General features: G+C 38.0%; 9 protein-coding genes, 2 long non-coding RNA genes and 1 other non-coding gene across 16 annotated transcripts in view; 4 read left to right on the top strand and 8 right to left on the bottom strand.

Annotated features, from left to right (window-relative positions):
- Window positions 1-3,017: 3,017 nt before the first annotated feature.
- On the bottom strand, window positions 3,018-4,993 carry LOC135634925 (uncharacterized). Its single transcript, XR_010495499.1, has 2 exons — window positions 4,862-4,993; window positions 3,018-4,765 (listed from the first exon to the last, which is right to left on the bottom strand). It is a non-coding gene; the product is annotated as an uncharacterized LOC135634925 (long non-coding RNA).
- Window positions 3,831-4,673, top strand: LOC135634924 (non-classical arabinogalactan protein 30-like). The gene is made up of 2 exons (XM_065145677.1): window positions 3,831-4,089; window positions 4,177-4,673. Exons 1-2 carry the CDS (start codon window positions 3,831-3,833, stop codon window positions 4,488-4,490), a joined length of 573 nt encoding a protein of 190 aa, XP_065001749.1. The 3' UTR covers window positions 4,491-4,673.
- A 1,698-nt stretch (window positions 4,994-6,691) lies between the features above and the next one.
- Window positions 6,692-8,988, top strand: LOC135634923 (mannan endo-1,4-beta-mannosidase 2-like). The gene is made up of 5 exons (XM_065145676.1): window positions 6,692-7,425; window positions 7,491-7,688; window positions 7,776-7,898; window positions 8,035-8,249; window positions 8,327-8,988. Exons 1-5 carry the CDS (start codon window positions 7,057-7,059, stop codon window positions 8,730-8,732), a joined length of 1,311 nt encoding a protein of 436 aa, XP_065001748.1. The 5' UTR covers window positions 6,692-7,056; the 3' UTR covers window positions 8,733-8,988.
- Window positions 8,989-9,680: 692 nt separating this feature from the next.
- Window positions 9,681-11,470, bottom strand: LOC135581906 (uncharacterized). 2 transcript variants are annotated; one of them, XM_065147565.1, is made up of 3 exons: window positions 11,314-11,467; window positions 10,143-10,249; window positions 9,681-9,978 (listed from the first exon to the last, which is right to left on the bottom strand). In XM_065147565.1, exon 3 carries the CDS (start codon window positions 9,959-9,961, stop codon window positions 9,788-9,790), a length of 174 nt encoding a protein of 57 aa, XP_065003637.1. In that variant the 5' UTR covers window positions 9,962-9,978; window positions 10,143-10,249; window positions 11,314-11,467; the 3' UTR covers window positions 9,681-9,787. The 2 variants fall into 2 exon arrangements, with proteins under 2 accessions (XP_065003637.1, XP_065003638.1); XM_065147566.1 differs by lacking the exon at window positions 10,143-10,249 and having other exon boundaries at window positions 11,314-11,470.
- A 1,462-nt stretch (window positions 11,471-12,932) lies between these two features.
- Window positions 12,933-16,966, bottom strand: LOC135634933 (profilin-A-like). Its single transcript, XM_065145687.1, has 3 exons — window positions 16,738-16,966; window positions 15,437-15,574; window positions 12,933-13,210 (listed from the first exon to the last, which is right to left on the bottom strand). The coding sequence occupies exons 1-3, from the start codon at window positions 16,858-16,860 to the stop codon at window positions 13,076-13,078; spliced, it is 396 nt and encodes a 131-aa protein (XP_065001759.1). The 5' UTR covers window positions 16,861-16,966; the 3' UTR covers window positions 12,933-13,075.
- Window positions 16,967-17,287: 321 nt separating this feature from the next.
- Window positions 17,288-20,040, top strand: LOC135636048 (uncharacterized). The gene is made up of 3 exons (XR_010495788.1): window positions 17,288-17,352; window positions 19,140-19,822; window positions 19,905-20,040. It is a non-coding gene; the product is annotated as an uncharacterized LOC135636048 (long non-coding RNA).
- Window positions 20,041-23,011: 2,971 nt separating this feature from the next.
- On the top strand, window positions 23,012-29,500 carry LOC103974158 (ATP-dependent 6-phosphofructokinase 6). Of its 2 annotated transcripts, none has more exons than XM_009388953.2 (14): window positions 23,012-23,542; window positions 24,337-24,383; window positions 24,487-24,526; window positions 24,688-24,750; window positions 24,839-24,976; window positions 25,129-25,287; window positions 25,392-25,445; window positions 25,892-25,960; window positions 26,080-26,209; window positions 26,654-26,694; window positions 26,793-27,017; window positions 27,348-27,396; window positions 27,475-27,629; window positions 29,125-29,500. In XM_009388953.2, the coding sequence occupies exons 1-14, from the start codon at window positions 23,276-23,278 to the stop codon at window positions 29,302-29,304; spliced, it is 1,617 nt and encodes a 538-aa protein (XP_009387228.2). In that variant the 5' UTR covers window positions 23,012-23,275; the 3' UTR covers window positions 29,305-29,500. The 2 variants fall into 2 exon arrangements, with proteins under 2 accessions (XP_009387228.2, XP_065001104.1); XM_065145032.1 differs by lacking the exon at window positions 23,012-23,542 and adding an exon at window positions 24,142-24,164.
- A 1,061-nt stretch (window positions 29,501-30,561) lies between these two features.
- Window positions 30,562-39,600, bottom strand: LOC135636927 (clathrin interactor EPSIN 1-like). 3 transcript variants are annotated; one of them, XM_065149114.1, is made up of 12 exons: window positions 39,483-39,600; window positions 39,288-39,366; window positions 39,126-39,177; window positions 38,726-38,805; window positions 38,544-38,622; window positions 38,366-38,449; window positions 38,113-38,258; window positions 37,759-38,013; window positions 35,715-35,827; window positions 33,195-33,376; window positions 32,019-32,490; window positions 30,562-30,957 (listed from the first exon to the last, which is right to left on the bottom strand). In XM_065149114.1, exons 2-12 carry the CDS (start codon window positions 39,326-39,328, stop codon window positions 30,758-30,760), a joined length of 1,704 nt encoding a protein of 567 aa, XP_065005186.1. In that variant the 5' UTR covers window positions 39,329-39,366; window positions 39,483-39,600; the 3' UTR covers window positions 30,562-30,757. The 3 variants fall into 3 exon arrangements, with proteins under 3 accessions (XP_065005186.1, XP_065005184.1, XP_065005185.1); XM_065149112.1 differs by having other exon boundaries at window positions 33,195-33,391; window positions 39,483-39,597; XM_065149113.1 differs by lacking the exon at window positions 39,483-39,600 and having other exon boundaries at window positions 33,195-33,391; window positions 39,288-39,476.
- A 6,520-nt stretch (window positions 39,601-46,120) lies between these two features.
- On the bottom strand, window positions 46,121-47,198 carry LOC103974334 (transcription factor RAX2). The gene is made up of 3 exons (XM_009389173.3): window positions 46,982-47,198; window positions 46,766-46,895; window positions 46,121-46,690 (listed from the first exon to the last, which is right to left on the bottom strand). Exons 1-3 carry the CDS (start codon window positions 47,190-47,192, stop codon window positions 46,225-46,227), a joined length of 807 nt encoding a protein of 268 aa, XP_009387448.2. The 5' UTR covers window positions 47,193-47,198; the 3' UTR covers window positions 46,121-46,224.
- Window positions 47,199-49,609: 2,411 nt separating this feature from the next.
- On the bottom strand, window positions 49,610-49,682 carry TRNAV-UAC (transfer RNA valine (anticodon UAC)). Its single transcript has one exon. It is a non-coding gene; the product is annotated as a tRNA-Val (tRNA).
- Window positions 49,683-51,688: 2,006 nt separating this feature from the next.
- On the bottom strand, window positions 51,689-57,907 carry LOC135635550 (inactive protein kinase SELMODRAFT_444075-like). Its single transcript, XM_065146691.1, has 11 exons — window positions 57,516-57,907; window positions 56,959-57,430; window positions 56,497-56,879; window positions 55,727-55,881; window positions 55,557-55,651; window positions 54,346-55,382; window positions 53,680-53,840; window positions 52,755-52,831; window positions 52,534-52,681; window positions 52,191-52,340; window positions 51,689-52,093 (listed from the first exon to the last, which is right to left on the bottom strand). The coding sequence occupies exons 3-11, from the start codon at window positions 56,681-56,683 to the stop codon at window positions 51,863-51,865; spliced, it is 2,241 nt and encodes a 746-aa protein (XP_065002763.1). The 5' UTR covers window positions 56,684-56,879; window positions 56,959-57,430; window positions 57,516-57,907; the 3' UTR covers window positions 51,689-51,862.
- A 3,075-nt stretch (window positions 57,908-60,982) lies between these two features.
- The window catches only part of LOC135634929 (dynamin-related protein 5A-like), a 15,392-nt gene continuing 13,328 nt past the window's right edge, over window positions 60,983-63,046 (bottom strand). The window contains exons 14-16 of the mRNA XM_065145682.1: window positions 62,744-62,972; window positions 62,246-62,391; window positions 60,983-61,259 (exon numbers count right to left, since the gene is read on the bottom strand). Coding sequence (XP_065001754.1) covers window positions 61,134-61,259; window positions 62,246-62,391; window positions 62,744-62,972 — 501 coding nt within the window. The 3' untranslated portion in view covers window positions 60,983-61,133. The remainder of the gene's footprint in view (window positions 61,260-62,245; window positions 62,392-62,743; window positions 62,973-63,046) is intronic.

The following is a 63,046-nucleotide window of genomic DNA, read 5'->3' as shown; positions in this document are numbered from 1 at the left end:
AATATATTTTCAAGACACGCGACCTTTTCTATCAATCAATCGAATTCTTTGAATCGTCTATTAATTTAAGCTTTGAAGAGGCTCAACAAAGCATCCATCAACTTTCAAGGATAAAAGTAAAAAAATAAAAATCTCCATTGACTTTGAATCAACATTCAAATCAGACACTGCGGAATGCATAACAAAAAGTAATCTCATATCAGCTTGTAATGTTTAATCACGTGCAATTAGGACAGAAGAAGAACACTTGCGGCCTAGACCAACTCATTTGCAAAGGAAATGGAAGATTGACCATGATCATGCATAGAAATGCTCGTCTCCCCTTAGTTTCCATGCATTTATACCTACTCTCGTAGGTTTTTCCATACGCTACACAGTATTTTTGGGTTGTGATAGCTGACTGAAAGCTTGAAGAGACATTACTATGAGGAGCAATACTTCACAACAACTCTTCTTCTTCCTTGTTCCTTCACTTTCTTCTCTTCCTTTGCTTCCAGTTTCAAGGAATCCAGTGGCCACAACTCGGACTTGTCGCTTTACAATGTCAACTTTCCTGTTCAAGATTTTAGCCTTTGACGGGGTCAGGATGATGCATGAAGATAAACACAAGAAAAAGAATGTGACTGGTGTGGGATGACATTGACTGCATGCTGCAGCATTGAGGTTGATATGAGGGCAATGGAATGCACTAATAGCATTAATGTTCACCTGCTCAGAGATTACGAGGCTTTAGTTAAAATGACAAGAAATGGCTGAAATCAATCTGTACCAAAGCAAAGTGGCAGGAAATGATGGAAAAGGACCATTTCATTAGCTGTCAGCAGTTCTCCTGCAGACAAGCAAGCAAAATGCATGTGAACAAGAATTGATATCTTTAGTTCTTGTACCTCAACAACAGCAAGAAAATTGTCTGCTTCTGTACAGGATTACGAGACTTGATTTATAACCCATGATTCATCATAATTCTTGATTTGTAACTGTTCAGTATTATGAAGGCTGTAAACACTATTTATATATGGAACTGCTCATCATGTTGTGACAAAAACTCTCTTTTAAGGCCACTGTAAACCTGCAACCTTATAGTATGTAGAGAAACATTGGGATGTACTCAAACTAGAAAACAAGGATCTCTATCTTCTCAGTTCATCCTATGATGGCTCTCAAAGATAAGAAAGGTAAAGAAGATGAGGAAGTGTTTGGAAGATGTGGAAAATGCCTGGCATTGCTCGTTAATGTACTGCATCAGTGAGATGATTGATGAGTGCATTTGTCATGGGAGCTGGCAAAATTGACTACATTTTTGTCGGCAGACTTTGGTTTGGATTTGACTCTCAACCAACTAGATAACAATTGATATTAGAATCGATAATCAAGATAAAAGACAAGAGTAAAAAAGAATTACTCATGAATGAGACATCAACAAAGTTAACAGTGACCTCATTAGGTCGGTTCGTAAAAAAATGATCGAACCGATAACAAAAGCCATCGACACAACACATAATCCGATTCCTTTGCCTTACTAGAAGATAGAGGGGGAAAAAAAAGAACTCGATAAAATACGTCGTGTTTCTAAATTTCATTGTCAATAATTTTTCCTTTGGATCATTTCGATTTTTAGAAAATATTTGATACTTAAAAACCTAATATATTGCTTTCTTCCTTCTCCATTTTCTTTATGCATTAAAGCATTTGAACTATAAATCGTTATATTAAGATGCTTAAGCTCAAGTTTATCATAGTAAATTCATTTAATTTCTAATAACTTAAATATTCTTCAACATGTAGTTAAGAGACTAAAGTAGGGTGTCATGAGATGAGCAATTTCCTTGAAATAAATGTGTGATGTGTTTGATTACTTCCTGGTGAACACAATACTTCATGAGACATCTATGCTTTGCTATTATACTTCTCATAAGCTGTGAATACTGTTTCCAGTGGATGCCTTCTTTGATTTCCTTGTATGGACTGTATCATCCTATTGTTAATGCAGAATTCTGAATCATAAGGAATCACAAACATGTTTCCAACCTGCTTCATCTTTTACCAATAAGGATAAAGCTGTGAAAGAGTATTTAGATGATTAGTGAAACCAATGAGATAATATGTACCCTTCACTGATTCAAGTTGATTGCATCACTCTACATCTATCTAAGAATCTTTGACAATGGATGAAGCCTTCACGAAAACAAACATGCATGGGTAACAAATGCATGCCATGATGCATCAAAATGTGTACCGATCATATAACATTAGTCCTACATTGAAAGTGGATAATATTAAGATTGACTTATAAGGTCTCATAAGTGTATTACTATCAACTTTAGCTTAAATATTTTAGTCAATGGTTTAGGCCAAACGAAGTCGATAGGCTAATTAGCCCATTAGACTCGGGTCATGATACACCATGTGGCTTGATGATGCAATATGATCATTTATAGCCCCTTTTCTCTTGCAAACCTTCAGTTGTAGATTGGGATCAGTAGATTCAGAGATCTACAAGCCACTTCACTATGATGGGAACTAGAAGTAGCAATTTTCACTTTTTTTTAACCCAAAAAAGCTCCAATTTTCAATTAAAAATGTCTTTCTTAGTTGATTATGAGGTGAGCTTGTCCTTTCTTTCTAGATCAAACAAAAAAAGGAAAATTCCTCAATATATAGTTGGTAGGGTTTTAGAATTTTATATAAGAAAAAAAGTCAAGCAAATAATTAGTAAAAAAATAAACTCAAATTACAATTGAAAATAATGACCTAATTTTATATATAATTATATTCTTTTACTTATTGGAGATTATTACTTATAATCTTTTTTTACTATTTATAATCTTATTTTAATTTTTTTTAAATATTTTTAAACTACTACTTTATAATTGAACATAAATGCCCTCTTACTCCAGCTCTTCTTTTTCTCTTCCTCTACGAAGGATGATATTAAGAGGGTAACATCGACGACGGTGACAGGTAGCGAGAATCATCAGTGGCGAATGGCATTGGTGAAGAGCGAGGCGAAATAAGAGTTGGCAAAGAAAAAAGAAGAAAAATTGATTAAATCAATAAGACAAATATTGTGCTTGCTAATTGCTCTAGTTGTTTTGGCACATCCAACCTTCACCCATGCCATGTGCCATTCCTTATGATCTTCATGGGGATCAAGACCTTTGTTTGGATCCAATCTATCAGTACTATCAAATCCTAATTTTTCTGTGTCTCGATGTTCTCTCCCAAGAACTCTCACAATTGATACGCGAAGCCCATAGTGACGTTGACCACATCCAGAACACAAATCCTAAAGCAGAATGACCAGTGCAGCGGAGGATCCGTGCTCATGGCAGCCGCATCAACGGGGAAGAACAGGACCAGCGTTGATCGAAGCAGACAGCCTGCAGTCTAACTCCCGCCGCACAGACCCGCTTTGCACGTCACCAAGAACAGCCTACGAGGCAGTTGGCGGGTTGTACGCTCGCACAAGATTAGGGTTTCATGCATGGGAAGAGTATAATCCACGGATGTAATCCAACCCATGGCGTTGATCACATGGAGCGGCCCAATTCCAGATGCAGCAAATTAATGTTCGCCACCTGCTGATCTCTGAGAAGAAACGATCCTAGGCGACGTACTAAGATTTGCGTGCATGGCCAGCTATGCCCTCACTGGCCAGTCACGTTGCTCTTCTCTATCTCCTTCTTCGATCCCAAAGCACAGGAGAGATCGATCCCCAAGTAGCTGCTATAAATAGGCCTCATGCTACAGATGCTGGTGCCTGAGGTTTTGGAGTCACTTCATGTTGTTCACGCAGTAAGAAGAGGTAGATAAGTCGATCGACAGAGAAGATGAGTTGGTTGAAGAGCTTAGTAGGTCTTCAGCTTGTGACGCTCTTCCTGAGCGTTTCCCTAGTCTTTCCTGCGGCCGAGGGTGCCGAAATGGAGATGAAACCATCATCGGAACATCCCGTCGCGGTGCCACCGGTTCCGCCGCCGATGATAGCACCCGCAGCGCCTCCGATCTTCACCATCGCGGCTGAAGGCGTCATCTACTGCAGGTGCAAGCTCCCGCGCTACTCAAAGGCCGTCGATGGCGCCCCTCTTCCAGGTTTTGTTTCCTTCATCAGCATTTTCACATGACGGTGCAGTAGTGTGCACGACTAACCTCTTGTTCTTGCGTCGTCCATCGTCGCAGGTGCGGTGGTGCTGCTGAAGTGCGGCAGCCAGCGCACGGTGTGGGCAGCTAAAGGAAGGACCGACACCCATGGCTACTTCTACCTGCAGACACAACTGAAGTACAAGTCGCTGTCGCGCACCTGCAGGGTGTTTGTGCTGTGGTCGCCGGTAGGCCCGTGCCAGGTGCCGCGGCGGTATGGGCTGAAAGGACCAGGAGCTTCTCTGATGTTTGAGAGGAAGCTGAGCGACGGGTACAACACCATTGCTCTCTACACCGCAGGCTTCTTCGAGTTCGGCCCGGTGAAATCGAGCAAGTGTTATCTCCCCTATTGATGCACGATCACTACTAGTCTAGCACTGATGGTAGTCGTTTGATGAGAGGAGAATAGCCATGAATAAAGGTTTAGTGTGGAGTAGTACCTTGTTTGTGGGATGAAGTGGGGCGTGTAGCTTTCAGCTTTCTGATGTTGGTGTCGGTGAATCAAATAAGTAATGAGACTGGTGTTCTTAGTGAGAGGAATTTGTGTCTTTTGCCATAGTCATGTGTTATCTCCGAATCACCTCCATGGAGAATCCGACTTACACAAATGTCGAGGGTTATCATTATCCTGTATCAAAATCGATGTCAAATAGATTCTTGATGTGATCGGATGTAGATAAGGGAGAAGTACTGAGACGAGAGAGAGAGAGAGAGAGAGTTCAACCTCGAAACCTGTACTGGCGACGCACCTCGACATGTGTATGCTGCCAGGCCCATGGCAGAGCTCCAAATAACTGCCTCTAATGCTTGCTTGACATGTAAACGTATCCAACACAAAAAAAGCTGCATCTTTGTTTGTTCTCTTCAGTTGCCAATCCTTACTCCAGAGAAGTTTACAGGTTTAGCTTTGGCACGCGACAGCAGCAGATTCGATTCCAAACTCACAGTGATTCATCAGTAGAACATGTTCAAGTTCATCATCACTACAATTGTGGTTCCAAGTTGGAATTGCCTGGGCTTCTCACAAGCTTATCTCAGCTGCAGCACTTACTGTGGTGGCTTTGTCTTCTTGAATCAGAATGTCTGAGAATTTACCCAAGAAAAAGTTTTTATCCACGAGGGCCAGTGCAAAATCTGGGAATCATTTGATACATAATGAGGTCTTCATTAGATCCATTTGGATTCAATTCAGCTGCAAAAAAAGGAAAGGAAACAAAAGGATGCATGGCTCCAAAGACTTTTGATCATCATGTCCCATGCATGAACTGGAAATGAAAGTGATCTGCTACCAAACATGTTTCTCTGGTAGGTCCTGAAGTTGGAGGACTTGTTTTGGCTCCATGTGGCATGTTTGTAAGAAGTCATCAATGTCCTTTTCTGAAATGAACACTCTTCATTTAACCCTGGTCATCTGGTTAGATCTGATACTTATATTTCTGTTGCCATATTTGTTGATGAGATATGCTGTGAAAGATCTCTTGGATTATGCAATCTGAATACCTTTTTCCTCCTCATCCAAAATGCACTTTGTTTGCCTTGGTTTAAGCCAAGGATCATCATGATGTAGTACTTAATTTACTGCCTTGTTCTGTGATGTTCTTGGTAGGAGATCAGAGACGACAATCTCTCCTATCAGTTTCTTCTGTCACCACCAAACAACCAGACTGCAGGTGGCAAAGTAATGCAGCCAACATTTAGCAGTCTGCAAGCGAAGCAGCTGATGATGTTGCTGTTAGCTAAGGCTCAGAGAAGAATCATCAGTTCTATGAGATTAATGTCGGATGCGTTCCAGCTTCAAATAATGGTCAGAGATGGTGCAAACCAAATTCTTTAAATAGTAAATCATACACACAGGCATGTTCTTCAAGTTGCAGCCTGAGAATGCTGAAAACTTTAGTGTAGAAGAAATCACAGTGGACTTTATAGTGTGTAGATATGACTAGAAAATAGCTTGATTTAAATATCAATTGATGAGCAGAGTAGATTTGTACATACCTTCTCATACATATAAGATAAATGACAACCTACCACCCATTAGTTACTAGGCCATGAAAAGGTCAACAATCAGCCTGAATTGGTGGAACATTGATGGCTTCATCATCATTCCTGAAATATCAGATAAGCATTTACAGAGTGCATTGTAAGTCTCTATCAGAAATGGAGCATATAGCTAATAAACACAAAAGGTAGTGCATTCACCATGACTCAGATTATTTATGAGACTGCGAAAGACATGTTCTTCAGTAGATTGAACAGTTTGGAAGCACACAAAAAAGGTCAGAAGATGCTTGACACTGTTTTGTACTCATCCCTTGCAGCAGCAATAGCATCTGAAAATTTCAGTTGCACAATGATTGTTGTGTAGCGCAGGCAAATAAATAAGTGAATCCAAATGGAATTATCTGCTCCAGACAGTAGATTTGGAAGAAAGATCATGTAAGTGACCTGTACAATCCATCTAAACACTGGTTTTCGACATGATCAGTAAAGAGAAGGACAGGGAATACTATTCCAAGTCTTGAGACAATCTCAATCCTTCATCTTGCTGCAGTGCACTGATATCCTTCATCTTGCTTCTCATGTGAGTACTCTCTGGTCATGGAGAAGAGTATTCTTTCATGGAGTCCACCTTAAGCTTGTCAGGTACGGTTTCCCTTAGTTTCGTATTACAAGTTAGTGGCAAACCTCTTCAAGAAGTGGGAAGAGGAAAGAGGAACTTTGTGTCACACGGTTGACTAAGGATTGAGCTGAAGACTCCTTTTCCTTCTGGTTTCCTTGGATCTGAGCAAGACAGTCCCGCATCCCCATTTCTACCTGCTCACGAAGTGCAAAGTGAAGACGCCCATTAATTCCTGGGAGCTGTTGCTGCCTTGCCTTGCTCTGCAGTTGGTGTTAGGAGCTCTTGTTCCAGCTCCGAGGATGATGCTGGCAAACAATGGAGCTCTGTACCCAGTTCTTGGCCTTGCATCTTGTGTTGCCCTCGTGTACATGTCTTTTGGAGACCTGGCCTTGGATCTGAGCACCCATGCGAGAGAGCCTGAGATGAGCTTTGTGGGAAGGAACGGAACTCGGTTCACCATGGACGGCAAAGCATTCTACGTGAATGGTTGGAACTCCTACTGGCTGATGGATCAGGCTGTGGAGGAGATCAGCAGGCCAAGGGTGAAGGCAATGTTCCAAGCGGGTGCCAAGATGGGGCTCACGGTTTGCAGGACCTGGGCGTTCAACGATGGCGGCTACAATGCCCTGCAAGTCTCTCTTGGACATTTCGACGAACACGTCTTCCAGGTATCGAGCTTCCACATTCTGCTCCATCTGTTCCCGATCTTACGCGCCGATACTTCGAGTTGCAGGCATTGGATCGAGTCATAGTGGAAGCAAAACGGCATGGCATTCGGCTGCTGCTGAGCTTAGCTAACAACTTGGAGGCTTATGGAGGAAAGACTCAGTACGTGAAATGGGCATGGGAAGAAGGAATCGGGCTGAGCTCCTCCAACGATTCCTTCTTCTTCGATCCATCCATTAGAAGTCACTTCAAGACATACTTAAAGGTGACAACTTTTTTCTCGGAAATAATTCATCTAAAACACTTCGAGATGTGGTTTTCTTGACACTCTTCAGATGTCTGATTGCTTCAGACCGTACTGACAAGGAAGAACCGCTTGAATGGGATTCAGTATAAAGATGAACCTACCATTTTCGCTTGGGAACTCATGAACGAACCCCGATGCATGTCTGATCCATCTGGTGACACCCTCCAAGTGAGTCTGTTCTTCACGTTCTATGGAAAAACACATCGAAAATTCAGAATCAAAGAATTTTGATTTCCATCGAAACTGCAGTCAGCATCATAAAATAACTCGAGATTTCAGTAATTGCAATCTTTAAATTGTTCAGGACTGGATCGAAGAATTGGCAGCATACGTGAAATCGATCGACAAAAACCATCTCCTAACAGTAGGACTGGAGGGATTCTACGGCCCTGCAAGCTCACCAGAGAAGCTAAAGGTGAATCCCGGACAATGGTTCGGCACGCTTGGCTCCGACTTCATCAGAAACTCCAAAGTCTCAGACATAGACTTCGCCTCCGTCCACATCTACCCTGATCAGTGGTAAGCATCAAACACCCGTTAATGCTTGGAGTAACGCTCTCAAGGCAAAGCAAACGAGTCGTCTTGTGGTTGTGCAGGCAAGTCGGTGCAGGTCTCGAAGAGAAGATGAAGTACATCTCCGGGTGGCTGACCTCACACATCGAGGATGGCGAGGTGGAGCTCAAGAAACCTGTGCTGTTCACGGAGTTTGGCCTGTCAGATAAGAGCAGGGACTTCGATCACGCCCACCGCGATGTCTTCTACGAGTCCATCTTCGACGTCGTCTACGAATCTGCGAGGAGGGGGGGAGCTGGTGCAGGTGCTCTGGTGTGGCAGTTCATGGCGGCAGGCATGCAGGAGTACAGTGATGACTTTGGGATCGTACCGGAGGAGAGGTCGTCCATGTACAGGCTGATAAAGAAGCAGTCGTGCAGGTTGATGAGACTGAGCCACGGGAGGGATTGGATGAAGAGGAGGGACTCTGAGAACTTCTGTGCAGAGTAAAACGCCTGCATCCATTTTTGTTCTGCTACTTTCCAGTGGAGCTCACCGGGGGAGATGAGGTTTAGTTTGTGGAAGTATATAATTAATTCTTTTTGTGGAGTCAATATAACTCCTATTATTGGTGTAGCATATGAGGGGACTCCATCCATGGAGAGAACAAGATGAAAGATACATAGCAATATGGTATCCACTAGCTGTCACAGTTGAAATTTGGATGTCAATAAATAATGCTGGCAGAGAGTGATTCAAAATAAAATTGTTTTGGTATATTGATCATAGTGTAAGATTAGAAATGTAGAGGTAAGATTATGTAAATTGATCATAGTGTAAGATAAGAAATCTTACATTCTGATCACTATCAACTCATCAGAAATCATATGCTATTAGATGTTGCAAGATTCAATCAACATTTGAACATGAGACCAGCATAGGTTATAGACATAGTAACTTTGAAATTTATCATCCAATTCAAAGTTAAAGACAAAAAATTGGCCAAAAAAAATGAATTAGTGGGATTTGTATTATAAGATAAATGATATTGCTTCAAAGAAATCAATCAAATATTTATAAGAATTCCAGGAAGAAAAAGCAAGCAATCAATTGAGTGGAGCTTAGTCTCTCAAAGGTTATCAATAATAACAGTAGAGAGCCTTTTTCTGAGCTCTAAATTGGCTAACAACATAGTATCAACATGCCACTGAAATATCCAATTTACTACGCCAAAAACACTGATGTTGATCAATAAAAATGAGCAACTTAAATTGAAAGGTATTATATTAGAGCATCACATGTTTATAGAAATTCCACATAGCAATTATTGCCACTATGTGTAGAAAGAGAAAATTAGGACCTCACTTCATCTTTTGCCTTTGTAATGAGAAACAGTTGGTTCAGAAGGCACAAACTTGTGTTACTTGAGTTTTTCTTGTGCCAGCAAAGATCGATGAATAAAGGTAACTAACATCACAGAAATATTATTTTAGAACACCACGTCTTTAGCAATTCCGCCAGGGCATATAGTGCCACTTACAGAAAATCAAGAGAAAAATAGGACCTCACTTCATCTTTGCTTCTGTAAAGAGAACATGCTTGTTCACTCGCGGATCATACTTGCGGAACTCGAGTTTTTCTGTCATCTTCCCAGGATTCTTTCGCTTAACATAAAAGAATCCAGTTCCAGCAGCTGAGACCAACCTGATAAATATTGATCCACGCTTTGCCTTACCCATCTATTCTGAAAAAGTATCTAGCAAAACATACAAAGATAAATCACAATTTCAGAACGAGGTCAAACCTCAGTTGATAGCCAAGAAACAGACAATTTCGTATGTTCATGAACAAGTAGGCATAATCATGTTATATCGATTAAATATTAAACACTATATCTATAATCTATTAATTTTTACTAACCGCAGAGGGTGACCCATCGCACGTGGGTGAGCCATCGAACTTAGGCGACCAGGTTTTAAGTCAATGAAACAGCCTCTCTACTTGTTGGAAAGCTGTGTGCATTGACTCTGTAATTGTTTACATGCGGGTGTTACAAAATGGCATACAGTATAGATAAAAGCAGAACACATGATAATGGCCTAATCAGCTCCAAACCAACAGGACAATAACTATCCTTACAAGTTACATCAAACTCACTTTCCTAAGATCCTGCAATTCATACAAAATTAAGTTTGAGATATGTACATATACTCAATAAAATTTATATTTTATTTGTTAAGATTTATTAACCGTAGTTTGTTCTTACGTTAATAATTACATTTTTCATACAAGAGAATGCATAGCTTAATAATAGTATCTCTTATAGTGTTTCGTGTTTTTTCTTTCAGGTTTAAAATGGGACGATTGATCTCTCCATCACTCGAGAATCTGAACTCAAAAATGATGATGCTAAAAGAAGGATTGTATTGATGATGATGTTTCCATCATAATAGTTAAAAGAATTTTGTACAATAGTGGTGATCAATGAAGTGAAAATTTTGAGTTATCAATGTCATATTTTGGTTTCTTTGAACTTATGAACTGTAACATTGTTGACTTTCCTTGTACTCAATGAATCCCACTTCAACAGTAGCATCTACAAAGTAAAATTAATTTTTACTTTATTAAGGTAAAATTCCTCTGCTAAGAACATCATGATGATCACTACAAGCATCACAAGATAATACAAAAATCAGAGAAAAGCACAGTTTATTCTCGTGTATCAAATCTGGAAATGTCAACATGATGCTGTCTAACCTAGTTTTCTACAAGTTCTCATTCCTCGATCGCTCTGTAAATGTAAACAGAACACAAATAGCTGAAGGCATGAGTTGATAGACTTAATGGCACATATGAGAGATTGTGTGTACTGTGTGCTGACTGATGACATACGTATGACAGACAGTGCTGCCTTTGGAAAGGCAGGCGACGAGAGCAGCGGCGGGGACGAGATGCGAGAACAGGAGAGGGGAAGCTATGAGGGTAGGGTAGGAGACGGGAGGAGCGGAGAGAAAAGCAGCGGGGAGGATACGAGAGAACGGGAGAGGGAGGAGAGTTGAAACCGCGAGAGACGATGAGAGGAGAAGGGTACCAGGGAAGCGGCGGCTCCGCCTGCGGCAACGGCAAAGATGAGCGGTGAAAGGGATCGGGCGGCGGCGGCGTCAGCAGGGGAGGAACGGAGCGAGGTTAGGGCGTCGTCGCGGTGCGTCTGGAGTCGGGTTGGATTTTTGTGCGTACCATTTTGAGTCGACTCGGTAAACTCGGGTTGACTCGTACGACTATATCGCTTTTACGTGATCGACGCATGAGTCGAACTGAGTCTGTCCAAATCCGGTTCGACGACTGAGCCACCTCGCCGGTCCTGATCTGGACGGTAGGATTGCATGAGTATATCAAATTTACGAAATTGATGGGCGAGTCGACCCGAGTCCATCAATAATTTGGTTCGATGACCGAGCCAACTCGCTAGTCCTGATCGATATCATACGATCCTAATATATCTTATTTGAATGAATAATATATTTATTATTATTTATATATTTTTCGTTTATAACGATTCAATTTGTCTTTCCACTCAAACATCACTGATACTCATACGTATTCGTATATTTGTATTAGTAATGATATATATTATAATAATTAAACAACTTTTTTATTTATTATTTTTTGAAAGTATTACGATTTATATTTGACAATGGAAAAAGATATGTAATAACTTTTTTTTAACAATAAGAGATATTACATATGGTGTCTATGTTAAAATTCAAGGTGATAAATCGATATGACATGTAAACAATCATTAAGATACCTCATAGCTCATTAAAGGTCGGATAACTTACATAATCATTTTTACAATTTATTGTGATCACGTCAACATGTTATAGAAAAGCTCATTTATGTGTGTTTCTAAAAGACTCATTCTTTAATCCTCTAAATTTTTTATTAAAAATGTTAGAGGGATCCTGTCGAACATATTTGTATTATGCAAAGTCATGACCTGAATCTACTTTTTAATACCTCGACCTGAGATGGATTTAAAAGTAGATCTCAAATAATTCTCAAATAGCTTAATGAAAATTTAAAACTTCAACGAGTAATTGCGATGAATAAGATAAGCACTCGAGGTTCAAGGAACCAAGTTGATGATATATATAATTTGGAGAATTTATTCTCCAAGGATGATCGATATATCTTACTATGTTTGTTGCATACTTTTTTTCTATCTAAATATCGATGAATGGTTTACATTTGCAGGATTTATATCATTACAAATTATGCTTAACATGCAGCTAAAAATATGCTTAATAATCATGGACTGAGATATCCTCCCATAAACTTGTGAAAAAGAACACAATTGCATTATGCAATTGTATCTTGTGATATGAATCCAGATCTAAAGAGTTTTGATGGAAGGGGCTACTTCATGAATTCAATGGAACTAATCATGCTCACAACATACAATATCACTTGATTCCTAGGCATGAACAAATCATAATCAAGTACACAGCATTATCTGAATCATGGCACCAGTTTAATATTGCATTATTGTATTCATTGCAACAGACACAATTCATTGCTAGGATGTAAAATGAAGAGCTTACACCAAGAATCCATCTTATCAAATGTCATGAATTGAAACCATCGAAAAGAGAAATGCAAATTAACACATGAATAGGGGAGGGAAAGAAGGGGACTAAAAAAACAAGAAAGAACAACTCAAGATGGACTGCAATATTCCTGTCTGTTCACCAAATTATTACACTATGGTCATTTCTCAAAATAGCTGAAATGAAGAAAATTTCACATTTTCATTTGCTGGAGAAAATTGAGGGAGGCATGCGCCAGTTGATGAACTACAGGCCCTGATCAATGAGGTAGTCACCCAACCTCTCCACAACCATGTTGCACTGGCCTGGAGTCATTGGCTCATCATAAAGGCCAATGACCACTGCTTGGCCTGTCTTCTTGATGGTGATGCCACCTGATCCCTGTCATGGAAAAGAATATTTCTTTAGAACCTCGATACAAGAACTGTGAATCTAAAAGGCCTTCTTAAAATGACCTCAAACTAGTGTAGCAAATTGGATACTATGAGGCAGGGCCGAGCCCGTGTTGCGAGATAAAAGTATGGCAGCAGCATCAACAATATTGTCTCATGAAAATTCCGCCATAAGCAGACTTTGCAATCTTTACAAAACTTAGCCCTAGAAATAGGATTCGGTATCTAGCATGTGTATTGATAAAAATTTATCTAAATTCACAAAATGCTGAGGTTGTCTGATACATTGAAGCACTAATCAGTTTTTTCTAGTCCCAAAGTTTAGCCTATAAAAGAACTGGCAACTCTAGATACACAGAATTATCTGTTTACTGTTGGGAAGAAAATAAATGCTAATAGAAGGTTTGAAAGCAAAGCAACCCCATTCTGGTTGCATGCAGCTGAAAAGGCATCAAAACTAAGATTGGAAAGACTTCAAAACATTGTTATATGTATTATACAATATAAATATAACCTGACGTTCGAACCGAAATTGAATTGAGCTGGAATCGGAACCGAATTGACCTAACGGTTTGTTGGTTCCAAACCGAACCGGAACCAGCCCGGGTAATTCAATTCCAGTTCTTAATTTTGGGAAACTGAAATCAACAGTTTTAGTTCTAGACCGACGATTCTAGTTCCAAACCGATTAAGTATGATAAAAAATATATATATATAATACTTATAGCACCTATGGTATAATGGTTAAATATTTAGTTTTAAACCCTAAACCTAGGTTTGAATCTTGATAGCATAATCTATTTGTGATTTTATATTTTTATATTAATTTTTTTTTATATTATTGCACTCATTATAGATATACATCTATTTTTTAAATTATAAACATAAAATTATAAATATTTTTTTTCTATTTCTAAATTATTTTTAATTTAAAAGTGATAAAAAATTGATGGTTCAAATTAGAACCATAACTGCCTGAATCAGAGGTTCTGATTCTGATTCCAAAATCGACCCTAGGCTAACCAAAATCGATGATTTTGGAACCATAGTCAAAGCTATATATATATATATATATATATATATATATATATATATATATATATAAATATATATATATATGTATGTATGTATGTATGTATGTATGTATGTATTTATGTATATATATATATTTATATATGTATATATGTATATATATACATCTATATATACATATATATATATATACATATATATATTTATATATATATATAATATACATATGTATATATGTATACATATATGTATGTATATATACATATGTATACATATATATATACGTATATATGTATACATATATACATATGTATATATATATATAAATATATATATGTATGTATGTATGTATGTATGTATATATATGCTTGTGACTCAAACAAAGATTTGCTTAGATTGAGATATCCTTGCATAAACTTGTGAAAAAGTTGGAAAATTTATTCAATTAATATAGTGTGCAACGCTATAATAAACAAAACAAGCCCTCGTTCTGAACTGCAAACTTCTCTTAGAATGCCATTAGAGCAGTGACATTTCAGGTGGTTGAAGCGGCCAGAACCATGGCTACTGGAAATCACAAGCCAAAGGGTAGAAGCAACAAAGTACAAGGACCATATATCAGGGAAACGATTACATCCTGATGCAATATATAAATTCAAGATTGGAAATGTAAAGCAATTTTTCTAGATGTTACAGACTTACGCACTGAGAACTACCCAAGAAGTAATAAAAACCTGGAATTCTCAATCTAACATTGATCTTTAATGCTCAACAACATAAACTTAAGAAGCAAAGAAAGAAACTGACAAAAAATGTGCATATAAAATATAAATTGATCATCCTAGGATGCCATCACACCACGTAATAAAAATTCACTACTGTCATCACAGGCCTGACATTAACAATGTCCAATGCTATACTTTAACATAAATGAATATTCTACTTCAGAAAATGTTACCTGGACATTTTTGTGTTTAGTTCATGTGTCTGTCAACATGAAGAATTACTACAATTAGCATATCATGTGCATCCATGAGACCAGCAAGAAAAATGCACTAGTTCGCTTCAAAAAATGATCTACTTTATGAATGCATTTCCAGAATGTCATCACAGTAAGAGAATGCTAGGAAAGTATTCGATACATACTACAAGATAATGACATAGTAAGAAAGAGCACAGTCACCTTCTTTCCACGAATGACAACTCCAGACTCTCCTTGAATTACCATGTACTTTGATGATCCAATAAATAAGCCAATGGGAGCTAGCGATCCAGGTTCATTGAAATCATTCATTACATTGGTGAACTCCTCAGGCTTAAACTATAAAGGGTAATAAATAGAAACATCAGTTTAGACAACAGGAGGAAATCATTTCAAGCATTCACATGCATACTAGCATGAAATAACACAAAAGTATTTTACATGATCTATATTAGCTATGGTTGGAGTAATAAATGAAACGAATAAGAAAAGATATCATGTATAGAACATTTGAAGCATTCACACGCATATTAGCATGAAATAACACAAAAGTATTTTATATGATCTATTGGCTATGGTTGGAGTAATAAATGAAAATAATAAGAATAGATAGCATGTATAAAACATTAGAAACTAGCACCACTGCATGACATATAAGCATAGATCTGATGAAACATTGTCACATTCAAAACTACCTCAATTAAGCAGCAAATAGTTCATAAAATGTATTGACATCGAGTAAGAAATTAGAATCACAATCAGAGACTTGAGAACATTATTAAAATAACGGCCAGTCACTGGGGGTTGTAACAAGCAAGATGGAACCCAATAAGATATCATGCATAAGAGAACTTCTGAATTGAATGAAATCAATCAAAAAATTGTCACTCAGGATCATGCGAATCATGTGACACTAATATTATGCACAGCAATTTACACATGGTGTGATACATGTTTATCTGCAATTTTTCAAGAAAAATCCAAAAGAGAGTCAATCACAACACAGAGAGGAGAAATTAGACACAAAGTTCTGATACTAAATTTAAATAAGAATACAAATTTCAACGGCATAAATTTATCATATACTCAAAATTCGCAACCAATCTACGTCAATCCAAGTACATAATACATATCCCAATACCAAGAGACACAATGTTACAGCAATCGCCAGTTCGGAACTATCCATCCTATCAGACCAAACACATGGCTCATCAAAACCATATCTTGCCAAGTTATCGTCAAATAAACACCATTTAAATCAATCATACTACAAATTTACTATCCAAATCCAATCAGACCAAACACATGGCTCATCAAAACCATATCTTACCAGTTATCGTCAAATAAACACCAATTAAATCATCATACAACAAATTTACTCAATCTCCCAGCAAGGTCAATTCACCAAAGGCAAAAAGTGCAGAATCCAGCATATAATATGCCTTGAACAAGATCGTAAGATCTAAGATGGAGGGAATGCGAATAGAAATTGGGGGCTAAACCTGAGGAAAGGATGCGCTCTGCGCCCAGACGCTGCCGTCCTGACCCATGATCGCCGCCGCCGTCAGACGGTGGCCCTCGACCTCGCACATTAAGTGATCGTCGACGTACGTTTGCCACGACATCGTCTCTCCCTCTCTCTCTCTCTCTCTCTCTCTCTCTCTCTCTCGGTCTCTCTCGCTCTCTCGGGCTTTAAATCTAGTTTTGGGGGGAAGGGGACGAGAGGATGGGAGGGGAGAACGGATCTGAAGTGCTGCCCCACCACTCGCTCAACCCGACTGAAGACGTGCCCGCCAAGTCCGGCTTTAATAATGCTGCAATTTGATCGACGTGGCGTAACTTATGCGCATTACTTTGACAATAATTGCCGAGTGACCCAAACCACGTCATACAGAATGACTTCGAATCCGACGGCCCCGATCGAACTTTGGAAGGAGGTGTCACGCATGACGGAGGCCATAACAGTGGGTTGGCCTTTGTTGTGCTTTTCATATTGGGCCCAAAGCCCAATGAACGCCGTCAAGAACCCGAGTTCCGTTTGTAACCTCCTAAACCTTTCGCGATTAACCATCCGATCATGCAATCGCGTTGCAGTCTCCCGCCTCAGGGCTCCCAAGGTTGGTATGCCGAGAAGATTAACCCTAACCCGAACGCTCTTTTGCTGTGTAAACGATTCCATTCGTCACGATCTTCTGTTTAGACTCGATCATTCTTGTGTTTCGTCCATGTCGATCTCCCTCTTTGCGACCTCTTATCGGTTCGTTATTTCGTGGCCAGTTCTCTTAACGTTCTCGAGTTCATTTCTTACTCCATGTTTTCCTTCAATTCGAGATTGGATTGACAATATCATAAAGTTGATGTTATTGTTAGTGTCTTGGTGTTTCATGCTTTCTACAGACAAGGAAAACTTGTCACCTAGAATGCTGTACTTTTGTTGCAGAGCTTCTTAGGATGGTTAATTTGTGGATTTCTTCATGGGAAGTATTGTTTAGAGGAAATCTAGGTTTTTCAAATGGCTTGGTAATGAGATAGGGAGAGTGATTGCGCACTTGGAGCTTGTTCTTTGCTGTGCTGGATTGTACTGGCAGTGGAGATGGATGCTTGCTGACAGACTTGCCCATGTTTATGATTGATTGGCACTTGCACGGGGACGTGTCTGATTGGTGTAGATGCAGCATTTGGATGTGCTCAAGCTGAAGCTCTGGCCTTTCCGAGCACAAAGTATAGCCTTCGTCATTGCATTGTAATGACACAAAATGCCACAACATGGTGTCCAATTAAGTTTCCCCTGAGCAAGCTTCCTGTATTTTTAGCAGGTTCTGTTCCAAACCAGATTGCCATAGATGAAAAACCTTTAAGACAAAGGTTTTTTTACTTCAAGTGCTATTAGTATCCTTTTGGATTTTTTGCAGAATAAAAGGCTCTCTTGGGAGAGCATAAGACAGTAAATGAACAAGGCAAGTGAAGTAGAACCATTCATGTACTATTATGATAAGTTGTCATTCCTCTCAAAGCAGACAATCCAGAAACTTGCTGCACACTGTGTAGTCTTTGAACCAGCATAGCAATTATATCTGAAATGACAAAGTTGGAAGATGATATACTTGATTGGTCCGAAACAGAATTTTTCTCAAAAATTCTGCTGTGTATTACATTTAAACCTCAACGGCAGGTTTTTAATGGGATTGACTTGTGTAGGTTGTTGTATATCTTTGTCAAAGTTCGACTTAGTAGGACTCCTTTAGCTGTCTCCATCTCATTTGTAAGATTTTTGATATAGCATCTATATCTGAGTATTTTGTCTTCATCTGAATAATATAGCATGTCTTACAAACTGAATTTGGATACATCCATCCCACTTACCCTTCACTATAATTGTTCATGCAATTCAAATTTTGCAATTTTTACCTGGAATTATAGATCATCTTCCTTCTTCTCGATCTCGCAGGACCTCCATTGAGCATTAAATATGTTTAAGAAAATATTGTTCTCTTTCCAAGAGATAATGCTTTCACCATTTACAGTATCATCTTGGGGAGATGGTATGGTGTAATTAACTGTAAAAGTAAAAAAATTGTTGAAGTAAATCAGTTTATTCTAGTTTTGCTATGCCAGTTTCTAATTACTTGGTATTTCTTATAGTCATGCATGTTCCAAGCCAAAATGAAGTAATTGTTAAGTATGTTTTTTGTAAGAAGATTCACTGTGGATCCATATTTGAGGAGCCATTGCAGTCATCACTCCTTAATTTCTTATACTAAATTTTCAACCTCATGGCTTCATTTCATTTGGTCATGCAGCTAAAATTGAATCTTAGTTATTCTTTTTTTTTAAATGTTTCCTTGTTTGATGAGGCTGATGTTCCTCATGGTTGACTTTGATTTCATATTGGCCTTCTTGACAGGAAAGGCATATAATCAAGTAGCAAGTTGCAAGGCAAGACAAAAAAGATGATAGCACTGTTCTTTCACAGGACAAAGTTCTCAGGTTTTCTCTTCGGTTTTATCTTTCTCGTTGTGATAGCCTATCGTTGGATTTCTCGAAGGAGACATACTATAGATAATTTGACGCATCTAATGGATAACTTGTTCAGATGCTTATTGGCATCCACAGATTTGAAACTTGTCTGCATTTTCGATGTCACTACTGTTTTTTATATCACAACTAGGTTGTTCCCATTGTATTTTAGTCTACTATTCTCATGACACTATCTGCGAGCCTGCAAGGCAACTAGACAAAAACAAATGGTTTGTTTCATCCCCTTAAGAACATAAATTTTCTTTCTACCTAATATATCTAATTAATGAAGTTCAACAGTAAGAACAATGTGGGTAGGGGCATAAACTTGTGTTAGGTCTCTTATATTTAACATGCATTGATTGTTTTCCAGATCAGTTGTTATGGCACCATTATAGAACTAGAAAGGCTTCACTAATGGACAGGTTCTGGAGGTGTTGTCACCCAATAAGATCCATTCCTAGAGTGTGATCTACTGCATCATCACTACAATTTATGATGTTCCTACTGGCATCATCTCCTACTGTTGCAGGATTCCTTGTGCTCAAAGTGTTTCCATGGCACTTTAAGGTATGATCCCTTGGTAAGTCCTAAAGATGGGAAAACGTTAATTATCTTTGATTAACTTCTTTTTCCTCTCCTTTTCTTATAGGGGACTGAATTAATTGTGACCAACTGGGAAGGAGGCTGTAATACTATTTGTGCAAAATGTAAGTTTTTTTTTTCAACCATCAACTGTAAATTAAAAATATTGTTTGAAAACAGTAATCTGTAAAAATCAGCTCCCCATCTAAAGATGCTTTTTTTTTTTTCATTCATCCAAAATTGGTCAATTGGTGGGCTTATTTTCACTTTTATTGACAGCTAAAATTTAGCTCATTTACTAATCTAGCTTAGACCAAAATATCACTTACAACCAATATAAGATTAATTGGTATTCCATAGTTGAAAACTTCTAGAACATGAGATTTGATCCAAATGTTTTGAAGTCCATCCCTTCTCATTTATATAAATATACATTTTGTATTCATCTGTGACATTCTGTATCTGACTAATTTCCATTATGCAAAATGCAAGTATTATTTCAGTTCCTTCTTGTACTTGGGATTTTGACATGAACATTAGATTTGTTGCACATAATAATCTTCCACATTAGAATGTAGAAAAGAAACCTTGAGAATGCCTCTAAAGATTCATTATTAAGGGTGTAATAAGTACCCTTCATGTGTCATATAATCTGTTCATATGATAGATTTACTGGTCTAATAATTTTTTAAAAATGGTGAAACTATTGCTTGTTGTCCAAATCATCTTTACAACAATAAAAAGTAAATATTGTTTTAAAATTAAACCATGCGTGATTGCATCATTCATTATCTATCCATTACTGAAAGAGTAGTGATTCACATTATTGTTTCTGTGATGTAATATTCGGTTTAATATAGAATTATGACATTGATTAGTTTGGCATCATAACGTTTCTGGGTCATGTGATTCCATACTCATCCATCAGGTCAAGTCCTGATACAAATAAAAAGAAGCAATAATGGTTGTTTCCTTTGTTAATAATCTATTCGTCCCTCTAAAGACCTCATGAAAGCCATTATTTTAGATTATAAACTTGAAAAGGCTGATGCAGGTCATGCCACTTTTCTTTCATTCCTTCTCGTGCTTGCATGCGTATGACAGGGAACAACTTGTCTTGAAAAAAAATAAAATAATAATGATAATAATTTTGATATATCAAAAATCAGTCTGATATATTCTTTCCTGTATCATAAAAAAAATTATATTCCAAATAAATACTGATCTTGGAGTTATCAGTATTTGAAATAGTATATTTAATTTGATAGGAAATTAAATGCGAAGGATCTCATTATTGTGCAAAATCTAAATTGTATAAGAATCTCTCACACATAACATCTTGGGATGTGAAGAGGGATCTCCTTGTCCACCATTTGAATGCACTCATTATACAAACAAGCAACTTGGTTACTATGGGCAAAAGAAAGCTATGTGGGGGACAAAACATAATTAAATGGAGTTTTATATTAGAACAAATATGTGATTTGGCTTAAACTTGATTGACGGTGCACAAGAAGATGAGGCTTACATTTGCTATCTTGGAATGATTGATTTGGAAATGCAGTACTAACCTTGGTGATTGCTTCATGAAATGTTTTATTTGGTTGGAGTGTTATGGTTATATATGTCAAAACTCCATTTCCATGTTAAGTATTACATGACATATCTTACAATTAGAGGTACCATTTGTTATCTTCTTGGATGTCGATTGATCTAATATATAATTAGGTTGACTAACATACAATAATTCATCGCCCATTGAATTGATTGGTTATTGAGTCTCGTAATACTGCACATCACTTAAAAGCAAACTTTGCAACATCATTAAACTGAATAGAAGTATTTCCAAGGTTTGACCTTTTTATTACTATCATTAGTAACTTAAGATCATGTTCTTTTGAATAATGCTCTAAGATCACTTCTCCTTATTACTTATTACATGCAACAATTTGATTGAGAGTTTGCTATCCATATCTTCCACGGCTCTAATTTCTATTTAAATTACTAAAAGGTACTAAGCATATTTTTAATTTTACAAGAAAGAAGAATCATCTTAAACCAGTTGCCAATATTTTTATTTTAATATTGCAAGCGAGATTCTCGTTTATGACTTCAATCAACCTCCAATTCAACTAATTTTTCTTCGTACGTTGATTCACTTGAATGATTAAGTTCCAAGGCTATCAATTAAGAAGTTAATCTTCTTTATTTAATTATAGTAATTATATTTTAGTTCCTTCATAGTGCTACATGGATCTTAGAATTGTGTTCTGAACTGAAATATAGTCTAATATAACAATTATTGGATCCCCATTTTGCTATCCAATCCTAAATAATTTTCATTTTAAAATAAGATAATTAAGTAGAAAAATATTTAATTTCAATTAAAGATATTATTTTGTCCATCTAATTAGATTAAATTAGATTTAGGTGCTCTATTAGATCGGTATGTTTTTCTCTCGATTGAGAGTGATAAATGTGGACTAATTATAGATTATATTCTATAGTTAGACATTAATATCACAATCCTTACACTTTAAAAAAAATTATATTGGAATATCTATAGTTATAAAGGCAAAACATATAGTTCCATTTATTCTAGTTTCATTGATTTTAGCGACGAAAACATGAAAATAATAAACAAAGAAGTAATTTCAATATTATAGTTGACAGTGAGAAAATGATAATAAGACATAAGAATCGCTCTTGTTATCGCTCTCCTCATCCACAGCAGTCATCCGTTGCCTTTAGTGGTATCGTCGTCCATCACTATTAACTGAAATATTAAAATTATTTTTTTACTTATTATTTTCGTGATTTCATTGATCTCCTCGTTCACAACAGTCATCCGTGACCCTTAATGGTATCGTCGTTCATCATTATTAATTGAAATATTAAAATTATTTTTTTACTTATTATTTTCATGGTTTAATTCATAAAATTAACGGATAAATAAAGTTAAATATTTTATTTTCATAATTATAAAAATTTTAATATAATTTTTTAATTAGGTCATAAAGATATATCCTTCCTGTGATGACGTGGCGTTTTCTCATACGTTGGAAATGATTCTGCGGCACTCGAACCAATCCGCGGGGACCGTAACTGACGTCACAGTGGCAATGTCGTAAATAAGTAGTCATTCTCACCATTATTTAAATAGGTCGATCTGCTTTCGTCGTTCTCCGCCCTCTCCGCTTTCTTCTTCTTCCTCTCCGTCGTCTCTCGCTCTCCCTTCTTCGAACGTCACGAGACCTCCGAAATATAAAGCTAAACAAATCCCTATCCCTCCCTCTCTCTCTCGTGACGACATCGAGAGCACGCCGCGACTTTAATTTATCGATCTATTTGTCTATATATACATATAGTTGAAGATGGCTTCGTCCTCAACCCCAACTGTGCCGCCCGTTGCGTCCGGCATTTCGTCGAGCAGCCGCGATGCACTCCGAGGCGTGTGACCCCCAGGAGCCCCAGTCGCCCACGGGGCGCCGGATCCTCGACTTCGAGTTCCGCAACTCGCTCCCCCGCGTCCGCACCCCCTCCCTCTCCTCCGCTGCCCCTGATCCCTCCCCGAGATCCCCCGCCCTGTCCTCCCCTCCCATCATGGGCAGCGAGGCGCGATCCGCGGTCAAGATCGTCAAGGGGGAATTCGGGTACGTCCTCGAGGACGTGCCCCACCTGACCGACTACCTCCCCGAACTCCCCGTGAGTTCACCCCTCTTTGACCTCCAAGTTCTTGCTATGAGCTGTTTTGGGCTTTGGGTGAAAGAAGAACCCCGACCCTTTTCAGGTTTTGGATGCCATCTTCAGTGACAACAGTAAAAGACCAGACAGGAATACCTGATCTTTACAGGTTAAGCGAGCATGTTATGGCTTCGTGTTAGTGTTTGGTGTTGCCTCTGGAGACACCATATAACTGGAACGATCTAGTTGAGATCATAGTGTCAGGCCAGTGTATCAAGTTCTAATTAGAATTGCCAGTGATATACCAAGTGAATAACTCAGAATGTTTTCTATTTAGCTCTGCTTGACGTAAGAATAATCAAGATAAGTGAGGAGAGAGGAAAAAAGGAATGAAAATTGGGATCTTAGATAACTAGGCAGTGCCTCTTCTGGATAAAAAAGAGGAAGTTTGATGCCTTTGTCCAACAACTTATTCATATTCATTAATTGATTCTCCGAATCTTACCGGCTAAAATTTTCAGTTTTATGTTTTTCTGATAGGCTGTTCGAGCATGAAGCAGAAATCAGCTAAATATAGAAACTTGCTCTATATGCCTTATGTCTATTAATTGCTCTTCTGGATTCTAGGAGGACTATTAATCAAGTAATGCACACCTTTGGTTTTCTGTTCTTCTTATGTGCTTTCATCCACTGTAGTCATTTTATATATATGCCTATTAAGTCAAGACAGAAGCGGATACTCATTATTTTTGAATTACTCTCTTGGAAACAGAACTTTTAAGTGCTGTGATGATGTGATAATATTTTTGTTGCAGGCATACCTTAATCCACTCCAAGATAATCCGGCTTATTCAGTTGTCAAGTATGTTCACTCAGTCACTCATCCCATCTTTCAGTATCTCTCATGTGTTTAGCAGGACTTAATGATATACCATTCTTCATGTACTTGCTGATATTATCATCAGGCAATACTTTGTTGATCAGGATGATACTGTTCCTGAGAAGGTGAGTTGTTCATGCTCCCCATAGTTAAGTTAAATGCAAGGACTAGCACAGTTTGGAACTCTGTTTTACACATCAAAATGGAAAGATGCAATTGATTTTACAATGGCTTAGAATATGTTTGTGTTATATATGGTAACAAATTGTTTTTCTGTGGTCCATAGATTGTTGTCCAGAGAGATAGCCCAAGGGGCCTCCATTTTCGGCGTGCTGGGCCTCGCCAAAGGGTACGTCAACTGCATATGTTTCCTAGTATACTAATCGTGAGTTTGAATGAGCAATATTTCACTGACAGGTAACCTTGGTATTATTTAGGTGTACTTTGAGTCAGATGATGTCCATGCTTGCATTGTAACATGTGGAGGTCTTTGCCCAGGGCTTAACACTGTAATTCGGGAAATTGTATGTGGCTTGACACACATGTATGGTGTCAACAAAATAATTGGTATTGAGGTGAGGACTAATTGCTGAACTGCATACAGCTCCTTCTTCCTTGGCTCTTTTGCATGGTGCTTCATTTACTAACTTTGTTATATGCTTTCTAATGATGCTGCATTTACATCATTATGTAGTGTTTTTGACTTACAAGTTCAGTGGCATTATAGGGTGGATACAGGGGATTCTATGCTCGCAACACCATACAATTAACACCAAAGAGCGTGAATGATATTCATAAACGTGGTGGCACAGTCCTTGGTACATCACGAGGAGGCCATGATACTTTAAAGATAGTGGACAACATTCAGGATCGTGGGATTAATCAGGTTCAATTTTAGGCTGTACTATATTGTGAAGTTTGTTTATTTGCCTCAAGGTAAGAGAATGTCAGTTTTTCGCATTAATTTATGAGGAATCATATGCTCGCCAGGTTTATATCATTGGAGGTGATGGGACACAAAAGGGAGCAGCTGCTATATTTGAGGTAAAAACGTCAGGAAGCCAGAAGTTCTCTTGATTACAGTCTCTGAAATATATTGCTCCATACTAACTGAATGTCAGATTCTGCTAATATTTGTGACATCACATGATGATATTCATTTTATTCATTTTTTATTGTGGAGATTTATGGACATAGCTTCATCCATTAAAATCTAACATGAAGTGCTAATAATCTCTCTTGTTTTTGTTGATGATAATCACTCATGTTGACAATTCTGACTTTCCACTCTTCCTCCAAAACCTACTTCTTCCTTTCTACTGCTTGGAGAAGTAAAATATCAACTTGAAACTGCTATTTATACAGAGAGACAAAATTATTCTCTATTTTGATTTCTCCTTCAACTGTATCTTAGAAAATAGTGATGACCTTTTTCTAAAATTTTAGAAATATGATCTGTTCAATAGATTCTTATTGATCATTCCCTACAGGAAATTCGAAGGCGTCGTCTCAAAGTTTCTGTCGCTGGGATTCCTAAGACAATAGACAATGACATTGCGGTACTACTTGTTCTTACTATTTTCTACATATGTAATTCAACAAACTTCCTTGTCATCTTAGGAGCCTGAAAATTCTTGCAACCACTTCATCATCACACTTGGTTGTTATTGTAATTCAGGTTATTGACAAGTCCTTTGGTTTTGATACTGCTGTTGAAGAGGCTCAGCGTGCAATTAATGCCGCACATGTTGAGGCTGGGAGTGTTGAAAATGGCATAGGCGTCGTAAAACTAATGGGCCGCTATAGTGGTAAAACTCCTTTCTTGGTAAAATGATCAAATCTGATAGTGATAAATCATTTTTAAATTGGTAAAATTGTGTGATACAGTTGACATGTATATAACAAGAAAGTTTCTTTCTTCAAATTAATATATAGGAAAATTAGACATTTACCATCAGCATGCTGATGACAATATAGCCCCATGCTTCATGTTATTCCTTGATATGTGCATGCCAAAAAGCTGTTTGAATTAAGTATCACCAACAGAAGCTACATGAGCTTCAAACTTCAGTACCCACATGCTATCTAAGGTTTTTTATAATATAGAGATCATAATAATTTTTTTGTGATTCTAAATGCTTGTTTCAGTTAACATGAGCTATCAATGCTCGACAGACTTGATTATGTAGATTAAATTCACACATTATCATGTGATGTCATACTTAATGGGCTAAGAAGATTTACTGGTGCAGGGTTCCTTGCAATGTATGCTACTCTTGCAAGCCGAGATGTGGTAAGTGTCATAATCTCCAGGATTAACTTGACCCTTGGATCTGCTGGTTGAAGAAATGACATGTTGTTTTCTATTTGTTTCATTTTGTTTTCAATTAGGACTGCTGCTTAATTCCAGAATCACCATTTTATCTGGAAGGAAAAGGTGGTCTTTTTGAATACATGGAGAAGCAGCTAAAAGAAAACGGACACATGGTTATTGTTGTTGCTGAGGGGGCAGGGCAAGATCTAATTGCTGAAAGTATGAGGTCAATGAATCATGAAGATGCTTCTGGAAACAAGTTACTCCTTGATGTTGGGCTATGGTTATCTCAGAGGATAAAAGTGAGTTTGCATATTCAGATTAATATCCTTTCATTGTATTACTAATTCAATCTGGATAATACTATCCGTCTGATAAGTTGCAAACGGTTGGTACTGCAGCTTACAATTTGGGGTGTCTCTCCTTCAATGTTGGAAAGTAACAATCTTAAATATTGCATGACACACATTTCATCTTTAAATTTGAGTTACACTGAAGTTAATCAGCTGACCAAAATAACCTAGAAGTAACTTATTTAGATTCCTGTTTTCTCATAGCAAACAGTATGATACATCTGCATTGAAGAACAAAATTTTTAGCAGTCCACTGTACTAATTGTTTTTCTCATGTAGAATTATTTCACAAGCAGACAAAAGATGGTCATAAATCTTAAATATATAGGTACGTGAGCTGTCTTGGCATAATCACACATCTAACTGTGATTAACCAGATGTAAGAGGTTTATTCTTTGGAATGCAGATCCAACATACATGATTCGGGCAATTCCAAGCAACGCATCCGACAATGTTTACTGCACGCTTCTGGCACAGTGTGCGGTGCATGGGGCAATGGCTGGATATACAGGTTTCACCGTGGGGCTAGTAAATGGAAGACACACATACATACCATTTGATGTAAGTATACTTACAACCATGTGATAAAAAACTTACTAGCTGCAATCAGGCTTCCAACTCAAATTCTAATGATGGCTTGAATTTTCATCCTTTTTTTCCCAAAAGAAAATAATATATTAAGAAAGAAAGATAGAGAGAGGGCCAGTTGTCCTTCCACAAAACCTCTATCTGATTACTTTTGGCATGATTGGCTAATCAGTCAGCACACCGATTAGCCTCTCTATGAACATGAATCACTTTCCAAACCTGAAGCTTCTTCGAAAGATTAAAAAAAAATTCTAGTTAGGTTAGTAAACCTCCATGGTGGTTTGCCCTCTTGATTAAGGACATGTATAATTTGAAGAGCATCGGTTTCAGTTTCCACAAACAAAGAATCCTTCACTGATTGCAGTCTTTACAGTATGGCACACAACCATAAGTTCACTGTGCCGTGCCGGCCACTGAAACCTTCAATCTTCTTGCATCCAACTAGCAGATATCGCCCATCATTAGATCAAAACAGGAATCCCACCCTCGCAGCCTGCGAATCATCGTTAAAAGCATCGTGGTTATTAATTTTAATCCAGCTCCTGTAGGGCCTAACCCACTGCACCAGGGACTTGAATTTTCATCTTAATGTCAAATTCTACTTAGCAATTTTCCTGTCTGCAAATTTTGATGCGTTATAAAGCAGAGATTGTTGGCATCCTTAACTTGAAAACCCAAATTTACACTTAAATCATATGCTGAATGGCAAGGCATATATGCACAGCATGTTAGCCTCCAGGAAGTAAATTCCTGAATTGCTGAATCTTTGAAGCTCTCAAAGTAACTACTGTGTAAATCGTTCTTGTAGTTCCTTTTGTCAATCCTTGCTTTCCTTCGCTTATTTTTGCCTATATTTGTGTTATATAGTTGACACTTCTGGGCCAAGGCAACTTGTTTGACACATTGTAATGTGTGTACTAATTCCACCAAAGGATAATGTGAGTTTCTAACCAAAAAGAACACCAAATTTTAGCTTCAAACTTTTTCCAAATGAAGAATCTCCCAATAATAGGAAAGACGATAAAATATATACATAGAGGAGACTAGAAGATGCCTTTAAAGTCTGGTCACTGTGTATACAAAATATATTATGTCTGTGAAAGATTGTCAGGTCTATTGTATTGTTATCTGATATGATGAGTAGCCCATTTTAGATAAAGCTGTGTAATTTTTACATTTATTCTTTTGACCATCATTATTGGCAGAAGCCTATGGAGAGACTTCACCTCAATTATCAGTGCAACTTGCACTGCATTTGCATGTTCATATATGATCCTTTTAGTTTGATTATCATTTCGAGCTACATTGGGTACTTTTTCATTCATGTAAGACTGATATGTAAATCGTTGCATGCTTGGATTCTTCTATTTGCTGGTTTCTGATAACAATAAATTTCTTAGAGGAGATTTTTCTCCATAAGTGACCGATACTGGCTTTATATTCTCATCAAATCTCTCTATGATTGCAGAGGGTGACAGAAACAAGAAACACGGTTGTCATAACCGACAGAATGTGGGCAAGGCTGCTGTCTTCAACCAATCAACCGAGCTTTTTGAGCTCTAAAGACGTCGAGGAAGCAAAAATGATGGAGGAGATACCGAAGCAGACAGCGGATGAGGAAAAAAGCATGGAAAATGGTTCTACTTAGAATGGGGCTTTGCTTAACTGCATGACAAACTATAAGCAGTTTGAGGTGTAACAGTAGAGTGTGGCGGCGTTACTAAGTGATGTTTTTGTCTTGGGGTATCAAATAAGCGTTTGGATCGTGGTCAGTGTGATTGTTACATTAAATAATGTATGCATTCGGACAACGAGTTTAATTGTTCGATTACAAAGTTTTACAATCATGCTGATATTTAAGTAGTTGAATTATTGCAATAGTTGTGTTAGATTATCACAATAATTATAACATTAAATAATATCTTTTGCACAAAACACTTGATTCTGAGTTTACTAATAATATATCAATCTATCCTGAGTAGTTGAGGATTTGACTTTACTAATGAAGATACAGATGATCCATGAAGATATGGATGGTAAAAAAAAGTGGCTAACTTAAGAGGTTTGAAGATATGGATGATTAAAGAAGTGATAACCGCTCCGACAATTCTATGATACTATAGTTGTTGATAGTTAGTTGCTCGATATGAAGTTGGGGGAGTGAGCCGATCATATCGATCATATTTGGACTCAAGAAGGAAGCAAGTCGATGAGGATTCATCATGAATAATTTTATTAATGAAGATATGAATGAACAAGAAAGTTTTATTAATGAAGATATGAATGAACAAGGAAGTGACTCTGAGACATCATCCGATGTCCGAAAATATGGATGATCGAGGAAGTGACGGTCGCTCCAAGACATTCTTTGATGCTTAAAGGAAGTGACTCTGAGACATCATCCGATGTCCGAAAATATGGATGATCGAGGAAGTGACAGTCGCTCCAAGACATTCTTTGATGCTTAACTCAAGATGTCCGGAATGATATGCCAAAACCAAAAGAGAGAATAAAAAAGACTTTATACTCGGATCGCGGTTGAGTTGACACATGAGGTAGCATACCTACCCCAAAATAGCAGTTAGGTGGCACAGCTGCCCCAGGGTGACAGTTTGCACTTAGTCGTCCAAGAAAATTCAACAGACTTGTTGACACAGAAAATAATGTAAAATGGGCAATACATCTACTCTAACGGACATTTTCTATCATTTATTTCCATTACCATTCCAACATGAACCATATTTATCACTGCAGAGAATTCAAGAAATCTCATACATTTTTTTTTTTATGCGTTATCATCAATGTCCTACTATCATTAGATCCAGCACAAATTTCATTAAGACGTTTGGACCAATAAATATGGAAGTTCACATCACGGTCAACTAGCATTGAAGTTCACATCACGGTCAATAAATTGTGAGTTTGGCATTTGAAGAATAATCATCAATAATATTCCTCAAGGACTTACATCTCATAACACAAGGATATCAAACGAATGAAAGGCAATGTGGAACAAACTTGTTTCTCACAGGGCAGCATTTCCGACCAACAACATTGGCGAGGAAAAAAAAAAAAAAACATACTAATATGAAATAGATCACTTAAAACTTCCAAACCTGTTGTTGGCCAAAGGTTGCAGGGCTCCCACCCCCACCTGTTGGTCCAGATCTACCAAGACCTGATCCGGCTCCCATCGCTCTTCCCATATATGCTGCTGTTGCTGGTGTGGTTTTTTCTTTCTCGATGGGTGCATCATCAAGCCCTCCCACAATCCCAATGTCTGCTAAGTTTACTTTCTTGGCTGCAGACAGACATGAAACACCCAGAAAAAAGTTCAAAAAAACGGCACCAAGCAAACATAATATTGCTAATATTTCAACTACATGAACTTGCAACTACCAAATGTCTCAAATCAAGCAAAGGCATATGGGATACAAGGAAAAGAAGGCAGGGATCAACTGTTGACCCTAGGCCAACTTATGGTCAATCCCTGCAGTCCGCACATATACTGGCCAATGAGGTCAGTCTTAGAGGATCCCAATTATTACAAATCATATCTAGGCATCCCAAAAGAACTAAATTCCATGTTTGGATTTGGGTCATCCGACCAAGCTGGCCAAAAATCCATTCAAAATTCTAGGACTGATCCAAAAGTTATCCCAATCTTATGAGCCTAATCTCCATGTACATAAGCACATTCAGATCTGGCACATAAGCTGGACTGATGTATAAATCCCCACTGAAATTGATTATGTACATAAGCTGTATATTCTGCCTTATGAATATTTATGAATTTATGTCATATTCATGCATATGGAGAAAGAGTAAAAGACCAGGATAACTTGCATGTCTGATGAAAAAGAATCAGTGACATGAATTAACGAAGCACATCAAACCATGTCTGTGTACAAATACAAACATGAATATTACTCAAGATCAAAAGAGAAATAGATAAAGGCAATAGACATAAGTTTCTCTATGCATCCGGCTAGATTGACTGCTCAAAAGGAAGGCGATAGATATTTCAAAGTACATATTTTTTCAGCAGAATGCTAATATCTTAACTTGGACCGGTAACCCAATGGATTATTTATCAGTTGAGATAGGCTTTACTTACTAAACAAAACAAAAGTTAAAGAGAAACAAAAATGGTTGGTATACTTGTTATTTGATAATAAAGAAAAAAATATAGTATGCATGTCCTCTCATATATAAAGTTGCAATCTTCATGTTGGTATATTTGATAATAAAGGAAATATAAAGTATGCATGTCTCTCATGTATGAAGTTGCTGCAATCTTCATGCAAAGAATCACAAGCATTGAGCTAGACTAAGATAGCAACTGACTGTAGAGAAACTCACGAGCAGATATGTTCAGATCAATCAGTCCACGACTTAAGCAGTCAGCCCAGACCCCAGATTTGACCTGAAAGTTGTCTTTCCGAGCAGCAGGTGCTGATACTGTCAGAGGAGTCTTCAGGTTGTTGAGGCTGCCTTTAGAAGAATGCTGTGAAGGTTCTGGAAGTGTTTGTTCAGTGTGAGAAGTGAAATCACCAAATGCAGAGTCCTCATCTAGGTTGTTCTTGGTGGTGTTTGTATAATTCTGTGCAGGTTCTGTAGTTACTGGTTTGGCATAAGCAAATGTCCCAAAGGGGTCAGATCCATCAAAGCTGTTAATTGGAATTGCAGCAAAGGGATCAAAACTTTCATTATTGACAGTATTAGAAGCTTTGGTTTCTGAAGGCAAGCCTGTGTTGGGTACATCAAAAAGGTCAACATTTGAAGAAATTGCAGCAGGAAAGGCAGGCTGACTAGCAAAAGGATCAATGTTTCCCTGCAAGCCAACGTGAGGAATGTTAAAAAATTTATTTTGAAAGGTCATATACATGAAAACAGCAACAAAGATGCTTGCTGATTGTAAAACTCATACATTTTCCTAGAATATAGAATTAAAGACAGATATGAAAAGTTTCCTGAGAATTTGAAAAAAAAGATATAATTCATCATCACAAATTTCTCACTCTCCCCCCCCCCCCCCCCCTCCCCTCCAAAAATACATATATATACAGTGGCACTTGGATCAAGGTTTTGAATATCAGTGGCATGTTTTAATTGTTGCTGGTTCGGTATGGCTCAACATGCATCCATACCAGCTGAAGAAGCTCAAAATTAGCTTCATAATAGTAAAAAAAAGGCTGTGCAGGCATAGGACCATGGCACAAGACTCCAGTGCTGGTTGAAATGCAGTTCTTGACTGAGATTACTCACAGATCATGCAAAAATCCTATATAATATTTTTCAGTACTACTATCAAGCCACGCAGGGCTAATGATATCAGACATACAATTTACACACAATGTGGCAACACATGATTGATTGCAGACAATTTATTGCTATCACATCAGTTTATATACTAATATTACATCAGTAGAATAACTTTCTGAAATTTAAATCACCATATGATGCTGATAAACAAAATGAGAAAATTTTACTAATTGAATGATTCCATATTAAACAGCCAAAATGAAGAAAAACAACCTGAGTGTGAGAATCTGATATTGCGTCTGCATGTGAGGCTGATTGAAAGGTTGCATCAGCAAAGAGATCAACTTCAGAATTAACAGAATTATTATCTACTGTAGCTTGTGGTGAAAAAGATGGTGCTGCATCCATGAGGTCACCCACTAAGCTTTGTCCAAATAAATCCACTTGGTTAGTGCCTGCATTAGAAGATCCTGTAAAATCAAGAGGATCGATCCTTATAAGAAGCTCATAGCACATTTGACCAAAATTTCTAATGTTCAGAAGCAACAAAATATTGTCAAAATATTTGCATCATCAGGCAAGACATCTACATGTCTGCAAAGAGAAAATAAGAACATCTTGCTCCAAGATCTACCTTCCTAAATTTATCTACAGATTGGTCAAAACTGTCAGCCAAGTTTTACTGTATATCATCAATTACTTTAACAACCTTTCAACAGATTACATGACAAACTCGACAAATCAAATATCTTAGATTAAGCCATGAATCTAGTACAAAGTTTGGAAACTGGAAGACATGTTCAAGCTTTGTTTACAGCGATAGGTGAAAAACAAAGCTTTATTTTTTCAGAACTAGTTCTTTCTGATGTCATCAAGCCAAAGATTCATTTCTGAGCAAAACTAAACAGCAAGAAACCAATTATTTACTTTGAAAATGCATTAGGTACAACTGTACAAGTAACACTTCTGTTTATTATCTTTTAATTATGTTTTTTGGCTATTTATCCTCTAAAAACTTCCACCATGTACAAATGGGAAAATCTTATACACATTTCTGTAACCATTTCTGACTTGCTAGTATCAAATGCAACTTCAACAACTTTAAGGATTAAGGTCCTGTGTGAAAAGTAGCGTGTATTCAAGGGGATGTCACCATATACATGTCCAATATTGTGCATAGGATGAAATTCCAATATTGGTCTGAGTCAAAGTTGACCAAGCATATTCAAGGTGCCAGGTCTCGTGAGTGCCCAAGGAAAGACACAAAATAAGTGCTCGACCAAGTGAAGCAAGGCACAATTAATACAATTGAAGAAAAATATATTGATGGAACTTCAAAGTGTAAACTAATGAACATAACTCAAGAAATAACTATTGCTACAGCCTTTGTTCACTTAAGGAATAGGTTCTTTCGAGTTGTCAACCAAGTAAGCATAGCAACAACTGTTTTAGTCGTTATAGTGCTGCAGCCATCACCTAGCAAGTAGGCATCGCGATCAACAACAGCTGCTACATTTGCTAGCTAGCCAAGCAACAACAACCAAAAATCTGGCACACACCCAGAGAGAGAGAGAAGCAAAAAGGAACAAAGAAAAAAAATCTAATTCATCCATCATATATGAATCATCACAAATCTCCGATGGGCCATCCATAGTCTTACTTGTTCACAGTAGGCCCATCATACCCCATTCTCTGTACAAGTAGGAACACTGTGGAGCTTGGAAAAAGAATCCATATATGAATTAAATATGTAAAGTTGATTGAAGCATTCAAGTAGCAAACTCCAGCCAAGCATGTGCCTGAGTCAAATCTCACTTAATACCTAAGTTCAAAAAAGTGAGAAACTTGGTTGAAGTGATTTGCCTCTATGTAGTACAGGCACCTTGGGTTCACCTTACCTCATCCAAGTGCTTAGGCAAGTGAAGCACATGCGTAGGCAACACTGTTCTGAGCTAACAAATGAGAAGCGTATATATTATATACTTTCTCACCATTGTCAGTGGATGCCAGAGCTTATGGTTTGATTGATGCAGTAGGTGAGGTTCTACGTAAAGATGGAGGCTTTTCTCTATAGCTGATCAAGAGTGATGTTTAGTTTATATTCATTGTTTTATTTAGATTCATGCTTATTTGATGCAGTTCAGATCATGTTAGGCAAAGTTAATTAGTTCGATATAAACCAAGCTGTGTTCATATTGGTTTTGTTTTAAGTTTATTGGTCTGTACAAGAAGGTCACAGATTGCATTGGTCGACCACAAATAATTGTTTATGGACCCTCTTGGGTTAATCTATACATGAATAAAGTTTTTCTTTCTCTTCATAGTCGATTGATGAGTGCAGAATATATTCTTCTCCCTCTCTCTTGTCTAGTATTGACAAAACATTAAAACAATCTTTTCCTTGCAGTAATAATGTATTCTCATCTTTGTTCATCAGCTTTCTAAACAAAAACTAAAACCTTCATAGTTCTCCGATATATTATCACTATAACCTCAGACCTTAAATTTCAGCTTCAGCAAACCCTCTATTTTGTGTTCATCATTGTTGAAGCTTTCAAACCTACTATACCTCTCCACACATCTATCCTAAGTCAACTCGACAACATCGTAGGCCCATGGTTGTGCACTAAATTGGTTAGATAAGATTTAGGATGGTACATTTTGGCAAGTGGCATTGTTAGATGATAAGTTCCTCAATTTGAAAACTATTAATAGAAGCAGTAGAAAGATCTTTCTATTTCATCATGCAAATACACTGCTTATTTGCCAGTACATAGTAACATGATAACTTACCAGATAAAGAAGATCCACGTGGATCGAAGTCATCAAAATCATCCTCCTCACTATTTGGTTGGGCATTAGGGCTTTTAGAAGATGGAACATCACGTGACTTGTTCAATGTATTCCTGTAAGACAAGAAAAACAAGTAGCAATTAAAGAATTATAGGTAAGAGCATTGCAACTAACTTATCTTATGTAGTACATAGTCACACTAAGCTAACTAATAACTTGATATAGATAATTGCTGAAACTTGAGATGTTCGGTCCCTCAAGCATTTATCTCAACAGCCTATATTACATGTATAGTCAAATCACTTTGAATTTAAATTATGATTTTTTTTTAATTTTAGCTCTCTATTTGTGTGACAAAGCTTAAACATTATGCCCAAATATAAAACAGTTAACAAATTGAAGCGTTGATTCCTTATGCATGTATTGCATAATTGCAGTGTGAAAAGGCTCGGGGTTCCAGCTTCATGCTTCTAGACCCAAGCCAAGCCCAAGCATAGCTAAAATTTTTGCATTGGATCAAGAAAAGTATCAGAATGTGGAGCTCATAGCCAAACTTAAAGCAATGCAAGCTCAAACCTAGTCTACGCTCAATGTGCTTGTGCTAAGGGCCTCATAGAACAAACCTGAGCCAGATTTTCCATGTCATATACACTTGGAGGTTTGGCAAACCCATAAATTTAACATCCTAAGCACAGAAGCAAGATTGCTGTTATTGTCCTTCAGGAAGATGAAAATATTTTAGTTACAGTAAAGCATAACTTCTTTTAACATTGAAGCCAATGACATCTAGTTCCTACATAAGAGTATCGATCATGACTTGGGTTTGATGGGTTAACCGGCCCATCAACCTCATTTGACCTAACCAACTGTTCAAAATTCTTAAGCTGAAGTTGATAGTAGTACACTCATCATATCTTTGTAAGTCAATCTTAGTATTATTCACTTTCGATGCAGAACTAATCAAAGTATTATAATTTCCCCCCCTCAACGACTTAACGTCCTCATCAAGCCCTAGTATAGCCCAGATCAAATCCTAGCATAGTGCATGCGAGGCATAACCCAGTGGTGGCTCCACGATATGACAAGTCCTCTAACTCCATTTACGGATAGCCCTTTCCTACTTGAGCTTTCTCACCATGCCTAATTACTCAGTCAGTTTTGATACTAAATGTCACAACCCGGGTCTAATAAGCTAATTGGCCCATCAACTTCATTTGACCTACACCACTGACCAAAATACTTAAGTTGAAGTTGATAGTAGTACACTCAGACCCTTATAAGTCAATCTTAGTCTTGTCTAATTTCGATGTGAGACTAATCGGAGTGTTACAATTTCCCCCGATCAAGAGCTTGACGTTCTTGTTAAGGCCTAGCATAGTTTAAATTAAATCCTAGCATTGTGCATATGAGGCGTAGCCCACTGATGGTTCCATGTCGTGACGAGTCCTCTGACTCCATTCACAAGTAGTCCTTTCCTATTCGAACCCCCTCACTATGCCCAAATACAAGGTCGGCTTTGATACCAAATATCATGACTAGGGTCCGATGGGTTAACTGGCTCATCAACTTCGTTTGACCTAAACCACTGGTCAAAATGCATAAGCTGAAATTGATAGTAATACACTCATCAAACCTAATAAGTCAATCTTAGTCTTACTCACTTCCAATGCGGGACTAATCAGAGTATTACAGTATCTACATGATAAAATCCAACGTATGATGTAGTATACATTGGACTAATGGGATGAAAATGAAATATATAGTGTTAAGTCTGAATATATAGTATACATTGAGTCTGAAAATGTATGCAGGCCCACAATGCATAAATCATGACCTTGGAATGATTTATGCTTGCTGCCAAACCTAAGAAAAAAATTCCAGATTTTTCTGTTTTTGTGTCAGTGTGCATGTGTCAGTTCTCAAATTTTTTACATGGACCACAAACAAAAGAACTAATTTTTTAAGACATAAATAAGACCACAATTGAACAAATAAAATAACTAAACAAGAAACAGAGTCAAAACAAATAGCTACTTTTGTGTACCTGGAATGATGTGAAACCTGCTTCTTTGATTTGATCCCTTCATTTTCTTCTGCAACAATTTGTGACTTTTGGCCATCTTGTTTTTCATGCTTCCATTTACTTTCTTTTCCATATTGTTCTCCTTTATAACTATCTCTGAAGGAGTCACCTTCCCTTGAACCACTTCCATAACGATCACTATTCCGGAAGCCGCCACTGCCATATGAGGCTGAACTTGATTTTAATGTTATTCCGGTGGACGACAGACCAATGTACCTGAATGCAGCAGATTTTAATTGCGAGAATATAGGTTTCTTAAACCACAATGTGAAATCAGCATTTCAAGTGGAAATACTTTGATGAGTTGGGCCTTACTTATCTCTATTGGCAGATGCTTTGTCTCTTACTGCTTTTATTTTCTCCCTGTCATTCAAAAGAGCTAAAATGGTCTCAACCTTCTTCCTTACATTGATCCCAACATCCTTCCCATTAGGCTCAACATATTCAAATCCTGAATTTGCCTTTATAAAATATAAAAAAAGATAAGGAAGAAGCACAAGACTGAAAATAAAACTGAACATGTACTAAGTAAAATACAAAGTGTTTCTCAACAAAGTTAAAGATGTACTGAAATTTGGAAAGTATGCTCAATAATGTCATCAACTGCACGTTCTGAACCATTTGCCACCAAGTACTCAATAACAGTCAACGCCTGAAATTTACATAAAGGAGAATTTTAATGTAATAAATCTGTAATTTGTGAACAACATATAAAGCGAGAGTTGTAACTTTAAGTGAAGCACCACCTTATATACATGGCGCCAGTTTGGTCCTGTATCCGTCAATCTTGTCCAAAGCACATTCATAATCAATTGGCACTCAGTGCTGCACAGATGGGTATTCTAAGAGTCATATATACATCAGTGTAGAACAAACCTCAATTACAAATTCAGCATCAAATGCACAAAAATGAGCAGATTAAATTTACAATTTTTTTGTTGCCTGAGCAATCTCTGATAAGGCAGTTCCATGAGGACCCCAGGCTTCATCATTGGTGGCATCAAGAACCTATATATTGAATAATTGTGAAAGAAAGACAAGGAAACAGCAGATTTGAGTTATTAGGACAACATAGATGAAAATTGAGACATACATTTACCATGATTAAATTTGACTCCTTCCTAAATTAGCAATCGAACAATTAAGCACAAAGATTTTAGAATCTCACAACCAACCTAGGTTTATCTTAATCGAAGATCGAAATGATCCGAGAGAAACTCAAAAAGAAAACAGAACATCAAAGACCAAAAACCTGAGATCTGAACAAGATCTCGAGAGAAAAAGGGCAATACTAGTCGTCAAACGAAATTCGGAAGCGGAACCCCAACCTTCTGTTCGATCTCCGGCACCTTGAGCACCTTCAGATTCACCTCTCTCTTTCTGGAAGATCACCAACCAAGAAAATTATAAGGGAAAAAGAAGAAGAGATCCCTAATCAAAGATCTTCTGACGGAAAACATCAGTGAAGAAGATCCAACGCAAGAACTCACATCTCGCGAACCGTTTGATCCAGAACCTTCATGAAATCCATGGCCGGGGCGTTCCAACGCGGAGATTTCGATCCGCGATCTGGGATCGGAAGGAAACGGAAGAGACTTAGAATCCGATTGACGGATCAAGAGAAAAGACGAAGAATACTTATTTAGGGTTTCGCAATGAAGGGAGGAGGAGGAGTTCGACGTTACCGTCGCAGATGCAGATGAGGAAGAAGAAAGCAACGGCGATCGCAGCTATAAAAGAGAGTCGGAGATTTGATCTCTATATATATCTATCTATCCATGGAAGGTAGGGGAGGCTATTACAACGTCGCTGTGGTGCCTTCATCAGGGAATCAGACGGCTCCCCATTATGCGGTACTGTGTCCACGTGACGGGCAGCTGCGCAGGCAGACTGGTTCACCCCTGAAATCTTTCATTGGTTATGGTGTCTATGTCGTGTCAGCTTTACGTGGGACCCAAAAATGGTAACATCACCCCTGTATTTTTGCCTGGCCGACTCGATCAGTTACGTTTTTTTTTTTTAGTAGTATATATGGGGAATTTAAGAAACTTCCAATATTTTCATAGGGGTATAAATAAGAATTCAAGTATTTTACAGGATGATGAATTAATTTGTACTGTATTATATTTTAGCTAACATAAAAATATTCGAAACATTAGTTTGTATCATATTTGAAGTATTATTTCTTAGTCTTTGTATAGTCTTAATAGTGTTTTGCAAAGGATGAGAGTCTAATAATGAGTATTTTTGACGAATAAGTGAAAGAAAATAAAAAAGATGGATATTTTATTTTAAAATAATTTAAAATAAGGATTTTTTAAAGAAATTTCATCAAATAAAAATATTGCATATATTTTAATAAATAATTCATATTAAAGCCAGACAGCAAACCTCTTTCCCTTCTCCCATTCAGCCAACTCCACTAACAATACTATTAGGGTAAAAGTATTTTCTAAAAATATCTCCTCTTTTATTTTCTAAATAATATATTTAATTTAAAAAAATATCTAAAATACTCATAAAAAAATTTGTCAAATTTTTGTTTATTTTTTTATTAGTTATAATTATTAGAGTATTTTTATCTGACTTATTTACAGTGTTTTCCAATAATATTTATAGTGTTTTATTGATGTATGGAAAATATTATAAATATTATTAAAAAATATAAGTGATATCATATATTATCTTTGGTTGTCATTGCTTATAGATTATTATATATTATATTTTTAGATTCATAATTAATTTGATTGAGGTTATTGGTATTTCTAGATCATTTATAGTGTTTTAAAATAGATTTTATAATGATGGCTAAAATACTATAATAAGCTAAAAATATTATAAACAGAAAAAATTTTAATGAGTATTTTGAGTAATTTTTAAATTAGGGATACTATTTGGAAAAAAAATAGAATAGGGATACCGATTGAAAAATATCCAAAAATAAATAAATATTTTTTAGGATATATAATAATAATAATAATAATAATAATAATAATAATAATAATAATAATAATTGATTTGCACCACAATGGTTTGCTTGATTAGCCTTAAGAAAGCCTGCAACACAGACTTAATATGATCACTTTAAAAAGTACAACTGAATAGTCCATTATTTCAAGAAAAGAAAAGAGCTTTCTGTTCATCAATCATATGGTATATTCTGAGGAGACTCTGTTATCTGAACTGTTGAAAAATAAACTTAATTTTATCTAGCTTCTGCATGGTCTTGCCTGATCACTTAATATTTATTATGTGGAAATAATGCAGCTAGATAATTATAATGTCAAGTGTATGGTCTTAAAGATATAAAGTTATCTTGATAAGTGTAGGATTATTTTAGTGAGTGTAGGGTCCTGTTGAAACTAGTAAGAGTCATATTTGACATTAGGTAGGAATTTTAGAAGTTATCTCTAGTCCTGTAAATAGATGGGTTTGTGTTCATAATGTGTATGGGATTAATCAAGAAAGTAAGAAAGTTTTTTTTTTTTTTTTTTTTTGCCTCTTCTACTAAAATTTCATCATTCATTCTTTCATAACAAGAACTAGGTCATGTCTTTGTTGAGACATCCAATTGATTAGTACATTGTTAAAAAAGTAATGGGCCTTAGGTTTGAGTCCACATGTGAGTGTTATCCGCCCGGTACGGGCGGTACATACCGGTCTGATAGGCCAGCGGTACGCGGACCACCCGGTACCGGTCCGCACTGTAGCACTGCAGCAGTGCACTATTGCAGTGCTAAAGTGCTCGGTGTACCTGGTGTACCGTTCGGTACACCTGGGTGTACCGCTCGGTACACCGTACCGTATCGATACCAAGCCCAGATCGAAATACCGGTACGGTACGATATTGCGAACCTTGGTTATATATATCATTTAATGTAATGAAAATTTCTTACAATTTTCTTTTTTAAAGCAAGAACTACATTGGTCACCCATAATATTGCTAATTAGTTCAGCAATTCAACATTCTATTATTATTTTTTAAACCTACATAGTGTTGGCCCTATTAGAAATCCTAGCTGGTAGCAGTCAGTGACACCAATGGCTTGTTCATTCTTCAGTCAACTTCATTTAGTTTGCAAGCTTTTCAGCCACACCAAGGTCTGAAGAACACAGAGACCATCAGATACAAATTGATGGTTGCCAGTTCACATATGCACAGTTAGCAAAAATCACAGACACATTTGTACGAATCATCGACAGGGGAGGGTTTGGAATTGACTACTATGGTGAACTAGAAAATGGTACTCAAGTCGTGGTCAAGTTGTGGTTGCAGTCATCCCCACAAGGACCCATGGAATTCCTGGCTGAGGTAATAACTCAGTTCTTCTTGGGCCTGTGGATTTCAAGGTTGAAGTTGCTTTTGATCATAGTATTGTGGAGTCTCGTAGGGCTTAACAAGATGTGATTGATATGTTTCACTCTCACTACAATTGCCTCATTCTCCTAAATACAGAATCCAAGCTTCATCTTCAACATGAGTTTTGTCATGGAGAGAGGAGATACTACTGCTAGATTCTTGTCTTCAAGCTTGACAACATTCTGTAGTAGTGTGTTGCAGGCACAGAACTTAACAAGAGTTCACAGAGGAATCTGGTTTCTTTAATCGGATACTGCAATGACGGTAACTACCTTGTGCTTGTATACGAGTTCATGCCTCGAGGAAGCCTTCAAGAACATCTAAAAGGTTTCATATTACAACCTTCTCATCATTATGAATTGAATAGCTAGTAGATATGAGGTCCATCAACTCTTCTAATGGACTTGATATTTCATGACTAACAGGAATTGTGCTTGATGATGAAAGTATTGTTGATCATAGAAAGTTATGATACCTAAAATGATTAGCTTTTCAGTTTGATCTTTCGGCAATGTCTTCGATCCTTCTAATTGCTATGTAATCTTCTTCTAGGCAAAGCTGGTCTCCACAGAGGGTTAAAAGAATCTGCTTACGTTCTTACTTCATGTTGGGTGACGAAATTTTTATTTCTCTTCATCAAACAACTTCTCCTTAACACATTGCACGATTGGACTATCTGCACAGGGGATGCAAGCCAACAATAATTCACAGAGATGTGAAGAGCAGCAACATTCTCTTGGGTGAACATTTAGAGGCCAAAAGAAGCAGATTTTGGGCTCTCCAAGACTTTCCTCAACCAATATGGCACTCATGTCTTCACAATGGGAGTGGTTGGCACGCCTGGATATGTTGATCCACAGTATGTCCTTTTTGCCACCATGATTTCTAAATCTACAATTAATTTCTGATTCATAAAGCCTAAAATGATAGATGACATATCTGCAAACACACTTCAAGCCTAATTTGACCAACAAAAAATCGTTGACACTGGACATAGCATAAGATGTACTCTATCAATGATTCATCATTTTTCTTGATCCTGTAGTGATCTTTTTTTTTTTTTGTAAATGTTGATTGGGTCTTATTTTCTGGCTCCAAGATCAGAATATTTCCATGATTTCTGAGCTTTGATGGACATGACTTGCTCATTTTGCTTCTGAGACAATTATGATTCTGCTTGTGTTTTCAGGTATCACACTACCTTACAGGTCAATGTTAAATTTGATGTGTATAGTTTGGAGTGGTTCACCTGGAGCTGATCACTGGCCAACCTCCAATAGTTGCAGCTTCAGGAAGAGTTCACCTAATTCAATGGCTGTCCCAAAGGCTCGATAGGGGGCACATCGATGAATTCATCGATGAAATGCCGCAAGGAAACCATGAAACCAACTGTGTGTGTAAGGTAGTTGATCTGGCACTCAGATGCACAACATTCTCTGGTAGCCAGAGGCTGACAGTGGCTGAAGTGGTGAACCAGCTAAAAGAGAGCATAGTAACTGGAGATCACTGTCCACAAAAGCGAAAGCCTGCAGAATACAAGCCAGACCAGTGCATTCGGAATTGAAAGTGTGGCCAGAACCTTTGGTCCACCTGCAAAATGAGTTTCATCTCCTGACCTCTTTTCCAGTTGTGTGTCTGCTCAGATAACATGTGTACCCCCTCAAATGGATGCTATGCTCAGATCCATAGTTGATTAAAGCTTTTACTTTGTTAGATATTATTAGCAGAATCTTAACCAATGACACTTTGATTAAGAGGGACTGTTCTAGTTGTTCTGCATATGCTCTCTGTGGTCAATCTGAATCAATAAATCATACCATTTTGCATAGTTCATGATTCTTCTGCATTACAAAGTCAAGTCCAGTCCCCTTCTTTTTCTTGGTAGAATTTGTTGCTGGACAAAAAGAAATCAAGAAATCTCTTCTGTTTCTTTTCTAGTGTGAAACTTAATCCAGACACTAGAATATCCAGTTGTTGATTCTTTCTTCTTGGTGGGGAAAACAAAGAGCTGTTTCATCTTTTGGTTTTCCCTTTGTTGTTGTTGCTGCTGCTGCTGTAGATAATTAACCTGTTTTTGACAAAAGAAAAACATAACCTCTACATTAAACATTTTGACATTTCAATTGGTAGAAATGAACACCTTATAACAATAAATCTCTGATGACTTGCTTGCTGAAGTCCAGCTTTAAATCAAACCACAGTATGCAACTAGGAATAAGATAGCATACAAATCTAGATTGGGAGATTTCTTGTTTCTCAAGTCACTGATTCAAACCTCATGTTTCTCCAGTCATGGGTGATAAGCAAGTCAAGGCCATTGACTTCCCCTTAGAACAAACATGGTCTTCCAATTAAAAAGATGGATGAAAAAGACAATGATAGCACCTTACAATGGAAGAAAGAACAACTTGGTTAGATTACTCCTAGAGGAGACAAAACATCATAAATAATAGTCTTTTCTGATAAGAGGCACTAACTGTTATTATTTAAAACACTTCTCATTAGTCAATCTTGCTCCCAATAATTGCAAGTAGCAGCTTTTCTAAGGAAAGATACTAATTGATGTACACAAACCCCCTTAACAATGATCATTGCATTGACTTGGAACTGCTTCTGGATGGATTAGATCACATGAAATGGATGTTACATTTTGAAAGGAAGCTTGTGAGCTGATGAATCTCATCCTCATCGACTTTCAACATACAAGTGGACACTCAAATAAATTTTCTTTTCTCTCATTAGGAATCAGCCATGCTGTAATCAGTATATTGAATGCATGGATCAATTAGCAGTTCTTGGTACCTTCTTTCATTTGAAAAAGCTAAGTTGACTTGGTTTAATGTTTCTTTGAGAAGGCAAGGATAACTACTGCTACTATTGCCATGAGGAAAAAACAAAGTGTAGTAGATTTGAAGTGTTCAATCTGTCAAATGGATATCAGAAGAAACTGATGCGATAAGACAGATATTAGTACCAATGTATACCCAAAAAAATAACACTTCTATTACGAATCCCCTGAATCTAGGCTGGATTAAGGAGTATAAACAACAAAGTTGGGTAAGAGGTTCAAGATCATTTTGGTCCTTGATGATGTTTTCTTACCCTCTTCCATCAAAAATGTTTACTTACCCTTTGATTAATCTAAAGGATCACTCAAACTTTAGATGAAACAGAGAACTTTGTCCTACTTGCCGACATTTTTACGGTTTTTATGAGATCGAAATCGAACTTTGCATTATATTGCTGTATGACAATCCTAAATCCATGACAAACAGAGGTTCTCTCATTGAACCCATGAAGTTGTTTGGCATGAGTAGAAGCAACAGAAGCAATTTGTGTTGTCTATTTCGGTAGATTGACAACCTAAATCAAGAAGGTAGCCTTGTCTCTTATCTGCCACTATGCTTTAGCTGAAATCTATTAGATGAATCAAAGTGCAGCACTTCTACAAAGATGGTCTTCCAGAAGAAGGGAAAGAAGAACATCCATCGACTAGCTGTAACTTCTGAACACAAATTTGTTTGAGCAAGATGCCTGAGCAACACTGGCTCAAGACTAGAAACAATTCTCATGACATCAAGCAACACTCCAACCAGCAGCAGATGTGGATTCTATTCTTGCACATGAATACAACATTTTTCTGGCAAAACAACTTAGATCGGCTATCTAGATTAATATGACTACTTCCTGGAAAGACAAATGGACTGATGGCAAAAGCCACTCTGTAAAGAAAACAAGCAACTTCCTAAACAATGCTACTGGCTATGGATCTTGGTTGCTGATCTGATATGGAATGCCTACATAAAGATAAGATAGCAAGTAAATGGTCAGCCTTTCTCAGAAGGATTACTTGCCACATTCACTCTCTCTACCTCAGCTTTGAAACTGTCATTCCATCTCCCATGCAGTTTTCATGGCCTCTGAGCAATAGATCAGGCGAGCAAAAGAAGAAGCATGCCTTGCTGACACCGAAAGATTAGACCAAGTCTCATAGCTATTCTAACAAGAGTTTACACAGCAACAATTGGATATCAAGTCCAATGAACATTTACACTGACAAGTCTATGTTAAACTTCATGTATTGCATGGCTTTGCAATGAGTATGTGAGGCTTTGATACATCCCCTGTGATGGGTCGGAGAAATAGGAAGGGATCTCCTCCCCCAACCTCTCCTGATAGCCATAGCTGCTGAGGAAGTCACCGGCGTCTCCGAACCCGAGCTCAGAAAGGAACAAGTCACTCGATTCAGCTCCACCGGTAGACCAGTTCAAGAAGCTGCTGCTGTGTTGAGCAGTGATGGATGATGAAGATGCCGAGACTTCTTCATCAGAGTACAGCTTCTTGGATTGCTGGGAGAGCCCGTCATTGGGATGAAGAGGCATCCCAATCAATGGTGGACTTTTGGAGTCAGAGGTAGTGGTGGTGGGAAGACATGGGCGCCTTGCCATCAGCTTCTTCTTGAGCTTGGTGTTCCAGTAGTTCTTCACATCGTTGTCGGTTCTTCCAGGAAGATGGGAAGCAATGACAGACCACCTGATTCGAACCATGAAGGAAATCTCAACTAACAAATCAATTAAGCTTGTGTGTGGTTGAAGAAAGCTGCAAAACCTGCTTCCAAGTCTATGATAGAGAGTGCAAATGGTGCTATCCTCTTCCTCCGTGAAGCCTCCATGCTTGATGTCTGGCCGGAGATAATTGAGCCACCTTAACCGGCAGCTCTTCCCGCAACGCTTGAGGCCTGCAGTGAAACAGCAGAGAGATCTCTGTCAAGAAGAAGAAGAAGAAGAAGAAGAAGAAGAAGAAGAAGGAGCAAAGACCAATGACCTGCTTTGTGGGGCAAAGCGATCCAGTTGCCAACGGAGCCATGGCATTGGATGTAGCCCTTGAGGGCGGCGTCTTCCTCCGGCGACCACGGGCCTCTCTTCACCTTCGCCTTGTCGCAGCACGGAGCTCTCCCCATCTCCCCTGTCCTCCCCCGCTTCCCTGCGGAGCAATCGTGAAGGGGAGGCACGGCTCGGTCAAGAAGGCACTGCATTCCCTCTGTGAATGCAGTGTATATAAAGAGGAGATGTCGCAGACATGGCTCTCTCTTGCTTGCGGGAGATTCTGCGCCGTCCGATTCGTGTGATATCAGATGAAAACCGACAGCCGGACGGCTGCAACGAAGACTTCACATATTCGCCGTCCTTTGACTTCTCATGCCACAGCACCAAAGTCAAACTCGGAAAAGATCGGAAAGTTAGAGGGTCAGATTTTTGATCGATTTAAACTGAGTTTTTGAGCGTTTCTTAAATTGATCATAGAACGAGTTCAGATAAGAAAATTATGGCTTATTTAACCACACTATTATTGTGTTGTTTACACAATAATAGTCAAACGTAATGAGAAGGTCGAAGTTTTCTTCCAATAAACAACCAAACTAAAGAATTTGAACTTACTCACACTTGTATGGTGATAAATGAAGCACATTTATTAAGGAAAATATTATTAAAAATTAATTATAATAAAATTATCATGATCCTCTTAATATTTTGATATTATATTATCATGATTTTAAATCATAAAAATATGATAATATATTATCGTGATTATATCAATAATGAAGATCATGAACTCAACATGATCTCCTATATTATGAAATAATTTAGTGAATATTTTTATATTTATTATTGATTAAAAAATATATAATTATCATATTTTATAATCTCTCTTTGTATATATAAATCCATACTTAATTAGATTTACCTATCTAATTAATTTTGAGTAGAAAAATATTTACCTATATAAACTCTTATTGCAATTATATATCATTACAAAAGATTTATTTTTTATAAAAATATTTATTACTTAATAAAAAAAATTATGTCTCAAATTATCATTCAAAGTTACCCGAACAACTCCTTGCCCAAGAAATTAAAACTTACTAACTCTCGTCGTGTTTGTGAGTCAACTATATTGTTTGCTTATCTAAAGGTACAAAATAAAGAAATCAATAAAATTAAAATACTTGTGGTTATCAAATATTTATTTGCTTTAGGTAATATTTTTAGTTAGTATTTTAATTAGCTACCGTAATCTAGTTTGGACTTTGCTATCAATACATCCTATGAAACCTTTTGGTTGACTTTTTAGTGCCATCAACCATGACTAAACATATGTCATAGTATCCTTATTTATGATGTCGTGGTTCATTCTTGGAAATTTGGATGAAACGAAGCTCTATTGTGGTCTACAATTGTGGCTGGTGGGAACGCTGTAATCTCATGGTGGCAGAAGTCATCATCTCATGGTGCAAAACCCTAAAAGATCTGACTTTTCATCTGAAGTCTTCCTCCTTTGATTCATGAACTGTCCAACCTCATTGACCTTTTATGAGACGGCCCAGCCTTGTGAGCAGTGAGTCTAAGAACAATTCGTACTTTTAAAGTGTCTGAATCAAATTGTATTTTTTTTCTTCTCTAGAGTTAATCATATTTAGTCAAATTTTATTATATTCTTGTGAAGAATTCTCGACTCCATAAATCATGTCGATGATCGACTCCAAGAATTTTATTATATTCTTGTGAAGAATTCTCGACTCCATAAATCAGAGAAAGTTGAGCTCATATCAGTCATCCTTGAATCAGATAAATATGATTTATGGTCCTATATGAAGCAAATTTATAGTCATCTATGTGGAGGAGAAGATTAAGCCACCATTTAGCAATGGGCCTTAAAATGGGTCCTCATGCTTAACAGGCTTTCCTTATGTAAGACAATGTCCATTTAGTCCATCAAATAAGCCCACTTGCCTCTCTCTCTCTCTCTCTCTCTTTCTTTCGTTCAAAGGCCATCAAACATACAAGTGGTTTGTTAGTCAACTCTTAAGGTAATGAAAAACCTATGCAGACAAAAAGAGATAAGTCAACTCTCAAAAGTAAAAAAAAAAAGAACAAATATTATGAAATTAAGCATGTGTAGAAAGGGGAAAATAGGAAGTCCAAGCAAAATGAACAGAAGAAAGAAGATTGCAAAAAGTCAAAAGTAGGAAGCAAAATGAATACATCACGGTTTTATAAAGGAAAGGAAAAGAAGCAGCAGTTGTAAAGTCAACTCTCGTAAGTTAAAAACATTAAAAAGAAACAGTTACCACAAAAACCACAATTTTAGAATGAAAATTCAAATTACAAAAGAAAAGAAAAAGAAACCTATGCAGGCAAAATTACCGTGATAAAGTCAACTCTGCAGATGAAGAAAGACAGTCTGTTCTTTTCTAAAACTAAGATTGTGTAGAAAGGAAAAAAAGGAAAGTCCAAAAAAATTAAAAGGAAGAAGTAAAATTACAAACAAAAAAATTAAAAGGAAGAAGTAAAAGAAGTAAACTTGTGCAAGGAAAAAAATAAAAAAAAGGAAAGAGTCAACCCTGGAACTTAAGAGAGAGTCAACTCATTTTGTCTTAATTACAAAAAAATGTGATGCTGCCCAGGATCGAACTGGGGACCTTTAGTGTGTAAGACTAACGTGATAACCACTACACCACAGCATCGGATTGTGAAATTTATTGTAAAATAGATAATTCAAAATATAGTTATTACTGATATTGAGGGAATCCATCAGTTTTCCTTGTAAACTGTGCAAGTTACAATGAGCAGAACCATTCTGATGTATCTGTCATTGACCCCTTTGTTGTTAGCTGAACAAGTTACAAGGATTTATTCCTTTCTTTTTCTGCAATTAAATCTATTCTCCTGTCTGGTATTTTCTTGAAAACTGTTTGATTGGCTGTTGATGCTTGTTATTTGATTTGCTGAAAAATCTTTAAGTTTTGAGAGCTGAATTCCCTCATATTGCAATAATATAGTTACCTCCAATCTGATCATACTTGACTTGTGCTCCAATCCTTGCTACATTTTGCTTAGGTGAGACCTGTAGAAACACCAAGTTAATGGTCAATTGTTGCTTAATAAGGTTAGGAGAGAAGTAGGAGATTACAATACAGGAGTAGGAGTGAGAAATAAAAAGCCTTACTAGTAACTTACTGTGGGTCCACAGGTGGACCAAAAGAGGTCCAGACTCAGTTCTTGTCTTGTCATATTATGTCCCTGTACTTCTTTTGGCATTTTGCTTATCTGGTCCAAAAACAGTTTAGACAATAATGAACTTATGTTTCCTTGCAATGAGTGGTTTTGTCTCCAAGGCCTAAATTATGAACAATGGTCCCTGACAACAGTAGTGGACAAGAAGAGATACAACCATGTCCAATCTGAGTTTCCTATTCTCCACAGTTTCAGTTTACCAACTATTGACAATGCTTGATTCTTGCCCCATATGAATTAGCTTGGTAGAAGACAAGAAGTAGAACATGTTTTGAGAAGGAAGAAGTGAGATGCATAAAATAGTCAAAACAGTTGCACAAGCTTGCAAGATACTGCCATCAGCATTTTTTACGACACCAGGCATAAACTGTCTATCACTGAGCAAGAGAATCAGAAGGTCATGCTGCTTTATGAAATAGATTCTGGTTTTTAGCTATGGCATTTTAAGATGAATGATTGTGTACATGCAGCTTGCAGGTTGCTCACATGGAGCAATATTGATGACATTAACTCATTGAGAATAAAAATCAGGACTCAAGGACAACACCCATGGGTAGGAAGACAAGCTACATTTAGCTTTTTCTGCAAAAAAATTGAGTCTCAGATTGACACGAGAGTTGTCCTACACTTCTTTTCTCTTCTCTTGCTGAGCTTTTATTGTCCATCCATGACAATAATGTAGAGCAATTATTGATACTTATTGCCAATCCAGTGTAAGGACATACTCCTTTTGGTACCATTCCCAGAGTTCCATTACTAGATAGATATCTGAGAGTCATTCATCCACTGGATAACAATTGGTTGGTGTGTTTAATGCAGTGAGCACCTTCCTGCTGCATCATGTTCTGCGACAATAATCTGGTTATCTATACTTCTACAGGTGTTATCATGTCATCTCCCTGCAACAATGATTGGTAATCCAAAGTTGATTCATGGATGTCAGTAACATCTACCAGAATTCTTATCAGTTGTCTTTTATTGTCCTTAATGAATTTCAACTAGTTGCATTATTTGATATCTGAAGCTTACCCCCAGATCTAGGAGACACCAGACAATCTAATTACCTGGCTGCTGCAGTCTTACAGTAAGTAGCATCATGTTCCCTCTGCAACTATGACATGCTAATATAAACTTATTAGTTGCATCCATGCAACCATGATGATTTGGTAGTTAAATGTCTGATGCTTGAAAGACTAGAAAAAGTACCAGAACAAGAGACTACATTTTCAGTGTGAACTTCTCTTTCTCATAGAAGAATCTGTTCAGGGATGTTATAGTTGGTAAATCACAACTACAAGAAAACGTATGATAATAGTTTGCACTATAACACCAGAGTTATAAGTATTTCACATTTTTCATATCAGTTTGCTGGCATGGAAATGGCGCATATCATGAGAAATTTGCCCCTTTAAATCAACCAAGAAAAGACAATTGCTCATACTACAGATTTAACTGATCAACCAAGAAAAGACAATTGCTCATACTACAGATTTAACTGATCAACCAAAGTAATGTCTTCTGCTATACATCAGTAGAACACGCATGCATATTGCAATGAGGGCACTGAAAAGAGAAGATAGACAGGAAAATGAAAAAGAATCTAGAGGAGAACATACTGAGCCTCGGCATATCAAAATCTACGCATGATTCCAGCCCTCCCTCTCTCCCAGGCTGACCTTAAATCCTCATAAGAGTGCTTCCCACCTGAAACTCTTGAGGTCTCTTGCATGAATGGAACATTGTGCTGTCTATGCCACTGACGATCCAACCACATCCGACCACTCCTATTCCCGTTACCATATCCAGGCGATGAAATATAACTCGATTCCATAGCCATGTCGCCTTCCAACATCCAAAGAACCTTTCGACAGACATGGTTCAATGATCATCAAAGGATCAGAAAAATGTTCACATGATTTCTAGACATATTTCTAGTTGTGAATGCATTAGTCACATACCTGTGACATACGGGGCCTGGCATGAGGATCATGCCTAATGCACAGTGATGCTGCATGCAACATGGAGCGGACCTCATGTTCACGATATCGGTTAGCCAAACAGGGATCTATGAGCTCATCGATTGCATACTCTGCTAGTAACGGACGAGCCTGCTCAGAGAAAGAAGCAGCAGCACAACTTAGACTGGAACTAGAGAGACATTTACATAAAGAGAGGATATTGTTGGGCTAAAAATTAAAATATCAGGTAAAAATGCTATCCTGGATACAAAATGATGTTTACAGCAATATCATGATTCAATATCAACCTCCAAACGGGCACAGCACAGACACAGCTACTAACCCATTCAATCAGACACTGTTGTCCCCTTGGTCGGTTGATATCAATAGCTTTACGACCAGTCACAAGCTCCATCAGCACTACTCCAAAGGAATATACATCAGCTTTCTCTGTAATTTGCCCACTCTGGGCATATTCTGGAGCTAAATACCTTCATCAATTAAGAGGATTCAAATTCTCGTGTGTGTTGGCAGAAGGAAGAAGATATATAACAACAATCTTACCCAAAGGTGCCAAGCACTCTGGTTTCCACGCCAAGATCCCCATTAGGCTGCCATCTGGCTAAGCCAAAATCTCCGACCTTTAAGTGAAACAGGCCAGATGACAGAAAAATCATGTGAAAATTTGTATTAAATGTAATGCCACTTGATCTATTAGTGATCTCAATGGAAGCCACAACATTGACAAAGTATTGAAGATCTCCAAGGAACTTTATGTTGTATATGTAACTGCATAACAATATTCACCATTTGACTTGCAAAATTAAATTTTCAGTTGATACTTTGAAGCATAAAATCAGTTAACTGGTCAAGAAACATTTATCAGGGTATAAGAAAATGCTTTCTTTGATTTTTGATTGGAGTGCAATGGATTTCAATAACACATTCAGGTTTGTCTTTTATTGGTATCGAGATCTGATTACAATGGGAATGATCACAAATGGTTATGACCCTAAAAACCACCAAATTCCTTCAAATCAGCTGAAGCAGAAAAAAAACAATCATCAGTTAATACCTCATATATGACATATTATAGGAAATTATAGTGTGCATAGATATGATGGGTTCTAGTTGAACTCTTTCATGGTAACCTGATATTGCAGCTGGATTTCTGAGTATAGAGTAGGATATTGTTCTTTTTTGCATGGTTCGTCTTACCGGTCCATACCGGCATACCAACCAGCTATCGGTATGGTATGTACCGAATCATATCAACATACCAACATATGGCATGGTGGGACGTACCAATAAACCGACATGTATCACCCATACCGATCCCCTATCGGACCGATATGTACCGCCCATATCAGGCGGTATGCCGTAGTACGGTGAACCTTACTTTTTTGTATATGTGTGTGTGTGTCCATGCATCTGTGTGTGTGGTGGAAAGGAAGAAGGGTTGGGTAGGAGGTTGTGAAAATGTAGTTACCAATGGTTCAAAATCATGAGTGATAAGGATGTTATTTGGCCTCATGTCCCGGTGGACTATGCAACCGACTCTGCACTCTTCATGAAGGTATCTCAATCCACGAGCAGCTCCCACAGCAACTTTTTGCCTGGCAGACCATTCCAGTGGTTCTCTGTGACGACCTGAAAGCATCAGAACCAAAAACAATAGAGTAATAAATGCACTGTCTAATTAACAGCTATCAAGTAGCAAAACTTTACCAGTTTTCTACATAAATGTTCTTCTGCACTGAAAAGTACACTTCCTTTATTCAGATAGACGTTTGTCCACACAAAGCCAGAGGTTTTAAATACAGTTCAGATAAGTGAACGCATGAAAATGTTCCATGAACTTACTGGTGACATAATTAGACTATGAAACATGGAGTGTGATATCAGCATTCCTGGCTCATAAAAAAATGCATTTGAAAGACCTTAAAAAATGTTCAACAAATTTTGTTTGAACAAACATCAGCCACTGATATGACCAGCTTGAATCAAACAAGTCCTGGTCTTTCTCAAAGGCAATTATATTGATGTATTATAAAGTCTAAATGTTTTACCACCTAAGACTTTATTTATCTGCCTCATTAATCATAGAGTCAATAGTGACACAGTTGAGGGTTATGGTAAGAACTGAAAAAGTTACCATAAAGATGAGAATCCAATGAGCCATTGCAAATATATTCATAAACTAGCAATCTTCTACTGTCCTCAATACAGAATCCAATTAGCATCACGACATTGCGATGTTGTGCACAACTTAGGACTTCCACCTCTGAGCAGAATTCTTGATCTCCCTGGGAACTAGCTGTTTTGTGTTGCTTGACAGCAATTGCCTGACCATCAGGCAAGACACCTCTGTGCACGGATCCAAAACCACCCTCAGCCAGGAAATTTGTTTGGGAAAAACCATCAGTAGCAAGTTCCAGCTCAGAGTAACTGAACCACCTAGGAGGCTTCCCAAAAACAGGGGCCTTCTGCTGACATATTGAGCATAGGGGAGGTGGTCCAGGTGGTACATTTCTAGATAGTAATATGGCATCTCTGACATTTCCACTTAAGTTCATATCTGATTTGTCACTCAAATAGCCAATTTCAGATTCCTTATCATGTTTGGGGAGTCGCTGCAACAATGTTTTAACAGTGGATATGTGTGTTCTTTTGTTGAGCCTATGTGCCACTTCCTCAAGTTCTCTTGAAGATGTTTGACTAACACCAAGAATCTCGTCCATCCATGGCTGCATGTCTGTCCTTGAAGGACTCTCAGTCTCACTGTCGGACTCGGAGCTTGTTACATCCAAATTTGGCATTTCTTTTGTGTCTATCTGTTCCTCTTTCTTAAGACAACTGATTTTCTCGGAGACAATAAAGGGAGAAGTTCCTGGATCAGAGCTTGAACCTGAGGACATTCCGGCTTCTGTAGCAGTAAATGGGGTCCCTACTTCAGGGCTGCTAGTGGGTGTCACAGCTGGACCTTTAACTGGATTCTGAGTGTCTTCTGAATTGCTGGCAGTCTTCCCAGTCAGCACATCTAACTTAGATGGCATTTCACGGGGCATCTGAGGCTCTTCCTTGGGAGATCCCACAAGATTCAAGCGGAGAACTTTTGCTTGGGAACGCTTCATAGACACGATGTTGCACTGTAGGACTTCTAAGCAGCGCTTCTCTTCATGCTTTAGTTGCCTATGCATAATGAGGAAACGAGATCAGGAAGCGACAACCAATACAGAGAGTAGATTAGACATATAATAACATATCTTAGAAACTATGATAATCAATTTAGTAACTAGTAATCAGCAAAGAAAAGCAGCATTTATCAACCAATCATACTAAACACTGTTACAAGTCAAGCATTACTTGTCCAATACAACCCAGTTTGCTTGGATTCGCTTGGATTCAGCAGCCACTGCACCACAAGGTGATCCAGAGACAATCTTTATCTTGATGTTTATCTATAGGGAAAAAGACAACTGACAGTTACAAAAGTGGTGTGAGAAATGAATAGTAGAGCAGATTTAGCAATTAACCTTATTCGAATCATAAACATCATGAAGTTGAAGCATCATCTGAGAATATGAATCAGTGATGTCACATTTCTGTTCCAATGTACCACCAGACAGTGGCTTTCCCTGGCCACTGGCACAATCCCCTGAAAATCTTGGAAAGCCCCAAAGTTTTCTACCTGAAGGATGAAAAATGAACCAAGTTCATACACAGTGAAGTCATCAGCTGTAGGAGATAAAACACTGCATTTATATCAATGAGAGGATATTGCATAGTCAAACACACAGAAGTGTCAGCAAGATAGGGGTCTGCTCAGAGCCTTAGCAATGGAAATTCCACTAGAGGAATATGTTCAATACCAATCTTTTTTAACTCTATTAGACATGAAACGAAGTAGCACCAAGGTCACCAGAACTAGAAGCATGACATAATCTTTTGGACAACAAAGATCACGTTCCTCTATACTTAACTGTTGATCTGCTCATCCTATTAGGACATCAGGTACAGAAAGTTCCCTTTCAAGCAACTTACCGAACAGAAACTGGTTCAAAAAGTAAAGTTTCATCTTGAGAACCATGAATCATGCAAGTAACATGCCAATGGCATGGTTGATAAGCCAATCTTACGCAAAGGCCAGATATCAAGTGAACTACAAAGATGCTAGACACGTCAATGGCAAATCCATTAGCATTTCACATAACACAGGGGCAACTGCCTTCAATCATAATGCATTCAAGAGTCGATAAGGACAAAAAACAACAACAAAGCAGCACAAACCTAAAGAAGAATGCACCTGAATTGTGAGGTGAAACCACAACGATAAGTGTGATACAATCACCAGGCTGAACGACATGCTTTAAAGCCCACACAAGTGCTGTCTTTGGGATTTCTTTTGAAGACTTAACGGCAACCACAATGTTCTTAGGTGCATCGAGGCCCTTATCAGTCTTCCCCTGCTTTGGCTGCTGGCTGGTGCTCATCTCTGCGCCAAGAACTGACCAAGAGACCTTCACAACCAAGCCATGGCTTCCATACCCAGCTAAAACAACTAGGCCTACTTGTTTGAAGGCCAACAGAAGAAGAAGAAGAAGACAGAAGCAGGACAATAAGGCAGGCAAGTGGTTCCCATACACACTATTACAACGAGACGGCTGGGGTAATGTGGATATCAAGCATCTGAACGCACAACTATTCCTGTTAGTAGCGTTTAAAGAAATCACAAACAAACAAACAAAGAAGGAAAGGCGCTTCTGACCTGGCCAGATGAAATGAAATGCAACCACTCCAACCAGATCGAAAAAAGACAACTTTTCCCCTTTCTTCTTCACCTCTTCTCTTTAATCCAGTTCTCTGCTCTTCCTTGATGTCAGCTGTATTTTAACCCCTGTTTTTGGATCTTTTAGGCTCCGGCCCTGCTCTGCTGTGACCTCTAGTTCGCAGATGGGAACTTTTCTAGGAGAAAGGAGAAGACATATAATAGAAGCATATACTAAAACACTGTTGGAAAGGATGAGCACGCTTCATTTGCGTGGAAATCGATGTCGAGAAGTAGGTGCTGTTGCCTTGTACGGTGACAAGCTCCAGTCCTCGAGCCCTCAAACATCAGCTCAACAACCGCCGATAAGCTTCTTCGAAACCCACGGTCGGGCGTCACTGCACCTCAGTCACTCAGTTGCGACGAGTTCGAAGCATTCATATCGCTTCTTCACCCAAACGGAGAAGAAATCCTACAGAAAACCCAAGAAACAACGGATCATTGCTCCAAACCGAGAGAAACGAGAAACAAATTCTTCGAAATATCTGTGAGCTCACAAGAATTTCCCAGAAAACTGCCTTTGTGCCTCAGGAGCCTCAAACTCCACAAACAAAACATGGTCTCACTACATTTATTCTTCTTTAATCTTCAGACCAAAAAGGAGAGAGAAGAAAAACACACACGCAACACCCAAGCAAAAGTGAGCAGCGAAATCCAGGCGGAGAGCTGAAAAGGACGCGAACTTTAAAGCCTCCACCCCGAGGTCGCTTGTCTGCCACACGCCTGCAACTCAAGAAGACTCCAAATGTGAAAACACCAAACCTAATCTCTCAAATCCAAGAAGAAGAAATGGGGAGAAAAAGGGAGATGCCAAAAACACGGGAGCTCGCGATCGGAAGAAGCGACCAAAAAATCCCTCTCAAATCCTCCCAAGAACTCTTCAAATCGCCACTCTTATCATGGAACGGCTTCATGACATCATCACCACTGCAATCTTCTTTATATTACCAATCTACCTTTCCGTCCCGTGCTCGTTAGCGGGTGAACCACCCCTAGGAAATTCCACGGGTGGCGTCATCTTTGGGGGTCCTTCGTTCGGGGATAATTTTACGGGTGATCCACAAGCCCTCCGCAGACAGAGTGTGTCAGCCGAGGAAAGTCTCACGGTTGACGTCCTCTCGGTGATTCGGAATCCTATCAGATCAAGTGGCCGCCGTTAGCCAGAGCTGAGTCGGCCCGAAAGGCCGTCAGGGGCGACTCATATCTCGAGAACGCCTGGCTATCGGGGCCCACGGAAGGTGGTCCCCACAGGAGACGCAGGCAAGCGGGAGGAGGCGGCGGGCCCCTGACAATTTTCCCGCGTTCGTGGCCCAGCCCGCAGGCTACGAGGTGGGGCCCCTTTTCACGACCTTTCCGTTAGTTCATCATCGCCATCGGACGGTTCTCGGAAGGCGATGGTACATGTGACTAGGAATGGCTCACTCGATTCACATTTCACATCAAAATCTACTCGCATATCCAACCGCTGCCGTCCGTACCGTGTACCCGGTGGTGGGCCCCTGTCAGCCACTGAGTGTAACAAAAGCTGGGCCCGTGATTCGATCAAGATGTGCTTATCCCGGAAGCGAATGGCTGGGAGATGGGATCGCCAATGCACGGATCACGAGCAGGTATCGGCATCATCATGTCTCCCGGCACGGACGACAGCTTTTGTTTCGATTCCGAGACCACCGCCGACGACGTCGTGTAGGTACTGCTTCCCGCTTTAGGAGTCGGGTGTTCCGTGGGATGGGCTTTTCTCCGGGCGGTTCTGCGTTCGAAAAGACCTTACCCAGATGGCCCCAGGCCGTGGGCCCACGAAAAGCTTCGACAGCGTCACGGGCACGGCCGGTTCGAACTCGGGGCTACAACCGCAAATCAGTAGCCGTATCGTGGGCTTCTCTACGAGCGGCTTTTTATTCCAAAGGAACTCACCACGTGCAACCCTCGTGGTGGGGTCCCTGACACCATGGACCAGAAACTCCAATAAATCCTTGGCCTGAGCCTCGTGGTCTTCTGACAGACCAAAAACCTTCCTCAAACCACAACCAAACTCTTGAGGTCATGCAAGAAGATTTGAAGCAGAATCAAGTGGATGAGGCTGCAGAGCATATTCCAGAAACCATGAGTGAATGCTGCATCAGACTTCTGGATTAGAGTTCTGAGTTTTAGGTTGCAGCTGTTTCTTACATCTCTCCATGATACTAATGCAGCAAGTAAGACTGTGATCTAGGATCCCAGGAAAAGCTGTAGCCAGAAGAAACTGTTAAATGTATGATTGAGCTTCAATAGATTGGTTACATCTAGTCAAACAGACAGAAACCAGAAGCACTCAGTGTAAGTTTGTCCACCAAAAAGTTGAAATGAAGGAGATATGAAATGAAGCTGAAGGTACCATATGACACTGAAAGCTATTGACTAAGATATTTACTCTATGGTTCTGTCTGCAACTCTTTTCAGATAAGCTTCAAGGACTGATTGGTATCATCAGATTAACCAAAAAGGAAACCAAGAGTATCCAGTGTAAATTTCTCCACAAATTAGTTGAAGATATCGAGAAGAGTTAGCTAAAAGGTACACTATGGCACTGTAAAGCTGTTGATTGAGGTATCTAACTTTTTCTTGTCTGGCTCTGTTGGACAAAGTGACTAATGTATGATTGAGCTTCAAGGAATGATCAGGAAAGCAGGAAGCATTCACTGTAAATTTCTCCACCAATGAGTTGAAGTAAAGAATGTCAAGGAGAGTTGAAGGCACACTAATGGCACTGCAAGTCTCTTGATTGAAGCATCTGCTACATGCTACTGTCCGCATCTATTGTCAGAAACAACAAACCTTTTCTTGAACAAAACAACTAATGTATGATTGAGCTTCAAGGGATCACTGGTTTCATCTATTGGTCAAGAATCCTGGTTCAGTCTTCATAGTCTCCAGGCCTGTAAAAAAATGTAATGATCAGTTCTAGGTCTTAAAAGACCTAGTCTCTCAAAGGTACCAATTGAGGGGCAGGCATTGAACTCCATAATTGAGGGCCATCAATTTTCCTGGTCTGCCAAACAGTTCACTGTACTTTGAATTCAGAGAACAAATACAGTAGCAAAAGAAGACTGATAAACTGTTAATATCTCTGTAGCTGCAGGTTAAAGTCTGTCTTCTTCAGAGCTAGGATTGCTTTGCAGAGGTTCTAAATTTGTCATAAGATTGCAGTGAAAGTCCATGAATTCGAGGTCCTCAATTTTTCTTAAGGAACTCTGTAAAATTGCATTATATTCTCATTTCTGATTACTTTGGCTTCATTTCCAAATTTTCAACCATCTTCCTCTGGACACTGAGCAATGACAAAGAAGCCAAAAACAAAAGATTGAAGAATGGTTACAATATGATAAAAGATGATAAAACATGTTTTCAAAAGGAAATTTCCTTTTATATTCAAAATGAAATAGAATTTATTTTCTCACACACAAAACAAAAAGTACATCTGGCCTTTTGATTAAGTAACAACAAACAAAAAGCTACAAATAAATTATCCTGGTATAGTGAAGTGAAGATCATTTATTATGTAAAAAGAATAATATAATTCTATCATTCAGATTGAAATTTGTAACATGAACTGAGGTGAAAAATTAAAGATGAAGTTCAAAAATAAAAATATTGAGGCATATAACTCAACCTTTCGTGCAGAATATCATCGAGAAACATATCAATATATAATTGAGTCTTGATTCTCCTGCAAACACAATTGTGAAAAGTCATTCAAGATATACTACAGACAAGTGATGGGACAAGAATGTTTACCTATGTCATCATCCGTGGACAATATCATGCAATACAACTACAAAACTTGTTTGGGAACATATGAGCTTGATGACACCATGACTTCACAGCACAAACGTCAAACCAACCCAGAATTATCCTAAATCATAAATTTACTAGATGTATACAGCTATAATATATATATATAATGCAGTAATATATTGCTCAAGGTGCAAAATTTGATAAATCATAATTATTGATTCAAGGACATCAAGTCATAAGCAAATGAATCAAAATAGGCATCTCCTAGACTCAGGAGAGCGAGGAAGAAAACAAGAAAGAGAAGGAAAAGGAAAGAGAGTTGGAATTCTACTCTCTAGTCTCTACTTGTTGGCCCATGCTACCGAATCAATCTCAGCTTGAGCACTTCTATACAGCTCCAACCTCTTCGCAAGGGCAGTTCTACGTTCCATTATTGCTGGGTCTTCATCCAACAACTTTCCCAGCTGCTTCCCCTGCAAACAAATTTCAAGAAATATAAGGAGAGGGGTCTTTTGCAACGAAATCAATCACACACCCTAAAGATCAAACTATACATTTCCTTGATGGAAAGACTTGATCACCATCAAGTATAAACAAAGAATCATTGTTTAAAAAACTGCCCAGATTGGTATGAACTGGGCAGTAAATAGAGAAGACCATTGATGAGTCCATTTTGGATGGTTCGTTCCCAATCGGGGTTTTATTAAAAATCTCTCTCTCTCTCTCTCTCTCTCTCTCTCTAGCTCCTTAAGATAACAAAACACGTTCCATAACCTGCCTACCATCGCTTCTCCTCCTCTTCCTTTCCCCTTCTTACCATGGCATGTACCAGTCTACTGTGTCGATACACTGAAATAAACTGCACCTATACTGGTCCAGCCAGAGACCAGTATGGATCCGGCATACGAGATTTAGAACCACACAAAGAATTATATGATAAAAGGAACAATGATACTAACACAAGAAGAAACTATATAAACTAGCTCCCTTCTGAAATCCCACTTCAGGTGGTTTCCATAAACTTTTTTGTCGTAGAAGACCCTACATGAGTTCATATAATACAGGTGGAATTCTGGGGGCTCATATTTCAGATAAACCAACTGCTGCAAAAGAGTAACTCTCGAGCTTAGTAGAAACAAAAAAACTATCATGAGACAATGTTTTCAAAGAATCAATACCAAACTTAAAGCTGCAATTGACAAACGACATAATTTTGAGACAGTAAAAGAATTGATAAAAGATTTGTCTCAAGTAACCACCTAACCATTAAAAATTAGAGTAGATACATAATGCTATAAAGAGGGGGCATAATTTAATAAAGAACTCAGAGGAAAACGTCATTGCCTCTTTGAGGAAACAATCAGGTCTTGGTCAGCTTTAAAGTCACAAGAATATACAACAGATAGGTTGAAATAAGACAAGAGACCACAAGTAGATTAAAGAGTCTGCAAACTCTTACCTCTCTTTTTCCCAAATCAGTAAAGAAATGATCGAGCAAGGAGCGCTTGGCCTCACGTACTTGACAGTAAACAATGGATTTGGGTATGGAGTTCCGCAAGCTTGCACATACCATATTGACATAAGCCAAGACAGTAGTTCCTATCAAAACAATAGGATAAGAAAATGCTGCATATTTTTTTGTAAAGTTCATCTTTGCATTTTCAGGTCAAAAAATAAATCTACGAGGAAAAAACGGATCATAGTTTTAGAAGAAGCATCATATGCAATTTCTTATAATGGTTCAAACTACAAACTGACTAAAGTTTCGGAAATCAGATAAGCCTTCGGCTAATCAGTAACCAAGTTGTGACTCCACAGGAAATAAATTCTGGAAACTCAACAAAAAGGTATATAACACTATTCAAGTCCAAATATTACCACTACTAACGATGACAAGATAATGAAAAATACCAGTTCTTATAAAATGTTCACCAAAAAAATAAGAACTCACCTACACGTCTAAGGTAAGAGTCATTATATCTATCAAATAAAGAATGCGTTGGATTTCCGCCTTTCTCTACATCCTGGGGAAGCTTCCGAAAGAAATCGACGGTCAGATAACTGCATTCCATATCTACCAGCTTTAGGGTCGCTTTCTTGCTTTCTTCCCTCATACGCTCCAAAGATTCAACAGCAGCATTCCCAACCTCAACTCTCAAAGTAGGGTATTGCTTTAGTTCCTGAAGATAACTATAATCATTTTCTGATTTACTGAAATAAAATCTAAAAGAAATATTAGATAACTTGTACACAA

Source organism: Musa acuminata, chromosome BXJ3-4 (genome assembly GCF_036884655.1).
Source record: "Musa acuminata AAA Group cultivar baxijiao chromosome BXJ3-4, Cavendish_Baxijiao_AAA, whole genome shotgun sequence".
NCBI classification, from domain to species: domain Eukaryota; kingdom Viridiplantae; phylum Streptophyta; class Magnoliopsida; order Zingiberales; family Musaceae; genus Musa; species Musa acuminata.
The sequence above is the reverse complement of the archived record's forward strand: the minus strand, read 5'-3'. Positions and strand labels throughout refer to the sequence as shown.

Excerpts from the sequence above, each read along its gene's own strand:
- LOC135581906 (XM_065147566.1), bottom strand. The coding sequence starts at position 9,961 with ATGGGTAAGGCAAAGCGTGGATCAATATTTATCAGGTTGGTCTCAGCT.
- LOC135634924 (XM_065145677.1), top strand. The coding sequence starts at position 3,831 with ATGAGTTGGTTGAAGAGCTTAGTAGGTCTTCAGCTTGTGACGCTCTTC. Across the intron at positions 4,090-4,176 it reads CGATGGCGCCCCTCTTCCAG|GTGCGGTGGTGCTGCTGAAG; the intron begins GTTTTGTTTCCT and ends CCATCGTCGCAG.
- LOC135635550 (XM_065146691.1), bottom strand. The coding sequence starts at position 56,683 with ATGAGCACCAGCCAGCAGCCAAAGCAGGGGAAGACTGATAAGGGCCTC. Across the intron at positions 55,882-56,496 it reads GGTTTCACCTCACAATTCAG|GTAGAAAACTTTGGGGCTTT; the intron begins GTGCATTCTTCT and ends TTCATCCTTCAG. Across the intron at positions 52,682-52,754 it reads AGAGTGCTTGGCACCTTTGG|GTATTTAGCTCCAGAATATG; the intron begins GTAAGATTGTTG and ends TAATTGATGAAG.
- LOC103974158 (XM_009388953.2), top strand. The coding sequence starts at position 23,276 with ATGCACTCCGAGGCGTGTGACCCCCAGGAGCCCCAGTCGCCCACGGGG. Across the intron at positions 24,977-25,128 it reads ACAAAATAATTGGTATTGAG|GGTGGATACAGGGGATTCTA; the intron begins GTGAGGACTAAT and ends GTGGCATTATAG. Across the intron at positions 27,397-27,474 it reads CATAAATCTTAAATATATAG|ATCCAACATACATGATTCGG; the intron begins GTACGTGAGCTG and ends TTTGGAATGCAG.
- LOC135634933 (XM_065145687.1), bottom strand. The coding sequence starts at position 16,860 with ATGTCGTGGCAAACGTACGTCGACGATCACTTAATGTGCGAGGTCGAG. Across the intron at positions 15,575-16,737 it reads AGAGCGCATCCTTTCCTCAG|TTTAAGCCTGAGGAGTTCAC; the intron begins GTTTAGCCCCCA and ends TACCCTTTATAG. Across the intron at positions 13,211-15,436 it reads TTGTCATTCGTGGAAAGAAG|GGATCAGGTGGCATCACCAT; the intron begins GTGACTGTGCTC and ends TTTCCATGACAG.
- LOC135636927 (XM_065149112.1), bottom strand. The coding sequence starts at position 39,328 with ATGGATTTCATGAAGGTTCTGGATCAAACGGTTCGCGAGAT. Across the intron at positions 38,450-38,543 it reads ACTGGCGCCATGTATATAAG|GCGTTGACTGTTATTGAGTA; the intron begins GTGGTGCTTCAC and ends TGTAAATTTCAG. Across the intron at positions 32,491-33,194 it reads TATCAGATTCTCACACTCAG|GGAAACATTGATCCTTTTGC; the intron begins GTTGTTTTTCTT and ends GTTGGCTTGCAG.
- LOC135634923 (XM_065145676.1), top strand. The coding sequence starts at position 7,057 with ATGATGCTGGCAAACAATGGAGCTCTGTACCCAGTTCTTGGCCTTGCA. Across the intron at positions 7,426-7,490 it reads TCGACGAACACGTCTTCCAG|GCATTGGATCGAGTCATAGT; the intron begins GTATCGAGCTTC and ends TTCGAGTTGCAG. Across the intron at positions 7,689-7,775 it reads ACTTCAAGACATACTTAAAG|ACCGTACTGACAAGGAAGAA; the intron begins GTGACAACTTTT and ends TGATTGCTTCAG.
- LOC103974334 (XM_009389173.3), bottom strand. The coding sequence starts at position 47,192 with ATGCAGTGCCTTCTTGACCGAGCCGTGCCTCCCCTTCACGATTGCTCC. Across the intron at positions 46,896-46,981 it reads CGCTTTGCCCCACAAAGCAG|GCCTCAAGCGTTGCGGGAAG; the intron begins GTCATTGGTCTT and ends GTTTCACTGCAG. Across the intron at positions 46,691-46,765 it reads TATCATAGACTTGGAAGCAG|GTGGTCTGTCATTGCTTCCC; the intron begins GTTTTGCAGCTT and ends GGTTCGAATCAG.